At 39.2% G+C, this 72,089-nt stretch overlaps 1 protein-coding gene across 1 annotated transcript; it reads left to right on the top strand.

The window, feature by feature from the left end:
- Positions 1 to 12,627: 12,627 nt before the first annotated feature.
- LRIG3 (leucine rich repeats and immunoglobulin like domains 3) lies at positions 12,628 to 59,564 on the top strand. Its single transcript, XM_050746629.1, has 19 exons — positions 12,628 to 13,173; positions 18,860 to 18,931; positions 19,136 to 19,210; positions 40,752 to 40,883; positions 41,604 to 41,747; positions 42,766 to 42,909; positions 43,270 to 43,413; positions 43,803 to 43,946; positions 44,831 to 44,911; positions 45,815 to 45,886; positions 48,096 to 48,167; positions 48,654 to 48,817; positions 51,101 to 51,421; positions 52,879 to 53,160; positions 54,448 to 54,900; positions 55,700 to 55,858; positions 57,157 to 57,300; positions 57,398 to 57,673; positions 58,902 to 59,564. Exons 1-19 carry the CDS (start codon positions 12,938 to 12,940, stop codon positions 59,144 to 59,146), a joined length of 3,360 nt encoding a protein of 1,119 aa, XP_050602586.1. The 5' UTR covers positions 12,628 to 12,937; the 3' UTR covers positions 59,147 to 59,564.
- The last annotated feature ends 12,525 nt before the right edge of the window (positions 59,565 to 72,089 follow it).

Below are 72,089 nucleotides of genomic sequence, written 5' to 3'. Positions count from 1 at the left end.
CTAGGAAATACATAAAATACCGACCTTGTGGGTAAATGTCTTTTGCATACATTTTAAGCATTAGTTGCTTACGAGTTGCAAGAGTGAGGTTTTAACATGACTCCTGGGAGAATTATACCAGTCTTTATGGAACACATTGCTCACAGCTGTGGTGAAATTGCGATCACTAAAATTCACAGCACTTTTTATTCCACATCAGTGACATCACTGGTATAATTTAACTATAATTCACATGTGGGAAGCAGTTGTCTACAAATTGAAATTCTCCACAGACTGATTCTAAGGTGGGGAAGAAACTGTAACATAAAGCAATTGTATGATTTTATTTTGCATTCATCATTAATGTCAGTTTCCAAAACATTTTGGATAACATTATCAGAGGGTATACTTCTCTTCCTATGAAAGCAGATGATATTTTGAGGATACTTTTTAAGGTACTAATAGAAAGACACTGTTCCATGAGACCAAAGTGCTAGCTTTCCAGCAACATGTTCTACTGTTTTTGTTCCATAAAGAAAGACTTTCTGTTTAGAAATATGACAGTAAGACAGCTTGTGTCTAAAACCTAATTCAGTGTCCCCTGGTAATCTCATGAGGAATCTGAAATTAAAGCAAAGAGAATACCAAAACAGGTGGATTGTTTTAGAATATTTAGGTCCTCACTGGAGAAGAGTAAGATAGAAAAAAGTAGAGAATTGCCCATTATTAACTCTCTGTTGTTTTATCGCTCATATTGACTTGCTTCATGGTAACTTGAATGTCACCCTGTATCCTTCTGTTGGGCAAATTAATTTGATTACAGGATGAAATAGATCCCAAATGTTTTTTTAATTAACAAGAACTAGACTGCTCCTTGACTTCCTTCATTCAAACAGGAGAAAATAAATCTTCCCATGGGAGAATATGGTCAAGGAAATAGAATTCAGGACTAGGCTAGAATGGCCACCTGTACGAAGTACATTCTGCTCAAGGGGAATATTTGCAACCAGAAAAACAAAGCTTCTAATATTCATTCATTTAGCCCCTCAACATAGATATATGAAGCTCTGGTCATGTATCAGCGCTGGGCATTAGACATTCTATAAGGTTTTGTTGATTACTATGGCATGGCTGGCATTGCTCTGGGCATGGAGTTTCAGAGGTAAATAGGACCAAGTTCCTACCCTGTGGGGCTTCTATTCTAGTGGAGGGCATAAACAGTACAAAATGCAGATATAATTTCAGGTACCGGTAATACAAAGAAGAAAAATAAGTCCCAGAAGGACTAGAGATTGCCTGGAGGCAGGGAGAGGAAGAAAGCTATTTTGAGGATGTGGTAAGGAAAGTTTCTCTGGAAAGTGAAATTTGAAAAAAGGCCTTAAGGAGGCAAGAATGAGGCATGAGGCTCTGGTGTTCCAGGTGGAATGAACAGCAAGGGCAACTGGCCTCAGATGATAATAGCCTTGGTATTGCCAGAAATAAAAGGAAGGGGAGCAAGTGTGGTATTTCGACGGGGAGATAAGGTTGAGAAAGCAAATGGATCCTGTGGGGCCTTGTAGACCTCAGGCAAACCTCTGGATTTTATTCCGAGTGTGAGAGAAACCACAGGAAGATTCCGAGCGGGAGAGCAGAGGAATCTGGTCCATGCTTAACAAGGAGATGTGGGTTGCTTTGTGAAGAAATGATTACACGATTTGAGACTAGTATCAGAGATGGAGTAAGGGGCTTTTCCATTAATCCCGGTGAAAGACGATGATGGCTGAAATAGGGTGATGGGAGTGGAGGTGTTGACACTGGTCAGAATCAGTATGAATTTTGAAAGTAGAGCTGACAGAGCTTGCTGAAGTGGGAGGTGGGTTGTAAACTGTGAGAGAAAGAGAAGAGTGAGGAAGATTCCTAAGAATTTGGGTGAGTGGATAAAAATTGATACTGCTAGCTGAGATGGGTACTCAGATCATTAAGACAGACCCTGGACTCAAGATGCAAGGAGTTCACGTCACTGGGAATAGACCAACCAACACACACACACACACACACACACACACACACCCCTAGTAAGTGTTGTAATAAAAATATACACAGGAATTTCCTTATCTCTGGATTTTTCATAACTTTTATTTAAATGATTCTCCTTTTGTCAGTTGCATAAATAGACAAGTGAATGGTGTGGCCTGCTGCTATGTGGATAGCTGATATTTCTGTGCTGGCTGACTGTACAAATTAGTTTGTTCAGCAGCAGATTCTTCATGGTTATTTACCATATAAGTATCTATTCCTTCACATCACAGAAGGTATTCTCCCTATCCCTTTCTCCAAATTTCCAAACTTGTCCAGGCTATGATGATCACTCAAGATAGAATCAGAGTCTTTTTCTGTATAGATGGATAAGATTCATCTATATTGTTTGATGGAGCAAGATGGAGAAAGAGAAGAGTTTATGCACACTTAGCATTTCATCACCCACGGAAAGAAACCATAAGAAGAGCTACATGGTAATAGAACTTGTTCCTCACAATTTCAGAGTAGCAACTTCAGATTCTCAAATTTTGGAGGGTGTGTTAAAATGCTGATCCCCAGAACCCATCTGTAGAATATCTAATTCAGTAAGTTGGGAAAGAGCCAAATAGTCTTTATGGTTTATTATTATTATTATTATTTTAGAGACAGGGTCACTGTCACCTAGGCTGGAGTGCAGTGCCATGATCATGGCTCACTGTAACCTCGAATTCCTAGCCTCAAGTGATTCTCCCACCTCGGCAACGCAAAGTGCTGGGATTACAGGTATGAGCCACCATACATGGCTTGAATAGTTTTTGTGTTTAATAATTTCCTCCCCCATGTCTGATGCTAGATTTACACTGATCATCCTTGGAGAACCACTATCATCTATAAATTGTTCTGTTTTATCTTAGTGTGTTGTGCCTTCTAAACTGTAGACAGAGGAATCATATTTAGCATAAAGTTTTACAATTAAGGATGATAAAAGATGAAAGATATTTTAAAGATTCTCTGACCTAAACTTCTTTTTATTCTTTTAAATATCAGAGTTACAAGAAGTTGACGGCTCTTAATCTCAGATCTAGTCACATATAAAATGCATCTTAAATATGTAACTATAGTTACCAAATATGGATTGCCTTAGGATATTGAAGCTATTTTTAATGGAGGCAAGCATGCTACATTTGAGTGATTTTATAAAAGATGATTTTAAAAACTCGCCTAGGGCAAAACTTTTAGAAAGAGCTTTTGTGGCTGCTATCAGTATGTTCAAATTATGCAAAATTTTGTTTCTACCATTCTTGTCTTAAATCACCAGAACTCAAGTGTAATTATTAACATGATGGAGAATACTATCCTCACCTTGAGACATTTTGTCATGTACTCTCATGAACACTATGGAAAAAGATCTAAAGTTATGGGGAAAATATAGTATATTTTCTTGTTTACTTCACAAGCATATCAATTTCAATGAATAATCACAAACTTCAGGAAAATGTCCATCAACTGTTAATGCTATGGAATCCTTTTGGGACAGATCTACTGACATTTAATGCAATTGATTATTCATGTTTCCATTAACTTCCTCATACTGTATTTTCATTAAGTGAAATAAATGTTTTATCCAAATTCCTATTTTAGTTAAGTTGCCTTGACTTTAAATAATATTACCATTACATTAAATAATTTAATGTTCTAGGACTAACTGCCCAAATAAGCTTTACTTTCAAGAACATATTTTTATCTATCTGAAAAATTCAATATACTTTTATATGAATTACTTTTGTGCAGAGACTGATAAAATCATAATTAGAGCTCTTAATATTGGATGATAATAAAAATTTAAAAATGAATTCACAACTTTTAATGCAAGGAGTATATGTCTCTAGTACTTTCTCTTATATGAAAATATAGATTTTATTAGAATTCTAGTAGGTTCATTTTCATGATGTGTATTGTGTTATTCATAGCAAAAAGTATTTGTCACGTAACTGAATGGCTTAACTGTAAATTCAGACAATGAATATAACTTAAATGAATATAATGACTTTTAGAATTTGTGTTGTGTCTGAATTTAAGGGAAGATTCTAACTCAAGACTCACTGAGATGACTCAGGTAGTCTCCTAAAGAATGGAAGCCTCTGAGATGTTCCTTTGGCAGTGGACTTGAAGGTCAGCCTCAAAAAATAAAAAGCTGAATGGGAAACTAGAATGTAAACTTAGCCAATTTGGGACACTTTTGTTTGAAATTTTTTCCTTAAGCTGTTCAGAAGTTAGAAAAGCATACAAATTAGCATTTACTTATAAACAAAAAGAAAAATTCTGTTACCACATGTGAAGTATCTCAATAGTAAAAATAATCTCTAGCATTAATATTTAATTTCCCTGGACTTGTGGGATCATATGCACCCTATTCATGGTTCTCCTAATTAGGTGCAGCCCTAGACAAAACTGTGAAGAAAAAAAAGACTGTTTCCCTTTCTGCATCCTTTTCCTCTTCTGATTACCAACCACCTAGGTTCTCCTGTGAGCCAAACTTAGTTTTATAGAACACTGACCCTAAAATATCCACGATACCTTACGCAACACTCCTGGAGGTGGGGGTGTATTGATATTGCCGAAGAGGACTTTAGAAAGACAGTAATGTCTGAACCCATAGTTCATCTCTAACGGTTAGATTCCGAGGACTACTCTGATATCCGGGCAGGATATCAACTTTCACAAATTGGGCCCTAAAGTGATTGATTCATATATCTGCATAAAACAAATCTTTTTTGGATCAACGAGGAAAGGAGGAAAAAAAAGAAGGGGGAGTGATTGCAACTGACCACCCTCAAAAATTACCAGGCAAGGTCCATGCTTTCCTTATTGATTTCAATCTACTGGAAACTCCTTCTTTTCAGCAGCAAGGAAGACAGTGAAAATCCTTGCTTCTCCTGACTGTAGTGGAAAGCAGGGTAGCATAGTGGTCAAGGGGTACACTGTGAAGTCAGGTTGACTGAGTTTGTATCCCAACTCCATCACAGGTCAATTCCTTAGCATCTCCATCCCTCCGTTTCCTTATCTGGTAATATGGGGATAATAACTTAAGGTGATTATAAAACATAAATGAGTTAATAATATAAAATATCTAGAGAATAGTAAGAGTAATAAGAGCTTGATAAATGTCAAACATTATCATTTGTATAGCTGTAAGAGCCTCATATCTCAATGTCTCCATATTCATTTCTATAAGGCACATAAGCAGAAAGACATCCCTGATACACATGAGGGTGTGAGATAGAAGAACAGTAGTGTTCATGCAAAAGTATTTAAAAGAATTGTAATTATTAGGCCAGGCACCGTGGCTTACGCCTGTAATCCTAGCATTTTGGGAGGCCATGGCAGGCGGATCACTTGAGGTCAGGAGTTCAAAACCAGCTTGGCCATCATGGTGAAACCCCATCTCTACTCAAAATACAAAAAATTAGCTGGCCATGGTGGTACATGCCTGTAATCCCTGCTACTCAGGAGGCTGAGGCAGGAGAATCACTTGAACCTGGGAGGCAGAGGTTGCAGTGAGCAGAGATCATGCCACTGCACTTCGGCCTGGGTGACAGAGCGAGACTCCATCTTAAAAAAAAAAAAAAAAAAGAACTGTAATTATTTAATTTGCAAAGAGATAGCTAAGGAATATTGCTGGTGACAGCTTCGATTTTGCCCAGGAAAAAAATAGATCAAACATACTTTGAGTATGTTTGTCATTTCATGACAAGAGAGCATAAGTTTATTTATGTGGACGTAAAGATAAATGTTCTGACTGAAAAAAAGTTTTTTGAGTCTGAAATAACTGCCGTGAGAGCAAAAGAGGGTTCCTGCTGTAGACACAGCTGTGCCTGGGGCAAGCAGATGAGCGAGGTGTTCTTGCAAAGCATCTTCATGCTTCACGTCAGTATTTCAGTGGAAATCTTTCTGCATGGATGTATACACAGAGTAGAAGTGTAGGAAACTTTGGGCTAAATTTTAAGATGTTAGCAATAAAGTATCTGTACTGTCCTTACTGTGACAGGTGCACAGTATCTTGCTGAAACTGACCCCATTCCACCAAAATTATCACTCACTGTCTATTTGAACAAACATATGCGGAATCATATTGTAACTTGACAGTGATCCTCATATTTAGGGACAGAAGCAGAGTTTTAGGTGCAGCAAACTTGATTCTGACAATGTTTATGACAAAGTCATCTTAATTATTTGATAGTCAGGCCTGGGTAAATGTAATATGTGTAAGAGGATTAAACTATAAATACAAGCAATAAATAACTCATTTATGAGTGCTCTCATGGTTCTGAAATGCAAATTAATTCTTAAAATAGTGTATAGGCCAACTGTTCATCCAAGAAGTGGGAGAAAAACATTCTGCAAAAAAGTTCCCAGGAGGGATATATAAGTCTTTTTACTAAATATGCCTAATGATTCTCTCTGAACTCGTGGCATAAATCATAACAAATTGAGTTATGCAGTAACTTCTTGAGATGGCATAATAAAATTCCTACTAAAAAAATCTCAGAATATGTATAGTATGCTGTCATAACAGACAGATTTAGAGCCTTGTATTAAGGTTAAAAGTGGTTTAAGTTTTGTTTTCATTTTAAAAGTAAATATTATTTTCCTCATTCTATTTCATATTAATAATTGAAGGTTTACTTAATCCCAACATTCCATTAGTAATTAATCTTAGCAGTGGGATGTTTCTGTAGTTCACTCACTTTGTTTCATTATTTGCTGCATAATGAAAACAGCAATTTGGAAGTAATAGGAACTAGAATCTATATGGGATGTTATAGTCACAAAATATTGTAGCATGGTACAGCAAGGTATCGTTTTTCATTGGATTTTACAGGTGAGAAAAATGGAGCCTAGAAGAGTGAGGAAATCTAAAGTTACAGTGTTTCACCTTCTGACCACCCAGCTTCTTCGCTAACAACTTTTCAAGCATTTGGATTTCTGTATTCCTGACAGGGTGGGCTATTTTACATGAGTTGAGATTCTCAGTGGAGTTTTAGGATTGCAGCTGGCCACAGAAAAAAAACAAAAAAAAAACAAAAAAAACAAAAAAAAAACCGACAGATGACAAGCAGCAGCAGCAAGGATTGGAAAAAGAAGAGAAAGTGTTCTGAGGTTCTCAAAGGAATGGGAAAACTGGAGACCACTCAAAAGCTCTACCGCTGGGAAGGACACTCTGCCTTGAGGAGGGTCTGGTGGAAGCCGAAGGCGCCCTCCCCCTTTTCCCATTCCCTACCCCATCTCCAGACTCCCAGCAGCTCCAAAATGATTTCCAGGATATCCTGTGTCGTCTACAGTATGAGATTTCCTCAGAGCTCACATTATAACCAGAGGGTGACGTGGGAAATGAGTAAAACACAAAATAGCATATATTAATTTGCAGTTCAGGTAACACTGTTCGTTTTCAATTCAAATACTATCACACAGTTGGCCAACTTGAGAAAAACAGATGGGTGGCTATCTTTATTTTTCTAAATATTTTCTGAAAGTTAAGACATGTTCATAGCAGGCGTTGTGTAAAGTAATCTCTCTAGGTGAAGCTGTGCATTTTGTGTGTTTGTATGTGTGTGTGTGTGTGAGAGAGAGAGAAAGGAAGGTTATCTATTTCTTCTAAAATGCCTTAATGAATGGGAAAAGATATGGTTAAGTTACAAAGTACAGCAACATTTGCTTTTGGCATCATTATCTGGGGATTTTTGTCCTTTTCTTCCTCCTTTGCCTTATCTCTTTTCCCTTTTCACAGCTCACACTTACACAAACTGTGTCATTCATTGTAATGATAAAGTAAGTACTGAGTGTTTAGCTTTCATTCTTGTCCTTGGATGTTAAAACTGACAGCTTAGCACCTCTATTACTTTTTATCGGTGAGTCACTGGCCTTGCCAGCACTCAAGATAAGAAAGTCTCACGCTTGCCAGAGAAAGAAAAAAGACCGGGAAAACGAAAAAGAGCACTGGGGTTGGGTTATGCTAACCACAAAATGGGCGGTAGGAGACCCTTTTGAAAATGGATGAAACTTACCATTCACTGGGACACAGTTGGAAATGAGAAACTGTCTGGTGTGATCTCAGCAATTTCCAATGGAAAGTCAACTTCCGAGTACCTGGTTAAGCGGTGTAAACCTCTGAAGGAGTAGAGAAATCCAACATCTCATCTTATTTTATTTCAAATGTTAAAAGACCTCTGGTGAAAATGAATTTGACTTGCTCATACTAAATTCTTATTTGTAAGACATTACCCACAAAAACTGAGATTCAACATTTGATAGCACCGTGTCCTCTGTATGTGTGTGTGTGTGTGAATGTGTATACAAGAAAATAAATGACATCATAAGCGTATCAGAGAATTCAGTGATACATTGTTTCTGGGTCACTGTTATTCATTGATAAATTTTGGGAGATTAAACAGAATTTTATGTGCCTCTTCTTTCTCTATTACAACTATCTTTGCGTCACTCTGCCTTCATGCCTATTTTCTATCTACTATAGAGGAATCAGAACAGAGCTATGAGGGGCCTCAAAAGATATTAGCTCTCATCTGCCCAGATACCCAGTGGAAGTTCTCTCTGCCTTGTGGTTCATGAAAGGTTTGAGAAGCCTGTGAAACTATTACACTGATGTAAAGTTTCAGACAGGCAGGTGGCTCATGCCTGTCTTCGGGATGCCGAAACGGGTGGGTGAATTTCTTGAGCCCAGGAGTTCGAGACCAGACTGGACAACACTGTTAAACGCCATCTATCTATCTATATATATACACACACACACACACACATACACACATAAATACAAAAATTAACTGGCTCTGGTGGCATGCGCCTGTGGTCCCAGCTATTCAGGAGGCTAAAGTGGGAGAATCACCTGAGCCCAGAAAGTTGAGGCTACAGTGAGCCAAGATCCCGCTACTGCATTTCAGCCTGGGTGACAGAGTGAGACCCCACCTCAAAAAAATAAAAATAAAAAAATAAAATAAAGTTTTCATGTAGGACTAGTTCCCCTTTTATTGACCACATGGTTAAGCACATATTGAAATGGAGAACAGTGATTTTTAATGTGCGCTGCATTCTTTCCATGTCATCCTCTTTTACTGTCTCAACGATCACATAAAGTTCTGAGTAAGCTTAAGCGACACCCATAAAAGATCCTCTGTTGACTGATTCCCAAATACACTTAAAGTGGAACAAGATCTTACTAGCAAAGTAACCTTTCCAAAGAAATCTCCTAGATATGTGTAATCTCCTCTTCCCACATTTACAATTGTCTTATCTTCATCTAATTGGATAGCACTGTTTTAGCGATCACCATTAAAGAATCTTTCCCAACCTTCAAATTCATTATCATAGAAATAAAGGTATTTTCTTGTTGTACTTGTATTTATTTGGTTTACACAATATTGTGTGACATTAATAATAAATATTAACAAGTCTGTAACTACTGTGGATCAGCACCTGACAGGTAGGAGCAAATATGCAAAAGCTGTTCTAGGAAAAGGCTGGTAGTTTCTAGATTTCAGCTGGTCATAGGCATCAGTCAGTAGGTTGTACAGACAGAACAGAGTGACTGCTAAGGAAGTAACTCATAAATGGAAGCCGGCCAGGTAAGAGAGTTTTTTATTGTATTCCTAATTTACAGACTGAGAAACTGGGGTACTGAAAACTTATGTAATTTAACTTCACCATAGCCAGTAAAAGCCTTAAAGGCGATAAAGAATACACATTTATGGAAAAATTCTATAGTATTACCTACGGGTTAGAGTGAAAATGGTCTAGTACACTCCAGTCAATATTGATGTGCTGGGAGTACACTGGAGGTACAGATAGGTAAACTTGACTCAGGGAAGTGTTTGCCAAAGGAGGAATGCCATCAACGGGGCAGAAGAAGGAGCAGAGAATGATTTGGACAGAAGAACCATTTGCAAGAGGGCTGAAGGCAAGAGCACAGCTGGGAAGAGAATTGCAAGTAGCTCCTAGAGTAGGAGAAAAATGAGGAAAGACAATGAACTAAAGAGCTAAGTAGAGGCTCAACGCCAAACAAACAAACAAACAAAACTGTCAAAGTCACTCTAAAGAATTTGAACTTTATTCTCAAGACACTAGGAACCCATGAAAAGAACTGGTCAGTTGAGTCACAGGCTCAGATTTGACCTTCAGAGATATCACTTGACTGCACTGTGGAGAAAGGAGTAGAATGCCAGATAGGTGGAAAGAGCAGCTGGTGGTCTGGATTTGCATAATTTCTACAGAGAGAAGATACATTTAGGAGCTAGCTTTAACAGGACTTGTTAATTGATTGAATGTGGTGGTGGTGGTGGTGGTGGTGGTGAGAATGAAGTAAGGTTAAGGTGACTTTCAGGTTTCTGGGGCATTCATTTGGATGGAGGAAAGTATCCATTTTTTAAGACAGTGAATTCAGGAGGAAACAAGTCAGTTTCAAGGGTGGTGACATTTAATTCTAGACATGTTACATTTGAGCATCCAATTTTTAATGACCTGCGGGTAATTGCGCATATGGGATTTCGAGTTTAGGAAAAAGAACCGGACTGGAAATATGGATGTTGTATATGTCAGCCTGTAAATGTAAATGGAATTCATGGAAGAAGATGAAATTATACAAGGAGAATAAAGAATGAAAAAAGGAAATGAGCCAAAACTCCCCAAAATGGTAGCACATTTATATCCCTGTCATATGTCTCATGTTTCAAGAGCAAGCCTCCATACTGATGCCACCATGCTTAGGCATAATGGCATGTGTATAATGGAATCTTTCTTCTTCTAAAAACTTCAGTGAACTATACCTAATTTTCCTTATATGAAATAGATGGTGGGCCGGGTGTGGTGGCTCACGCCTGTAATCCCAGCACTTTGGGAGGCCAAAGTGGGTGGATTGCCTGAGGTCAGGAGTTCAAGACCAGCTTGGCCAACATGGTGAAACCCTGTCTCCACTAAAAATACAAAAAAAAATTAGCCGGGTGTGGTGGCCAGCACTTGTAATCCCGGCTACTTGGGAGGTTGAAGCAGGATAATTTCTTGAACCCAGGGGGTAGAGGTTGCAGTGAGCCGACATCGCGTCACTGTGCTCCACCCCAGCCTGGGTGACAGACGGAGACTCCATCTCAAAATAAAAATAAAAATAGATGGGGGATACTGAGCTGGAAAATCCTTACCATGACTGTAGTGTGTCTTGTCCACTCTCAAGCAGACAAAATCATAAATTCAAAACCAAGGTGCTATCATTATAGATATTTTCTAATTATAATTATACATCATCCAAAAAGGTAGTGAGGTTGTTGTTAATGGTAGCTGGAAATAAGAAAATGGGATACCGTATCTAAAATAGGGTGTGTTAACTTCAAAGTGAGTCTTTTCCTTTCCCCTGTAAATGGGAGTGATTTGCTACAGTGAAAAATCAATGGGCATTAGAGTCAGGGTTAAAGTCTCAACTCCACAAGCTATCTCCACTCCTCAATCATGGGCAGTTTACGTAACTCCAAGGACAGACAAGCTTGGGCAAACAGCATGCAATAAACAATGTACAGAAGTGAAAACTTACTTTAAGCTTCCAGGATTTGTTTTTTGCTTTGTTCGTGTTTTTTGTTTTGCTTTTCTTTTTCTTTTCTTTTTTTTTTTTTTTTTTTTTTCCGCAACAAACACATTAGTTACCTTCTCTACGTCTATTTCCTTACCCGGAGGAGGAAGGCCCCTTAGCACATGATCTCTGTGGTCTTCATTAGTTTCAACATCCTGTGGCTCTGATCACTTGTAAGTTAAGGAACAAACTTCACTGTGAAGTCCTGTAGCCTGAATCCAGCCCCAAACATCCACTCCCCCAACTGAGGGGGCCGGGAAGCACTTTTACCCTGGTAGCATTCTCAATCAACATGTGTCATTACTCAAAGCGCAAGTGGCCCAAGGCGCATATACTAATATTTTCCTCCAAGGTCTTAGTTTTCATTTTATTTTGAAACGTCACTGTCACTACTTTCATTATTACTATTACCAGGAATGCGTGATTGCCATTGAGGTCTACTAGAAGGTCATGCCCCATCCCCCACTCCGCCCAGCTTTATCCAGTGCACGAAGGCTGGCTATTTGTAACTCAATATACACTTTACAAAACCACGAGTTTTACGTTTTATTATTGTTTTTACTTTTGAAACCGATGTATGGGGGAAAACCCACCAGCATTAACGTTAAAAGAGCTGTTTTCATTGAAACCACTGTTTTATCTGTGGCTGGTAGAATAATTTATCAGTGTCTTTAATTTGGAATTGAAAGTTTTCCTGAAAACACTGCTAATTAAACTTTACTTCCCTGAAGTTCTCTTAAATACCTCCAACTCCGAAAACTAGCCTAGTATTTGCTCACTCCCTTTTGCCTTTCGACTCCATTGGATATATGTTTCCCACGACGCAGTGGAGACTTCTGGCTGGAGAGGCTGGAAAATATAACTCTGAATTTCCTACAATCTCAGCTCCACTTTCTCCCGCGCGTAGGCCCCCGGCTGGAGCGGTGTTATTGTCACGTGGCCGCGGGGACGCCCGCAGCCTGGCCGGCCAATGGGCGCACGTCGGCCTCTCCCCGCCCCGCCTCGCTACTCCGTCGCGCGGGGAGTTGGCGCAGCGCCGCGGGGTGGAGGCGAAAAAGTTTCTTTTGCGTACAAGAAGGGGCTTCGGCGAGCCGACGCTGCTCAAGCTGCAACTCTGTTGCAGTTGGCAGTTCTTTTCAGTTTCCCTCCTGCTGTTTGGGGGCATGAAAGGGCTTCGCCGCCGGGAGTAAAAGAAGGAATTGACCGGGAAGCGCGAGGAACAAGCGCGCACGCGGCCGGGAGGGCGGGCGTGCACCCTCGGCTGGAAATTTGTGCCGGGCCCGGAGCGCGCGCCAGCTGGGAGCATCGGGCAGAGACAGAGGCCGCTGGACCGCGATGAGGGCGCCGAGTCTCCGTGCGCGCGCGGCGGCGTTGGGGCTGCTGCTGTGCGCGGTACTGGGGCGCGCGGGCCGGTCCGACAGCGGCGGCCGCGGGGCACTTGGGCAGCCCTCCGGGATAGCCGCCGAGCGCCAGTGCCCCACTACCTGCCGCTGCCTCGGGGACCTGCTGGACTGCAGTCGCCAGCGGCTAGCGCGTCTTCCCGAGCCGCTCCCGCCCTGGGTCGCTCGGCTGTAAGTGTTCTTCCCCGGGGGGGAGGGAGGCCGGGCCTCTGGGGTTTCGGGAAACAGGAGCGGGCGAGGGCCTGGTTGCTTGGGGTTTGGCGTGCATTGCCTTTTCTGCCGGATAGCTCCTTCTGGCCCAGGCCGCGATCGGCGCTCCGTGGACGTGGAAAAAGAACTGTCTGGGCCTCAGTTTCCCTCCCACGTGCCTTGCGGGCGGCGCAGGTGGGCTTTTGGCGCGTCGTAACTGGCTGCAGGTAGCCTAGGGGAGGGGGCCAGTGACTACGCCATAGGCCGGGAATGAAGTCCTGCGCCCTATGCTAGCCGAGGGATTCAAATGCGCGCTCCTGCCAGGCCTGGGCGAGATAAGTGGCAACCTGCGCACATCAGGAGTTTGCTCTTCTCCCTGAGTTCTGAGTCTAGTTCAGCTTTAGTTTCTAGCTGCGTCAGACTCCTTTTCCTGTTCCCACCCAGTAACTGAAGTCAGGCTTTTCATCTGGGAAGCCCCCTCAACAGAATTCGGTCACTATCCAAGTTATGGTAGACGTACTTTTGTTCTCCCTCTGCTTGCTTTCACATTAGCAGACCGTAAGTTCCCACTCCTCAACCAGATTGTAAAGACTGGTCAGTAGCTGTGGAAAGGAAGGAACTCGATTATTCAGAATCAAGGGCGTGATTTCTGTAGCTCCTCAGCACGCCCAGACGGTTTAGGGGAGAGCGCAGGGTGCTCTTATGCAAGTGTTTGGATTTTAGCTGTGAAGTCTGAAAACCTGAAATCACTGCCAACTGCGTGAAGAACAAGAAAGAAAATGTAATTTAGTTGGAAATGCTGATCTTTTCCAAATGTCATCTGTCTTTCTATTCTTCCTCAGTCCCAGTTTTAAAATTGGAGGAGTACTGTAGAAAGTATACAATCAAAACTTGTATTTTTTGAAGTAGTTGTTCTGTTTAAAATAAAGTGCAGTTCATACGTAATCTTAAATTTTTACTTAGCAGAATTGCAATGAAAATTTTAAGTTCTTAAATCTAGTGAACTATTCCAATGCCCTAATCGTGGTAGGAGGTTTGGTCAGGTGTTTAACAATTTATATTTTAAAATTATTGTGCTAATCTAAATAACTTCTGTGAATGTAGAATTGCTGGCCATCAGAAAGTATACTCCTTGTGTTTTTAATAAGCCTTAGTTGAATAAAGTAGAATTAGAGAGTATTGGATTGATATTTAATTTCTTATCATGGGACGTTTTATTTAGTAGTTTTTATTACAATTGCAAGAGGAGATAAGGGCTTTAACGGAAAGCAGGGAGACTTTCAATTAGTTGTGGCTAATTCTGTTCAATTGCCTCTTGTGGAGGTCATGCTGCCTTATTCATGAAATGTGAATGGCTCTATTGACAACATATGGAACTGAACATGTAAATGACTGGAGGTGAACACTTAGGAATAATAGAGTGATGAGAAAGAGAAAATGAATACAGTGCTTCCTGGAGTGTATTTAGAAATGCTTAGATTATTCACGGCATCTAACTTGTATTCGATAGTTTTTCAATGTCAAGTTGTCTATTGTGATCTTTCTAGTGTGCAGTACTTTTTTTTTCGTGGATTTAGACGTTTAGAAAAAAGAAAATCTGTGTTGCCCTTGATTAGTAGTTGAGTTGAACCAAAAGGGGTTCGATACCTATTTAAACATTGTCTTAAAAGTAGCTGACCTAATTAGGATTTTGTTTTGCAGATAATTTGGTGGCACACTAAAAACAAATTAGAGTTTATTTGGTTAGCACAGTCTTTAATTACATTTCCGCCAGCAGTAAATTGTCTCAATACTAGTCCACATTCCTTAAATGTATGTGAAAATAAGTTCCACTTGTATAAATAAGCTCTCAGTCTGTTGTCAGGAACCCCACTGTGATCACTCATTGGACAGCTCTGTCATTCTTGTACTTATGTGACTTTTAACCATCTTTGTAGGTGTCACCAAACCATGTGGTCTGGATTCTTTATTGTAAATATTTTTTTTGTTTGTACCTAAAACTCTAGAGGTCTCTTCTCTCCACTTTTGAAAGAGGCAGAAAAACACGTGGAATTGAGTTTTACTTTCTCTGTTATTTGGTATTTTAGAATAGGAGGTTCAAAAGGCTACTAAAGTTTTTCTTAATTAGAAAAATCATCCTAACGAGATGATTTCCGAGTTCAGATATAAATAGAAAAATGCATGTTTTTTTTTCCACGTATCTTACCTTCTCTTTCCTCAGGTAATCAAAATAGTAGAAGTTTGTCTTTGGACTGGCTTATGAAAGCACTTTTCAGAAAAAGTTCAGTAACTGTCTTTCGTTTTGTTGAATTTGCAAGTTTAAGAAAAATCTCTACCTGTGTATGTATTTTTTCCACTTTATTTGGTTGTGATTTATTACTATAGGAGGCCCATGGGTGAAAAGTTGAATAGTTTGAGCTGTAAAATAATGATACTGTATCAGTACTCCTTTTAGAAAATAACCTCTAGTACTTTAATGAAAGTGGCTTTTAAAAGAGTAACTATGTGAGCGAGCCTTTGTCTAAAAAAAACAACCCAGTAACCATGTGAAGCCTTGCTCACAACTGCCATTAAAGGCAAGCTAGAGTTTGTCTAGAATTTGTGCTTAAACAGTTATCAACCTAAAGAGGAATGCTTATTAGAATGTTATTTAGCCCAGAGATGGAAAAGTTGCTAAATTGCCAATGAGAACTTCCAGTATTATTAAATTCTCACTGGCATTTCAGAATTATTTGTCTTATGTAGAAATGTTTGAGTTCTCAACAGGACCCAGGCGAAAGTCCCAAAGGTAGTTTCTGCTGGTGTGACTTCTTTAGTGTTGACCTGTTATAAATCTTCTGGTCCGTACCAGAATTGGGGGTGGGGTGGGGGTAATAGTCCTTATGGTTTTCACAGCTGTTTTTCTATATTTTCCAGACTAAAACTTGAATATAACAGGCTGATTTATGAGTCACTTTGGATCAGTGTCTTAAAACAGCTATAGCCTGGCTTTTTGTTTTTCAGCTTTCCAGATTTCTGCTGAATTAGCAGCTCTGCAGGCCCCAGTGGGATTGATTAAGAAGCTGTGCTGGATTTGCATTTAAAATTTGACTTGGAAGTCAGATTTCCAAATGCTAAAAGGAAGAAAATGATAGCTTGAACCAAATGTTGCAAATTGATTATTTTCATATATATTTATTCATTTGCTAATATGCAGGAAGAGAGAAGTCTGTCTAACCACGTAGAAAGAGTTTGATTTTCAAGTTTTGGCCAGCTGAGCTCTGGGTACATAGTTAACACTTCTGTGTCTTACTACCTTTCCCATTCATTAACCCCACTACAAAAAGCTTTTGTAAAAGTTTTGTGGGGAAGATGTTCATTAATGGAACTCTAAACATGAATAATCTCCTTTCTTATTGAATGTTTTATGATCTGGGTTTAAGAAAACATCGACATTGTACAACTTGAATCTGTTTTTAATGGTCTAGCCATAAAAACAATATAAGGAAGATTTAGGAAAATGTGACATCCCTTAACTGGAAAGTAATCATTTCTCAAATGTAAACTATATTAAATCTAAATTTAGGTACACTAAAACTTTCATAGCTGTAAGTATTTGGCAGTAAATGTCGTTTAAGGGGCGTTTTTTTTTTTCCTCTTACATATAATGTAGTTTTAATAGTACACAAAACTCAGGAATGGAAGTGTGTTGCAATAACTGAAATATTCAAAGTTGCCAGCTCCTGCTTCTGGATCAGAAATGAGGGGTCCCCAGCATGTGCACTGGTCTCTGAAGGCAGTTTCTTATTTTTTACAGGTCTTTTGTAGGAGGAATCTTACCCCATTACTAGTTGAAAAAAAGTTAGGCACTCTATCTCATTTCTCTCACAGGATTGCCCTGTGAAATAATCCTTAAAATGAAATGGAGAGCTCAGTTTTAGTTTTTTTTTTTTTTATTCTTAATTAAAAAGAAAATCACCTGTGTTAAATATTAATGCCAGATTGCTTCCCCCTTTCTTTTTAAGACCTGAAACAATAGGGGATGCAGTTTTACGCTGGCACAATGCTCTTTAGTTAAGTGGGTCCAAATGAGACTTTCTGTTGACTCAGGCTACCTCCCAGGTGAAAGACTCTTTTCCTTGGTTGTTTTTTAAACCATGTGGGAAATCTGTGACTGTCTGGGGTGCTAAAAGCACACAGGTTTTGTTTGAATCCTAACGTGAGTTGTTGGGCTCACGGTTTCCTTGATGAACTCCAGATGGACTTGAGCTGGGCTATGAGGGAAAGTGTCTGGCTCCAGCCAGCGTGGTGAGCATGCACAGCAGTGGTTGTAATTGCAGGATTTTTATAGTTTAAAGACTGTGCCAGATTTTTTTTCATGTTATAACTCTACCAGAACAAATCTACTCATGTCTGTCACTGTCTGGTAGGTCTTTGGGCAAGCATATTTCAAATAAAAACTTGCAGTTTTTTTTTTAGGTGAAAAAGAGAATCCAGGTTTATTCTCAAAACAAAAACTCAAAGACTGAAAGGATCTCTGATTTCTAATTGTTAACTAAACACTGAGTAACACTGTGCTTCTCTGGAGGTGGTTTCTCTTTAGTTACTTTTTAGAAGGGGTATACTTACGCATGTAACACATAATTCATGCTTTTCTCCAGTCAACTTTGGTTATTTAAAAATCTCTCTTTTAAACACTGAAAAGATTAGTATGGGTTGGATAACCTCTTTCAGTGGGAAGCTTCAAGCTATGCTATTTGTTAGCCTGGTTTTTCATCACTCTTGAACCATTTCATTTTTATCACACTGTTTTGAAGGCACATAGTGAATGTATTAACACATATGGGGAATATAACCAAGAATATTTACTGGAATTTATTCCATATTTTGAATCTTAAATGAGATGACTTTCTAGCCTAGAGTATTGTATATGTATGATTTTGTTACTGTTTTTAATAGTAATGATGTTCTATGGAAATTGTTACTGAGTTAAATTGAGTTATTGAGTAAGAAGCACATTTATTTTAATGATTGAAATCTGTTCACAAGTTTTTGTGCAATCTGCTGAACTTTGTTAGATGGTGATGTGGTTTAAATTATATATTACCAGATATTGAAATTTGGGGAATTTAAGAAAGCAGAGGGTTTAGATTGTTTTCTACCCTCTCAACACTCACACACAAAATAATACTTTAAATTTAGTGCTTTAACACAGAGAAACAAATATGTACGCAAAGCAATTTCTGTTTTCCTTGACTGCAATAAGGACATCGATGCTTAAATGTATAACAATGAAAAGAATTCTATAGAGGCTTTAGTTTCAGCAACCTGCCTAATTAGCTCCTTTTCATAAACCATGATGTCATCATATCAGGTTGGGAGTGGGGAGATGGGAGGGTGAAGCAGACCTGCCAGTTCACAAAAGATCTGTTCACCGTGTGCCAAAAAACATCTCTTAAAACGTTTGTGGGCTTAAAGTATTTGAATCTGCCAGTCTCCTTAAACTAATTTTGTCCTTGGAGCTTGTATTTTTGAGTTTGGCATTTTGGTTGCCATCTAGTTTGTGGACATAATAGACCAGTTATTTCTCCTGCTCCCACTAGTGTTCATAGAGATACTTCATGAGCCCACTTAGCACTATCAGTGATTTTTAGAAATGACTTACAGTTTTAATTTTGTTTTCTTATAGGGACTTAAGTCACAACAGATTATCTTTCATCAAGGCAAGTTCCATGAGCCACCTTCAAAGCCTTCGAGAAGTGTGAGTGTTCATTATTTTGCTTTTAAGATTTGAGTAAAATACATTACCCCTTATGCTATTTAACTGTAAGGAATACTTGGATTATAGTGAGTTATTCAAAACTTTTAACTTGGGAGGTATCTTGAAATAATATATAAAGTTTTCACCTCTGTGAATGACAGATTACCTAATCAGCTTTTCTTTTTCTTTTTTTGGCATTTGTAGGAAACTGAACAACAATGAATTGGAGACCATTCCAAATCTGGGACCAGTCTCGGCAAATATTACACTTCTCTCCTTGTAAGTGAATATCAGCAGAATTCCTCGTGTATGTTTGCAGGAACCTTGAGTAGTAGTTGCATAGGGACTAGCACAGAGCTCTTAGAAGAAAAAATTGAATATTTTCTTCAGGGCGTAATAAAGATACGCTCTTTAAATTGGTTAACTTGTCTTCTAACCTCTAACTCTGTCACCCCTAAATTTCATGTATTCTTATAACAACACACTTTACACTTTGCTGTCATTACCGAACTGGTCTTCAAGATTCAAAGAGGCCAGCTTTACACCATAGAAATGTGTATTTGCTCATATTCTGTAGACTAGGACTTTAATTCTGGTATTGCTCAATGGTTGACATGGGGATCTGTGGATTATGTATTACTTAGTTCCTAGTGGAGAATGATCAGAGTTGTTTTGTGAGGAGAAACTGGAGTTGAGAAGAAGCCATTGGAGTATCCTCTTTTAAGTGTGGTACCTGCAGTGGAAATCAGAGACATCAACTCAAAAAAAGTAAATATGTGACTGAAGACAGAAATAACTTTGCAGGTTATTTTGCAAATATGAGTTTTCAAATACAATTAAGGTTGTACCAAGTTTTTTGTGTTTTTAGTGTAGGTAATGTGTATATACATGCACCGACGTAGGTTTTGGAATAATTTTGACTTTCAGCATTTAAAGGTAGCATTTAGAATGCCTGTGGTTTAATTTCTAAAATCTAATAAGCTTACCACCTTAATCTTAAATAATTCAAAAATATATTTAAGCTACTGATGTTAAAAAATGTTTTTCTTTAAGCAACTTAAGGAAAAAACCACCATTGTTAGTTGCTTCTGAGAGAGGTGTTGGGAGGGTTGAAATTATACAGTAAATTTCAGGAAAGCTGTTCAATTAATAGAGTGATCACTACCCAATTGCTTACATCTGGTGATTTATAGCGGTTTGTTTTTACTGAGGGCCCAGGTCAGCCAAGTCACGGGTGCAGCCGCTGTGTCTGCTTTCCTCTGTTTGAATAAGAGCTAAGTGACATTTGATACTGATGTGGTTTTTCCAAAGATCAGAAACAGAAAGGAATGAAAGAAAAAGCAGTTGGTATTTGACAAATAAACACTGTATTTAAAAAACATTTTTATGCTAGCATAAATACCTTTTTTCTTTGTTTTTTACAATTGCTTCAAATGTTAGAATCTAAATGGAGTGCTGGTTTTGGTATCGTAAACATCTGCAGCTATTCTTGTTTGACCAAGGTGGCCTTTTTAAATTCCACTTTGCTCTTTCTGTCCTCGCACTGCATCTTGGCAGTTTCTGTCAGTACGTTTAAGAGAGCTTGAGGGTCGCGGCATACTTCATGGCTGAGAGGATCCGCAGTGCAGTTTTGTAATCTGGGCGGGGTGGGGAAAGCAGTCTATTCTTTGGCATGGTATAGTGTTGAAAGCATTACGAACTTGTGAGGAAGTTAGAAAATTATAAGTAACCTAGTGTTTTACACTTTAACGTTATACTTGGAAAGCTACAGTGATCTCTCAAAAGTTAGAAATTTGTGCTCCTTCAAAATTTGTCCTCTTCTCCATACTGTTTTTGTGTTTCACTTTAGCAAGTGCTGGGTGTGAAATCACCCTGAATAATTTCACTTTCTTTCTCCTTAATGAGTTATGGTACGTCTGGCCAGTGATTGCTTTGTTCATCTCACATAATGATACATCCAATGTGTTACCTGGATTACACAGACTCTGCGAAGAGTAATTTATATCATGGGTCTGATAATTCAATGTGGAGAGTAAAAACTTCTTTTTATACCAATGAAATATCTTGAAAAATTTACCTCTCTGGTTGTTTTCATCTAAAAATGTTTTGTTTCCTCCTGCAGGCTTCATTGGATATTGTAATACACAGTCATTGTTTCTCAAGCACTTTTAATTTCTGTGTTGTGTAGAGGAAAACATTTTCTTTTATGTAGAAACACTTGAAAATAAAGCTTAAAAGGAGTTCTGAAATACTTTTCTGAGACTTAAAAAAGAAAATCTCTTAAGTTATATAACATGACACAGATTGAAAACTTGCTGTAGCACCACAATTAAATCTCATATCTTTCAAAATAGTTTTTAGAATGATTTGACTTTCATATTAAGAGTTTTTGTGGTTTTTTTGTGTCTTTTACATTTTGCAGAGGAAAACATTTTTATGGGTTATTTGCACAGGTTAAATAGTTTGAAAACTTGTGTTTCAAGAAAATGAGTAATTAGTTGAAGTCTAAATCATAGGATTTAATATTACTGTTCCATACTCTTTCTACTCTATGCCATGAAGACCCCTCCCAGCTGGAGGGGCTGCATGCAGAGAAGACTGTCCTGGTGAGACTTGTCTTCTCATAGCTATAGGAGCCAGGAGCTGATAATTGGATCAAAGGGAACCCCATGTCCAGAGACGAATTCAGTTAGGGACCTATTCTCATAATATCAGGGAATCTGGGATGATAGGAATCTGGGATAATCTTCCCACTAACCAAGCTCATCTCTAACCTTTTTAGGAATCTTTTAGCATGTACAAGGCCTGAATAGAAATGCTTTCCTTTGAATCCCACACAGAACTAGCTGAGAAGTCAACCAATGTGCTAGGTACAAGGCATGATTTGTATATTTTTTAAATTTTTCTCTCCCAATATCCTAGCTATAGCAGGATGACATATTTTAAAAGAAGTGGAATAATCTTTGGAGTGAACATATCTTACAGTAAAACTCTATCGACCTGGCTTACATAAGGGAGTTGATTTTTCTGAAGGTACGAACTCTGGCTTTGTGTGATGTGGAATGACCTGCTCGAGCATTGGACATGATTGAAACCTGTGCCCTGGGTTAGGGAAGTTTGAATCCATGAGTTCTACAACATTGTAGTTGAACAAAAGAGTCTTGTTGGTTATTGGAGCTAGTTGGGTCTTAGTCTTGATGCTAGTGGTTTATATAGTGTTACCCAGCATGCAGATGCTGGCCTGGTGTCTTAGAGTTGAAGAGTGTTAGGTCAGTGACTGTCAAAGAGGTACCTACGGTACTTGTTAGATTCTCAGACACTATCCCTAGAGATTCTAAATTAGTAGATTTGGGTGGGGCCCAGGAGTATCAATTTTAACATATGCAATATTCTAATCAGATACTGCATAAATATTTCTAGAGTTACTGATAAGGGTCATATCATAAGTAAGCCTTTTCTCTTTATTTCTTATCTCAAAAGTAGAGCATTTCTTCTTAGTCCATCATTGTCATATAGCCTGTCATCTTTCCAGAGGTGACATTGTCATCATTCCAGAGAGGTTGTTATATATATTGATGACCTTTGCTGGTAGGACACCAAAACATGTACTCTACCAGTGGAAAGCCATTGAAGAGGTGTAAAGCAGGGTGACATGATCAGATCTGCTATTTGAAAATGTCACACTGTCTTTAGTGTGGCAAATGACCTGGAGGTGGCAGGAGAATGGTTTAGAGGGGCAGATAATTAAACCACGTGATGGTTGACAAGCTGTGGTGGCCTGTTCTCCAGTGAAGTCACATCAGTAGAACAGTGATTAAAAGTAAAGCTCAAGTCAGGTGGCCTGGAATTAACTGTTGGCTCCACCCTTTGCCAGGTTTGTAACCTTGAGCAAGTTACTCACTGACCGTGTTTTCTCATCTCTAAAATGAGAATAATGCTGGTGTCTATCTCATAGAGTTACTGTGAAGATACAGAGAATACAGGTAAAGCTGTCTTACATGTACTGAGTGCTCAGTGAATGTGAGCTGTGATAAGGATGATGATTCATTCAACTGCAATTTATTGAGTATCTGCTATGTACCAAGCCCTCTTTTAAGTGCTGGGACACCCAGTGAAAAAGCATGCAAACTCCCTCTTATCCTGAGGCCTGAGGCTTCCATTCTAGTGAGGAGAGAAAAATAAATAAGTAAATAAACATCAAAAGAAAAGATAACATCAGTTCATGATCAATGCTATGAAGGAAAAGAAAGGAGAATAAAGGGATTAGAGAGCTCTGGCAGTTGTTCTTTAATGTAATTAGGAAAGGCACATATTTACCAAATCCTACTATGTTCTGGGTACTGATCTGAGGTTAGGATTCAGAAAACAGACAGGAATCCCTGCCCTCATAGAGCTGACCACCTCATGGAAGGAGAAACACAAAAAATAAGAGATGTGATCAGAAGGGGATAAGTGCTGGAGAGAAGCAGCAGGGAAGAGGTGTCAGAAGACTGAGACCAAAGAGGGGTTTTACAGTTTTAAATGGGGATGTAGGGAAAGGCTTGCCAGGAGGAAGATACTTGAATCAGGGACTGAAAGTGAGGGAGGGAGTTGTGTGTGTTTCTGGGGACATTGGGTCATCTCCGCTAAGCCTGCCCTGCCACATTTGGGCCCATCTTACCTTGTATATCCAACTTACATAGTAATTAAATAATTTTCTTTATATTTTTCTCCTCTGCTGTATTTTGAGGCCTCAGTAGCTAACTCTTCTTTTCCTCAGCATTTAGTGCAGGTATATGGCATAAATTAGTGCTTAATTAATGTATGAATTACATTATCTATGAATGTATGAATTAAAGAATATTCATAGAATAACCACATGCTGCACTTAGCGTAATTCAGACAGATCTCCTTCTGTACACTTAGTTTAAACCAGTGGCTAAAGATTTACAGTGGCAACAGCATACCTATGTTTTACATAACTTGTGTTCAACTATGCACACTTGAGGAAATAACAATAATAAATTCTGACAATAGCAATAACAATTAAAAGGAAAAAAAGAACAAGAGAAGTAACTTAACACAAAGATTCAGCTCACCACCCTAAGCTGGTGAGTGCATGCCCTGGAGTATGTATGAGGTGGGAAATAAAAGCCTCCTTTCCCATATGCCTTTCTAAGCATGAATATCTCAGCCCCCTGAGGGTGACATTGGTGTTCAGATATACAGCTTTTTCACAACCCCCTGCCCTTCACACTTCTGAACTGCTTTGACAGACCCTGAACCAAAGATTTAAAATGCGCGACAATGACAAAACCCTCCTGTTTCCAAATTGATCTCTTCCCACACTGAAGGAGAACTGCGCATGTTAGAGTCATTGAGAGGGGAGAACTGTCTACATAAAGTACCTTGCTGAAGTCATAAGCGATCTTCAAGAGTGTATTGATGATACGTGGTTTTCTCCCATCTGCTGGCTTGGAACCTAATGCCGCGAGATGTGGTTCCATCACATCATGCATCCTTCTGTATTGGAGATGCTTTGGGGGTGCAGGAAAGTAGGACAGTCATGCCCATTGCTATGCTACAGAGATCAATACTGGGTGGTAGGAAGTACTGGCAATTTGTATGTCATGAATAGTTATTGTAGAATCCCAAGGCTGGCAATTTTTCTTTTCCAGTTTTGAAGCGTTTACAAGCACAGCATGTGTAGTCTCTAATGGCATGGTCACACATCTCCTTCCAGGGTCCGACTTCTATCTTAGCGAGCTCTCAATCCCCTCAGCCCACTACAGTCTCAGACACACAGAAGGTGCTCACTAAGAATCGAGTGGACAAGAGAAATCACAGGCCCTTGTGCAATAGAGGGGAGCCCTGAGCTGGGAACTGGACTCACAGAAGCGCAGATTTTCGTCTCGTCTCACGCTACTAACCTGTCTGACCTTAGGCAGACTTAATTAACTTTTCGTTGTTTATCTGTGAAAACAGTCTAAGATGTCTGCCCATCTCTCTCCTGGGGTTCCGGTAAAGGATCAAATGGCATAATGTACATGAAAGAGTTCTGAAAGTGTGAGCACAGGCAGCTGCTGCTTTTGCATAGTGGTGGGCTTGGCAGAGGAGCAGAGACTGGAGGCAGTGGGCCAAAGTGGATTCTTGAATGGGAGGGTCACAGGAGGAATGCAGGATTTAGAAACATTATCCTGGCAGCAAGAGATGAGGGAAGGAAAAACCACTTTGCATTGGGGGTGAATTTTCAGGAAAACTTCCACTCTCTTCAAATAGTTCCTAATAATTTTGGTGGGTACTCAATTATAAATAACAGCAGTATTTGTAGCCTGAGGGCTTGCGTATCTATAAAGTGAATTTCAAGTGCTTCAGAATGCCCAGCAACAATGCCTACTATGTACTAAGTGCTAGGGAACAAAGGAAAAATAGGATTTGGCCCCCACTTTCAAGGTGCTCTGAACAAGCGAGAAGACCGATGGTAAAGACATAGCACACGTGGGGTGTGCCCGGGACAGTGGAGGATGCCTGGGCCACCGCATAGATTTCAGGATGTGCGGAGCATGGGGGAAGTGAGGAGGAGAAGGAAGGAAACTTGTGTGAGTTGGTAGGGATCAGCTCAGGAAGCTTCTTCCATGCTTAGGTGGTTTGCATGTTTGGAGAGTCTTCATTGAAGACTTTAAAAAAAAAAAAAAAAACGGGAATAAAATGACTACACTTAATCACAGAATCTGCTTTTCTCCTTTTCTTTGATAGCCATTAGAGAAAAAGTCATTCATTTTCATTCGTTAAAGTCATTTAATTTTCAAAATCAAGTGGATAAAAACAAATGTGGCTTTGATAATAAATAATTATGACTTGCCAAATGCCTCTTACCCACTGACCCCGGGAGCTGCTCAGTGTTCTGAGCCCTACTGTGTGTTAGGACCACATCTCTTTTTCTCACAAAGCGAAACGGGCCATGAGGTGGGAGTCAGGAGCGTTGGCTTATGAATGATGAATAGGGTAGAGTTGGCCGGAGTGATCACAAATCACATCTGCAATATTCCACTATTTATATACTGAACCCAGCACCGTATTAAGTGAGAATTTCATTCATAAGCATGCATTTCTCATTACATTCCAAAAATCAGACCATTAAAAAAACAAGTTTGGGAAACTCTTATTCGAGAGACTGTTGCTTGGGTACATGGCATAGAGTTTATTAAATTCATCAAACTTAACCTCTAACTTTAAAGTAATATTGATATTTTAATGTGCTCTGAATTCAGAGGTCAAGTTGCAAAGAGGGAAGGCAAGCATTCAATGTATTTTCAAGTGATGGTGTCTCTTAGTAACGTTGTGCAGTAGAGCTGAAAGGATTGCTACCTTTTTTTAAAAAACGGAACTTTTATAACTCAGTATTTGAAAAGTGGTCGTATGTCATATTAATGATGGAAGTTGAGGAGCAGCTTTAGCCACAATTAGAACTTAAGTTTCTGGGGAAATGGGAGAGTTTTGTTTTTATGAAGTGGACAGAAACCATATCCCATCCTTATACTCTCGTCTTAGTGTGGAGACACCCATGGAACTTGACCGTCTTTACTGCCAAATTTATCTAGAACGTGTGCTGTCCTGATGCAGATGAATGGGCTGTTTCCTTCACATGTAAAGAACATCATTGTATTAGAGGTTGTCCTAGTTTGTTTTCTGTTGCTTATAGCAGAAGACCTGAAACCTATGCAGAAAGCTATACAGAATACCTATAACATCTTTAATTTATACAGAAAATGAATTTATTTCTTATTGTGGAGGCTGAGAAGTCCAAAGTTGACGGGACTCATTTGGTGAACCTTTTTGCTGGTAGGGACTCTGCAAAGTCCCTAAGCCATGTGGGGCATCTTGTGTCAAGGGGGCCTGAGCACACTAGCTCAGGTTCTCTTCCTCTTATAAAGCTGCCAGTCTCACTCCCATGATAACTCATTAATCTATTAACCCAGTAATTCACAAATAGACTAATCCATTCATCAGGGCAGAGCCCTCATGGCGCAGTCACCTCTTAAAGGCCCTATCAGTACGACCGCATTGAGCGTTACATTTCAACATGAATTGTGGAGAGGAGCGATGTTAAAACCACAGCAGGGGACTGCAGCCTTCACCAGTACATACAGACCAGATATTACGTTTAATGGAAATAAACTTAGGAAGCTCAAGTCTTACAAAATAAACACATAAACATCTTAATATGATAAGCTGTAATGTTTTATTGGATTTTTAAAGTGTTTATAGATGAGTTACACATAAAAGAGAGTTTGCTATACACAGAGCTGTATTTGTGACATTATCTTCACATTTAAATATAAACTGGTCCCCAGAATTCAAGGTTGCTAGGTTTTTGAAATCTCAATTTAGAATGGCCGTATTTGACACACAAACTTGTGATTGTTGCATAGTTCCTTAAACCCTTCAACAGTTCTCATTGCTCTTAGGTGAAGAGAAGAATCCTCAAGATATACAATGCTCTGCATGATCTGCTTCCTGTTGGCCCATTGAGCAGTCTCTGTAGTCACCCCTCATTCTCCAGATGTGCTAGGTTGTTCCAGCCCTGGGTCCTTTTGCATATGCATTTCCCACTGCCTAGAATACTCACCCTGCCTGCACTCTGTTTAAATCAGACCCTTAGGTTTCCCCTTATACATTTTTATATCTCCATTATTATAATGTCTACTTTATCATCATATAAGTAATTGTGTTTTTTATTCATCTATTTGTTATTCTTTAAAAAGTTTCCCCCACCAAAATGAAATTTCATAGCAGCTGAGATCATGTCTATTATTTTCCCCATTGCAACCCTGGCATGTAGCACAGTGCCTGGCCCATGATGGATGCTCAGTACATGTGTGTTGGATGAACGAATGGATGGCTTAGTCCAGATTAATATATATGTATATATGGGTAACTTTTCTGTTCCTGCATCTCCATTGTTTTCCTTAATAAGACTTGGTTTTTCCAAGGTAACGACAATTTTAGATTTGACAGTGACCCATTTTGGGCAACCTTTCTGTGGTGTTGAAGCCCGTAAAATTCATTCCCACCTGCTTGACTTGACTTCTCAGTATCGCTTGCCACAAAAACTCTTGTATTACCGATATTTATCCTGAACCTACACCATTCTCTCATGCCCTCTCTCACCTTCATTCTATTAATAGCCATTTCAGTTGGTGCTTTAAAGTATCAGGTACAACTTCTACCAAGAGACTTCTCTGTGCCAAAAGGAGACTTGTTCTACCAAGAGAGACAAGACAATAAAGCTACAGCTAGTTTCTTTTCATGATTGGGATGGCAAGATTCAACATGTGTCTCTATCCTGGCCTAGTTATTTTTCCCTCTTCTCTTCCTTATTTTGGTTTCTCAGTTGTCTTCTATAGGGCAGAGGTTCTGGGCTCTCATTTGATAGAGAGACCAAAACAATGAAACAGAGCTCTAGCAGTACCACCTCCTCTCTTTTTGGCTGAAAGTTGCTTAAGTACTAAATTTAAAACATGAAAGAAAAGGTAATTATAAATATAAACACCTCCTTTCTGATACTTAAAATCACCTGCCTGCTGTCTCCCTGTCTCTCATATAGCTTTATCGAGCAGATAGAGCAGTCTCTAGAGTGAGGTGGAAGGCAAAATGAAATATTAAGGTAATATTCATGCTGCAGGTACCATACAGCATAGGATAAACATGGTAAACATTCTTCGACTGTCAGTTTTAGTGTGCATGAGCAATTTTAACCATTTTTAAAATAAGAAAGTATGAAATAGAATCAAAATGAGCCTTTTTTTTTTTTTTTTAAGAATAAGATGCTTTTGAATTGAGTCACATCACTTTGTGATCCCACACAAAGTATCGACCTAGGATAGAGGACAGTACTCTTCAAAGATGAATGGATATTTACAGACTCAGGGAAGTAGTCAATTAATTGTATAGGTCTCTCTTTCTCTTATTCTCCTCTGGCCTTTCCTGTCTTAATTTTCTCAGTACACTTACCATGTAAATTTTAAAGAAAAGGTGAAAGGAGTTAGGAACAGCTTGCCATATTATATTATATAACTGGTGATAACCATTTGTTGATAGTTTAGTGTGTTGTTGCATAATTCTGGTAACTTGGAATCAGAAGAGACATTTTCCTCTATAGAGAAATCCCTGGAAGGGTGGTTGTCTGACCTACCTCTCCTTAATCACTCCTAAGAATAGAAGGTCATTCTTGGTGAGCAGCCTTTCTGTAGTGACTAATTCTAATTGCTAGTTTTTTTTATACGTTAAGCAGAGGTCTACCCTTCGGCAGCAGCTTCTACCTATTATCGTAGTTCTGTGTGCTGGAGAGAGCAACTTCTCTTTTCTGCGTAATTCTTGTAAATCTTAAAATACAAGATTTTCTTGAAGCATTCCCTTCTCCTGGGTCAAATTCTCATTCCCATTTCTTGTATGACATGGGGTATAGACAAGTGCTGTCCAATGGCACTTTCTGCAGTGATAGAAGTATTCTGTATCTGTGTTGTACCTGGTGGTAGCCATTAGACGTGTGAATATCGGACACTTAAAATGTGGCAAGTGTGACCCAGGAATTGAATTTTCAGTGTAAATTTAAATAGCCACTCATAACTAGTGGCTGTTATACTGGAAAATGCAAGTCTAGAGCCTTAAAGTCCGCCCCATTACACACCTGTCTGGCATGACAGTATAAGCACAATGGCCAGAACAAGATAATTGAGATGTGGTCTGACTTATACAGAATGTGGTGGGGTCATCTCTCGACCAGAATACCGAACATTAATGAAGCTTAAGATTATATTAGCATTTTAAGCACCATGTTGTATTATTGGCTCATACTGAGTTTGTGGTCAGCTGTTGTCAGTAAGCTTGTTGTCGCTTTTCACAAGAATTGCTTTCACATAGGCCTTGTAAAAACGCTTGATTAAAATTCCAAAACACTGCCTTATCCCAGCTCAATTCTCATCTTGCTATTTAGTACGTTGAGAGGTTTTGGATCACGAGTCATCTAACATATGAATTACACTTTTAGTTTTTTGGTGTTTGCACTTGACCATTCACATCTCTATGTTCATACAAATGTCGACAGCACAGGGCCACAGTAGCTGCCACTAGCTGCTTCCCTAAAGATTAATGCCAGTCTGTGAATAAAGACTAGGGATATGAACTCACCTGCCTGTATGATAATTGTCACCACATTTTCTATGTCTTATTCACAAGGACAAGATAAATACTCGGGTGAAATAAAGCTATTCTGTGTCTGCATTCTAGTCCATTGGTCTGTGCACCATATCAGAAAATAAAATGAAATTAGTTTAACTGGATGTGTTTATATGGAATCAGTCGTCTATATGGTAACTGATGCAGTGTTTTCTGGTTTGTACTATCATCTGAAGTGAAAATTCTTTAGGCTAATTAAAAAATATATACAAATCTAAGTTGATTTTTTTTTTTCAGTAAAACAGACTACAGTAACTTAATGGTTTTATTTTGGTGTTTAGAGAAAAACTAGTTTTACTCATTGAATTTCTGTTGAAGGCGTGCTATTAAGCATGATGGACTGAGTGCATTTATTTCACTCTGCTCCTTCCTAAAAATCCCTTTAAAATAAAAGTAAAGGAATAAAAAAGTGCATACCAATGGGAGCAAAGAGAAAATAGAGAACACGAAGAAAGGATATAGTTCAAATGAAAGATGCCATACAAATTTTGCAAGCAAATGGATAACTTGTAACTGACTTAAAAGTGAGAAAAAGTGAAGGTGATCCAAAAAAAAAAAACAAACAAAAGAAAAAAGATGCTTCAGAACCTCAAAGTGGCTTAGGAATTTAGAACCTGTAAAGATGGGAGTGCAGAGTAGGACTGAAAACAGGATTGGTTAAAACTTTTGTATAGCAAGATAGAAGTAATCAGACCTCCAGGTTTCTCCTCCAAAACTCAAAGCCCAGTAACTATCTTTCCCATGACACAGAGGTTTGGAAATTTAATTTTGGGAGACCTTAAATAGAAAGTCTCTGGGATTCAGGACACAGGCCCAGCTGTGTTGGGGTAATGATTGAGGGGGGCCACATCTTCTAAATCAGGAAAATTAAGTCAAATTTCAATACTGAAGACAACACCCCCACCCCTCAGTTTATTTCCTGTTAGCCTTCCCAGATGGTAGCATCCAAGCTGTACGCACCAGACTGGAGACTGGAGAATTTGAGAGAAGATTCACAGAAACTGACATGTGGCCATTTCATCCTGAAATAGGTCCCTCCTTCAGCTGTGCTGGCACTCACTATTCAGCAAGCCCATACCACACACAGCCCTCAGGAGGCTCTTAGTGCTGCTTTTTATTAAGTATAAATGAGTAGCCAGTGATCATCAGACTTTTGAAGATATTTCTAACAGTGAAGCCAGAGTCTGAAACAAACGAGGAATGAGAATCAGAGACAAATGGAAGGAGAAAGGAACATCAAAACAAATTTAATATCTTTGGAGAGAAAAGAAAAGGTACTATGTCCACAAAATCAGAAAAACATGGTGAAAAAAAAACAGTAAAAGGAATATTCAGAAAAGTTAACAATACGATACCAGACACTTTAAAAAGGTAATAAAAGTGTTGGAAGAAAGTTGAAAATCTCAGAAAAAAGGACCAAAAAACAAAGGGATGGAAATCATGGGAAGAAAAAATAAGAAAACAGGAAGATGAACTAAAAAGGCTAGCAGCTATCTAATTGGAATTTCACAAAGAGATGTCAGTGGAGATAGAAAGGAGGAAACTATGAAAGATACAAAATTTTGAATTTCCTGAAACTGAGGAATATACATTTCTAGATTGAAAGGACCTGCTGAGTGACGTCTCAATGAAAACGAGGCAAAGGTGGTCCTGTGAGGACTGTGCTTCTAGCGCATCACCATCACCTGGGAACTTGGTAGAAATGCAGCTTCTTTGGTCCCCACCCACGCCTAGTGAAACAGAAGCCCCTGCCCACCAATTCTGACGTGTGCTAAAGTTTGCAAAACACTGGTGCAGAGAGTCAGAACGGCCTCTGGCTCCCCAAGCTGGCATCATCCATGAGCAGTGTCTTCAAAATGCTAAGAGAGGTCAGGCGCGGTGGCTCCCGCCCGTAATCCCAGCACTTTGGGAGGCTGAGGCAGGTAGATCACGAGGTCAGGAGATCGACACCATCCTGGCCAACATGGTGAAACTCCACCTCTACTAAAAATACAAAAATTACCTGGGTGTGGTGGCGTGTGCCTGTAATCCCAGCTACTCGGGAGTCCGAGGCCGGAGAATTGCTTGAGCCAGGGAATCGGAGGTTGCAGTGAGCCGAGATCGTGCCACTGCATTCCAACCTGGCAACAGAGACAGACTCCATCTCAAAAATAATCCTAAGAGAAAAGGATTGATAGCCTAAACTATACACACCCAAATCCTATAAGGATATTTTCAAACAGGAAGTGACAGCTTTTACACATGGTTTCTTGCAAAACTAACAAAAGATAGACCCCAGGAAAATGAAGGAGCAAGCTGAGAAAGAGGAAGACTAGACATCCAGGTAATGGGACTCCCAGGAGGAGAGAGGTGAAAGAAACCCCCAAGAGGGAGGGTAGGTTCTACAAGAGGCTGCAATATTTACATGATGCAGCTGTATGACTTCTCAGCAGCAAATCTGGTCATTCGCAGTGTTTCTCATCCAGATCTAGAGTCACAACTCAGTAGAGCTGGAAGATATCATTTCATTTCATCTCCCTCTGTTTACAGGACAGAAAACTAAGGTTCACAAAAACGTAGTAGATCAAGACACAAAACCGGGAATAGAATTCCTGTCTGGGGAGGTGTAGTTTGAGTTATTGTGTCAGATCTTATCAGCAGGTTGATTAATGTAGAGTATCACAGTTTTATGTTTACACTTTCTGGCTGGCAGCAGTAATGGACATTCTGTTTTCTGATGTTCATATGCATTTTGAACAATAGCTAAGGTAAACCCTTATGGTGCAGTCTACAGCTGCTCTTGAGTGTCTGAACTCTAGTTTGTTCACTCTGGGGTCTTGAACTCATTCATTTTATCCTGAGTTCTGGGGAACCAAAGGTAAATCAGAGGTTCTCTCCACTCACAAGTAAATCGCAAGCCTAGTAGGGGAGACTCAAACCAGATCAATGGTCCGAACTCTGAAAATGACTGTGGAAGGCCTCTGCCCCAAAGAAGAAATAGAAAAATTTTTTAAGTTTACTAAATCAGAGTAGAGTCCATTTTTATTGTACATAAATTACTTCAGATTAAATATTTTTTCCATGTTTTCTTTATCCTGTTGTCTTCCAGGATTTGCTTTTTAAATTCCCATTTACATAAAGGACTAGACTGAATTTATACTTGGGGATCAAAGAAGGGCTGTTTGCTATGTGGTATGAATGGGGCTTTTGACTTCTTTTTCTTTTATTGATCTTTTGTTGTTGTTGTGTTAAGAGACGGGGTCTTGCTATGTTGCTCAGGCTGAATTTGAACTCCTGGCCTTAAGTAGTCCTCCCACTTCAGCCTTCCAAATAGCTGGAATTGCTTGCATGCACCATGGAGCTTGGCTCATACTTCTTTTTTCATTTTTAACATGTGTTATGACTAGTGCATGAATAAGACACTGATTATTGCAGGACCTCTATATTAAAATATTAATATGTGGCCATCTTTATTATGTTTGTGATCCAAAGGATAATTATATTTTATGTTGACCTGGCTTTTTGCTGAAAGAACTGACTCTTTGCTTTTTTTTTTTTTTTTTTTTGAGACAGAGTTTCACACTGTTGCTCAGGCTGGAGTGCAGTGGCATGATCTCCGCTCACTGCAACCTCTCTGCCTCCTGGGTTCAAGCAGTTCTCCTGCCTCAGCCTCCCAAGTAGCTGGGACTACAGGTGCGTGTCACCATGCCCGGCTAATTTTTTTTGTATTTTTAGTAGAGACGGGGTTTCACCATGTTGGCCAGGCTGGTCTCGAACTCCTGACCTCGTGTTCCACCTGCCTCGGCCTCCCAAAGTGCTGGGATTATAGGCGTGAGCCACTATGCCCAGCCTGACTCTTTGCTTCTTACACCAACACATGTTTGCTGGTTAGTGTCCTTAATTCTTCATCAAGAATCTGTCTCCTTACACAAGTTTCCTCCGTTGGCTTTATTCTTTGATGCCACAGTACCAATGGACCAGTCTAAACATGTGTTCTTTTAATGAAACCTCTTAATTATCTTTTTAGAAAAGAGATGAGCAGAGACTGTTTATTTTTTATCTATATGAGAGGAGTTCTTTGCTTGCCAAATTTCTGTTAAAAGTTGCCTGATATTATGGGGTGTTAGTTATTCCAGCCAAGATAGTTTTCAGGGAAGCCTTTCGGAAGGGAGTGGGGGTTATTGTTGGAAATATAAGTGACCTTTAATGTGTTGGTAGAATGTAATGTTTTCTTTAACAGTTTGTAATTCCTTTATAAATGGTGCTAAGCTGGTTGTTTGCAAGTTATATATAGAAATTAGTATTTCCTTGGGGCCAGGCTTGACTGTACCAGTCAATACATTTAATCTGCTTGCTTGATGGTTGTTTGTATGGGATGACCATAGATTCAGCGATTCGTTAGTTGCAATCACTGAATTGGACTTAGGATTGTGGTTAGAGTGATGCATTCTAAGAAAAGACGGTATTGCAAACATAAAAAATGGCTTCACATTAAATTTCAGTGCACACATCTGCTAAAAGGAAAATGCTGCATGCAGATACCTTCTCTAAATTGCCTAGATTGCATGTCCTTACGCATCACAGCTACAAGGTCTTAAGCTGCCTGTTATTGACAGATACACCTTATTCAACAGGAAGCTACACTTTGGTTGGTTTAGAAATTCCAGCGTGAGAAAACCTGATATTCTGGTTCCTCACTAACAAAGAATATTCCATTCTGTGGTTCTCCTTTCAGACCCCGGAATTAAATTAACACCATTTATATCCACTTAAGAGGGCATGAAGGTTCTTTTGAGACAGTTATGCTTTCTGGAGATTACAGTGAATCAAGAAGTAGAACCAATCATCACACTAAGTGGTCATATCACTAACCTCATAAGTTATATTTTACTGTTGTTAATTTAGTCCAGATTTAGGTTCAAGGCAGGTGTTAAGAGTATCCAGACAAACTAGTACAGTTCTTATATGTGAGAATAACACACTTACCCATTTTCTTAGTGATTACAGATGCATTAAAATGCCAGTATTGAGCTGTTCTGGGCAGTAGCATCTCACACCTGAGCACAGGGAGACCCTAGTCTGCACTCTGTGTCTTAGAAAACCTCCCATATCAGAAGCACCAAGTGCAATGGTAATGGATAGTGAATGAGAACTCCAGTAGAGCTGAACTGGGTCCCTGTGGCCAGAGGCTGCAGAGCTGGAAGAACTGATCCTGTATGTCAGGGAAGGAGGAAAGCACAGTGTGTGCCCTGGAAACCAGAGGAAGTGTGGTGCTTCGCCCCCTAAGTGGGCATCAAGGTCACCCATCATCCTTCTGTCATCTGTCCTGCGTGGAGTTAGGAGCCTCCAATTGGTGCCCTTGCACCTGGTCGTGCCCTCCTCATCCCAGTCTTTCCACCCACAGCCATCAGAGTAGCCTTTCTAGAATGTACGTGTGATTTTGTCACCCTACCATTTGACATCCTCTGGCCCCCTCCCCACAGCTGACCTTGAGATAAAGGTCAAATGCCTGATGTGGTTTCCAGGGCCCAACTTGACAACTCTCATCTCCCAGCGGCCTCACTCTTGAGCCTCTTGTTTCTCCAGTCTCCACCTGTGCACTCTGTACTCAGCCATCAGGTGTTCCTTCATTTCCTCAAAGGGAAGCCTTGCTCTGCTCTCACTTGCCCAAATCTTTGCCTCTGCTTGGAGCACTAGCCTCTACTGTCCCTCGCTGAGCTAACTCATCCCGCAGATCTCAGTGTGGTCGTTTCTTCCCTTCCTTTGGGAAGTTTTGCTGACCTCCAATATTCTCTCTACCACTGTATAGAAGTCTGTCCACAGTACCTCCACTGCCCACTCTTCCTTTCCTGTTGCTGGACTTACCACACTGTGGACAGCTCCCTGTTGCCTGCTATTCTCCCCACTAGACTTTAAGCTCTGTGAGGTCAAGGGGCATGTCCATCTTGCTCATGTAGAACTCCAGCACTCTCAGAGTTAAATATCATCAGATGAAAATGGCAAGCCATGTTTGCCTCTGCATTTTAAAGCTATTTGGCAAAGTCGGCTGAAAAGTGAAATGGGCAACAAAATGAAACCATTATCGTTGGACCCAAGAAGCCGAGGCCAAAATACCTGGGACTCCTGTTTTTCCAGTGGCCTCTTAGAAGCCTGAGGGAACCATCTGGCATTCCTGACCAACCCAAGTCCCCAGGTCTGTGTGTCCACAAGGGACTAATTATACTTCACTTCAGAAATTATTTAACCGTGGAACTCCCTGTACTATCAACAAACATAGAGGACCAAAATATTCCTAGTCTCTAAGATGGATTTGTACGAGACTGAAATACCTTCCAGTATTTAAAGTTTGTTTTGTGATTTTTGAACAATGGAAAGATGGTATTTCCACATTCAGTAATGGAAAAAGGTATTCGGAGTTCTGTTTTTGTTCAAGCGTTGCACGTTTCCTGCCAAAAATATTAATTAACTACAGTGCTTTTTAATGTGTTGATCAAGTTTGGGCTTTATTCCTATTTGGAGAAAAATGAAAGCTGGGGTTGAGTTGAATCTTTGTGGTCTAGAACTGGATATTTTTGACCAACTCCATAAATTTTTTTTTTTTTTGAGGATTTTAGATGATAAAACAGATTTTTAAATCTAGTTTTTTAAGGTAGTTGTCTCCCATTCTTAGCCCTCTTCATTATACAAAGCAAGTTTTTTGTTTGTTCGTTTTGTTTTAAACTGGTGTGGTATATATCAGGTGGTTACTTGCTAGTTAGTCTGAGAGCTAATAAGAAACGGGTATTTGGATTTAATTCAGTTCCATTAGGACAGATTTAAATTTTTGTGATACAAGGACTATTATTCTGGCAGTTGTAAGGGATTTTTGTGCTAGGAAGCAGTGCTGACAAAGACAGCACTGTGCACGCGCCATCTGTAACTGAGCACTTTCACACTGCAATTTAGGAGGTGTGCAGTTCAGGAAATTGCTGGCTTTGGCTGGAGCATACTTTTACTGCAAGGAAAATTTTATTCGTCACTCAAGTAATTGGCAGTTTTAATACCTTGTTCATAATTACCTTATAAACAAACGAATATATAAACCAAAGATTGTATGGTCTGTTATCTAACTTTTAGCCTTATTTGACCAACGTGATAGACACCTGTGGGCCTCCCCGCCCCCACCACCAACTGATTTGCTTTATTTATTGCACACATCCATTGCTGAGTGTTTTGTTTTTGTTGTTGTTAAATACAAATGTAGCTATACGTGCCTGAGACAGCCTGGGGACCAAAACCAGATGCAAAGTTTGAAGGGAGATAGGGCTAGGGATGGGGGAGGGGATAGAGGGAGGGGCACTCAGGCACTTCAGAGTGACTCTAGTGTTTGTAGGAGGACATCCTGCTAATGCAAACATTTGGATTATGCATTTAAGAGAAAACTTTGGTCCCCTAGAGCAGTGTGGTTTTATTTAACCCACACACCCTGACCCTAAGGCCTTGTGGCTTGTCTCCTGGATGGAATCCATCTCCGGGACCTAGGAACTGACTAATTGTCTCACTTGCATTACCCTATACCTCACAGCTAGATCAAGGATTTTATACGCAGGCAAATCCAGATGTGGGAAATGGTCAAAATCAGAGGTCATGGCTGACTTGACTCTAAACAAAAGCCTGTGAGACTTTATGGGAATCTGAAGGGCTTGATATTCATTTGTGACTTGTACGTAGTACTGCTGAATCATCTCTTTTTTAAAACTTTACTATCATCATAAAGTTCAGCTCTTAAGATATACATTGTCTATGCTAGTTACCTGACATTAGATTTTCTGATGACTTGGATTTTAAAGTTGGAAAAAGACAATCCACCCACAGTCCTTAAAGATACTGTGCAGAAGGGTTTTAACAATATTTCGAGAAGCTTTCTGAATTTGTTCTTTAAATATAAAATGTATGCCCGTTTTCTCCCCTTATTCTCTTGTGAAGAAGGTGGCACCTGACAGAAAGTCAGCCATCTGACTCTGGTAGATGGTAAATACATGCAAGCCCTGGGGCCCCCTCTCACCTGCAAAGTGGGCAAGCACAGATTGGGAGGGCCTCTGTTCTGTGGCATTCTTAGTGTTGGCATGATGATGGCTCAGTGAGCCAGGGTAGATTCCCAGATCAGTTTAAAACCAGAAGTTCAGCATTTTTGCAAGGTGGGAAGTAGGGGCCTTTTCAAGGGAGGTACATGTCTGTATAAGAAATTAAATGCCAGAGTATCTTTTATACTCTGTATTCTATGAAAGAAGCCTTAAGGGATTGCTTCAGGAACAATCGGGCTTATTCTTTGAGCTGACTTGGGAATGCTTGAACTTGTTAGGTGAAAAGCCCTAGTTTCAAACTGTTTTGTTATGTCTGTACCAGAGAAATGTTATCATTAAAGGGTATAATATATGAAAAGTGTTTAGCAAAGGGCTTGGCACTTAATCGATCCTCAATATTATTAAATTTTATACACATTCTAAGGGTGATACATAGAGAGAATTCTGCTTCTAAGAATATCTCAGTATGGCAGAGAAGACTGGTGGTGTAAGTTCAACATCAGCTTGCAGCACAAGATTTTGTGAAAATATATAAGAGGTACACCTCGCTTGGGAACCTACTGCGATCGTGAGAGACCGATGAGTTACAATAATGCAGAAGAGCTCAGAACACTATAGAAATCCAGTTTTAGCCGGGCACGGTGGCTCAAGCCTGTAATCCCAGCACTTTGGGAGGCTGAGACGGGCGGATCACAAGGTCAGGAGATCGAGACCATCCTGGCTAACACGGTGAAACCCCGTCTCTACTAAAAAATACAAAAAACTAGCTGGGCGAGGTGGCGGGCGCCTGTGGTCCCAGCTACTCGGGAGGCTGAGGCAGGAGAATGGCGTAAACCCGGGAGGCGGAGCTTGCAGTGAGCTGAGATCCGGCCACTGCACTCCAGCCTGGGCGACAGAGCCAGACTCAGTCTCAAAAAAAAAAAAAAAGAAATCCAGTTTTGGGTACAAAAAACACACAAGATATATTTTGCAAGTTTTATTGTTAGTTGAAGATTAACTGCAGACCATGTACAGACACCAGTGTGTGACTTACATAAGACACAGAATTCTGTTCAGAGCATTCAGATTGTTTCATTGTTCCTTGCGTTGTAAAGAGGAGACCTTTCTATGATTTGTAGATATCCTTTCTACCTTGATGTTATTTTCTCCTGCCAAAAGATGGTCTAAAAAAGACCAAACTTCCTGATCTAATATGACAAGATGGCTTGCACATCCATTTGATTGCTATTTTAACAAAATTGTCATTTAATGCTGCATTTTTCCCTTGGGAGTTACTATATTGATTGATGACTTTTTAAGAACTTTGAAATGGCCTCTTTTTTTTCTGTTTGTTTCTTTCCATTTGTTCAGTAGAACACTCACCAATAGAACTTTACACAATGGTAGAAGCATTCTGTATGTGTGCCATACCATTTGATAGCTACCAGGAGTGTATGGCTATTGAGCACTTGAAATGTGGCTGCTGTGACTAAGGAGCTAAATTTTAGCATTTAATTTGAATTAATTTAAATTTAAAGAGCCTCATGTGGCTCGTGGCTGCCATACTGGACATCATGGTCTGATGTTTAAGACTTTTAATATAAAACATGTTTTGATCTAATTATGCCAAGGGATTATTCAAACTGGAGTGCTCTTATGTAATACTTTTGTACTACTGAAAGGGCTGGAGCATATTCATTGATATTGAAGACTATGGCAGTGCCTTGAAACTTGCTGTTTCTTAAAGAAAAGGGGATCTCTCTAGAATGGTTCTAAAGAATCCCCAATCTGACAAGTATTTTAAATTCATTAGCACCTGTAATATGGGCACTTTTCAACAGAAGAATTAGAAATAGATTAGGAATCAAGAAGGAGGAACAGGGAATTAACTCATCAGTGCCTGGTATGCCACCTTGGTGTTAGGCATTTTGTATACCATTTAATAAGGAGAAGGGAGAAGAGCTGTTAAGAAAAATAGCCAGATGTGGTGGCTCACACCTGTAATCCTAGCACTTTGGGAGGCTGAGGCTGGAGGACTGACTGCTTGACGCCAGTAGTTGAAACCAGTCTAGACAACATAGTGAGACCCCCACTGTACAAAAAATTAGCGAGGTGAGGTGGCACTTACCTGTAGCCCTAGCTACTTGGAAGCTGAGGTAGGAGTGTTCCTTGAGCCCAGGAGTTTGAGCTGCAGTGAGCTATGAGTGTGCCACTGCACTGTAGCCTGGGTAACAGAGTGAGACCCTGTCTCTAAAAAATAACAATAAATAAAAAAATTTTTAAAAAAGAAAAATAGAATAAAGAAACATCCAACCGTTGCCTTTAAGTGCATAGCATTTAGACAGCCATAGCTGCTAAACAGTACCTCAGATTTATATAGGAATGTTTTCCACATATTCAAATATTAGGATTTATAATTTAATGAGTAACTTAAAATGGCCATGGTATTGCTGTTTAACTTTTAAAAGTACTGTTTAGTCAGTTCCATATTTCTGAAGAACCAGTCAGGAATAGAAAATATTTGTCTTCTTTCAGATTGTTGCACCATTAACCTTGTTAACGGTGCTTTCTTTTAATTCTAGGGCTGGAAACAGGATTGTTGAAATACTACCTGAACATCTGAAAGAGTTTCAGTCCCTTGAAACTTTGGACCTTAGCAGCAACAATATTTCAGAGCTCAAAACTGCGTTTCCACCCCTACAGCTCAAATATCTGTAAGTGAAGTTTTCTTTAGCAAAAACTTTCACCTGTAATGAAAATATTATAATGAAAAAATATAACAAACTTTGTCTACTTTACTACTGATGGATCAAAAGTATAATTTATTGACTTGAAATTTGCTGTAAGCTTGAACGACCACAATCTGCAGTTTATTCTTATACTTTCAGGTTATAAAAAAATTACATATTTTTTATTAGAAAACCTAGATGGTGTGAAAAGTGCTCATTTTTTTAAAAAAATCAAAATCAGACCATTGCTATGTATTATTAATAAATGAATGTCCTAAAAAGTGGATATTTATAAAAAAAAAAAGTTGCATCCGTCACATATTTTAATCACTGTTTTCCCAGCAATATGTGTGAATCTTAGCATCTGTCCTTGAGGACCTAAAAAGTAATTTTTTTAAGTTTCTGTTGATGGTTAGGTTCTCTGGAGACTCCTTCTTTTTTTTTTTTTTTTTTTTTTAATTATACTTTAAGTTCTAGGGTACATGTGCATAACGTGCAGGTTTGTTACATATGTATACTTGTGCCATGTTGGTGTGCTGCACCCATCAACTCGTCAGCACCCATCAACTCGTCATTTACATCAGGTATAACTCCCAGTGCAATCCCTCCCCCCCCCGCCCGGAGAATCCTTCTAATACAGAGATGGCCTGCACTTTAACTTGCAAATAAATCAGAAGGAGAAGCTCATCTTTAAACTTTCAACAGGTATCTCAACAGCAACCGAGTCACATCAATGGAACCTGGGTATTTTGACAGTTTGGCCAATACACTCCTTGTGTTAAAGCTGAACAGGAACCGAATCTCAGCTATCCCACCCAAGATGTTTAAACTGCCCCAACTACAACACCTGTAAGTAAAATGTTCTCTTAGATACTGTTTCTCACCTCCCCCAAACCCTTGGTGTCTATTCCTTAAAATCCACAATGTGGCAAAAAGGAGTTTAGAAACAAGAATGTAGCTGCCTTTCCTTTGAGAATTGGAGCTATAGAATCTCCAAATTGGAAAGAGTCTTAAATGTCACCTCGTCACCTCCTCACCTTGTGCCAGCTGCTGCTTGACAAGACACGTTAGATTGTTACTGAACAGTGTAATCATTGACCAAGGCCGGCACAAAAGTGCCATTGTGGCACTGAAAACATCCGCGGTCTCTCAACAGCTGTGGTTTATGAGAATAATACCAGCAACTCCAGGAGTCTCTGATAGCTTAAGTGGCTGTAAAGATCTGTCTCGTTAATAATGGTAGAGCGATCTGTGAACAGACTCCTGCAGTAGTGCAACTTTGGCTGCACATTGCAAACATTTGGGGAGCTTTTAAAAATCTCACTGCCCAGGCCACACCCTAGACCTCTGGGGGTCAGATCCAGGCTTCAGAAATTTTTAAAACTCCCAGCTTGGGTCCAGTATGCAACTAAGGCTGAAAACTACTGCCATAAAGAGAAAGCATTAAACCTAAAAAGAATAGTGAAAGATAGTAACCAACTTGTAAACACATCGTACAGGATAAATTTGAGGCCCAGCTCCTTATAGACCTCATATTTTAGTGTAACATTTAATAATCTCATTCTGGATTGTTTAAAAACAAATCTTAATTTGTTTGTGTCTATCCTGAGTGGACAAGGCTTTAGACATTGAAATGCAGTCTAGTTTCAGTATTTTATTATTCCAAAAACACATGACCCATTTCAGTAGGAAATTCACTCCCTGCTTAACAAATTGAAATTCTTTGCAATAAAAATGTTTAGAAACTGAAAACACTCTATGTAATTGAACACTGACTGGTTTAACTATATTGTAGTAATGACACATTTTATTACTACCTCCAGAATTTAATTGTCATATAAGCTAACTCTTGTAATACTCAATGCAGCGAACTGAACCGAAACAAGATTAAAAACGTAGATGGACTGACATTCCAAGGGCTTGGTGCTCTGAAGTCTCTGAAAATGCAAAGAAATGGAGTAACAAAACTTATGGATGGAGCTTTTTGGGGGCTGAGCAACATGGAAATTTTGTAAGTGTGGGTTATCACAGTTCCTGCTCAGGTAATACGATCATAGAATGCTCAGTGTACATTCAGTAGGTCTTATGTGAAATCCTATGTTAAAAATCTCATTATCCACAATCTTATTTATAATGTAGTATTCAGTTTTGATTCAGGTAATGTGATCGATAATTTATAAGTACCTAAATTTATAACCACCTAAATTATAAGAATATGTATTTTTTTTTTTTTTGCTGACGTCTTCATATAACAAAAGCTTAAACATCTAATAACAGTAGGAATATGTAATAGGTTGTAATCATATGTCCCCTTTGAAGAGACTAGATAATGAAGTTTTGATCCTGCTTTTGATTCTTATTGTAAATGTAGGCACCTGGACCATAACAACCTGACAGAGATTACCAAAGGCTGGCTTTACGGCTTGCTGATGCTGCAGGAGCTTCATCTCAGCCAAAATGCCATCAACAGGATCAGCCCTGATGCCTGGGAGTTCTGCCAGAAGCTCAGTGAGCTGTGAGTTGCCTTTTATTCTCCTCAGGTTTGAGAGCAGGGATCATGCCAGGGCATGAGCTTCTTACCACTGATCTGTGAAATTTTCATAACAAAGTTTCCAAGGTGACAGCTTTTTTCACATGCAACCTAGTCTTATTTTTGTTGTGGTAAGTTGAAGCCAATTCTGTTGCAGTTCTATGGCACATTGGCAAAAGCAATGATGGTTATTTTCAAGCAAAGAGAATGTACTGTTTTAATTCCTGAGATTAGAAATATTTACTTGGGTATTATTAAGGCAGAATTTAAAAATAAGGATTAGTGTAGCTCATACGCTACCTGTCTTTTGGAAAAGGAATCATTGCATTGAATTGAAAAAAGCTATTGTTTGTTTTTCTCTTTTTTCTTTACAGGGACCTAACTTTCAATCACTTATCAAGGTTAGATGATTCAAGCTTCCTTGGCCTCAGCTTACTAAATACACTGCACATTGGCAACAACAGAGTCAGCTACATTGCTGATGGTGCCTTCCGGGGGCTTTCCAGTTTAAAGACTTTGTAAGTTAACACATTTTGCTGTCAGTACACGAACCTAATTGGTTCCTAAATGTGCCCACGTTTCTCCTAGCAGATTTCTTTTGTTGTCAAGGAAATGCGTACAGCCTCAGAAGTAGTGTCTTAATCTTTCCCAGATCAGTTTGATTAAAATGGATCCATTTCATCCATATGTGTTTCGTAAAGGGATTAAAAAGGACAGTAATCAGTTTGTTTTGGTGATTACAGTTAACCTTCTCAGGATCTCCAGGAAATTGGTAACTGCTTAAGAGGGAAACAATTTTAAGTCCACTAAGTTTTCTTTATAAAATGCAGATTAAAAATTACTTAGAGCACAAAGGTCTACAAAGGGCAGTGAAGGAAGATACTGTTTATCATGCCGGTTATATCCTCAACCTGATCTCCGTCCTAAGAGAAAGAAAAGGGAGTTGAATTAATTGACCTTTGAAAAATTTCTCAAATGGTAATTTAAGGTTGTGCAATGGGCTTTTGATTTTTGCTCTGTCAGAAACTTTTGCTCTGTTCACGATGTGAAGCATTACATAATTGAAAGACATGCTGTATACTTTGGCAAACTTCTGCATGTGTGGTTGGAACAGTGGTTTTAAAGTTTAATGTATTTTTCAGACTGTTCGGATCTTTCAGCATGTAATCATTTTGATAGAGAAATTAATAGGGCCAGTGTCAACTTTTTCTGATTTTAGGGGAAAACTTAAAATGTGGTTAAGGGAGTCAGGCAGGGTGTAAGAAGTAAGTTGGAGAAAAAGAGTTTTCTATTGTTTTGAAGGAGGTGGAGATAATGTGGGAAATTAGGAGAAATTTTTTACAAATGATAAGCCACCTGGGTGGTGATATTAGGCTAAAGGGAATGCTTCTTTTAAAATTAGGGATCTGAAGAACAATGAAATTTCCTGGACTATTGAAGACATGAATGGTGCTTTCTCTGGGCTTGACAAACTGAGGCGGCTGTGAGTATGAATTGCCTCATAATTTAGCTCACTCTTCGATTTAAAAATTTTGTCTTCACTGAAGTCAGCTATACAAGTTGACATCATGAAGAGATGAAATCGGTGCTTAATCTGGTTACTACCCTTTATCCTCTCCCCAAATGCCTGCTGTTGCACGCGATATATACTATTAACTTTTTCTTCCTTAGGTGAAAGTGTTTTATTCAACACTTTAGTGTGTGTAATTTACTTTAATATCCTCATAATCATTTTCATCTATGTTGAGGGCTTAGACTTTTGGAATTATCATTGCGTAAAAGTTAGTGCATGCACTTCCACATTTTGAAATTCTCAATCTTGTACTGTCCTCGCAGGAATTTTTTTAATGAAGTAATCTAGTAGCGACTGATAATGCTGTGGTAGGTTACAAGCAAAACGGGATGAAAACATCTTATAATTAGCCATAAAACGGTCTTGCAGGTGGTCATATTGCATGTTTTAAGCCAGCAGTATTCAAATTCACTTCCCTAGAGTCCTAAACTCCTGTGGATGTAGGGTATCCACAGAGAAGGAGGGGAAGGAGAAAACATTCACTATTATCTGCTCTGTTAGTGTTCTGAGACAGTTTACTTGAAATAAAGTCTCTGCCTCTTCCTAAAAGGACTCTGAAAAACAATTTAACTTAATCAGCAGAGTAACTTACTGAATACCTATTTTTGTTGGGCTCTTTGTTGAATGCTTTGAAAACCATGTTGAACTACATTAGTGAACTGGATGGCGTGGGCACATTTTTACAGGATATATTGTTTAATTGAAGAAAATGGAATTGCTCACACATAATTTAAAAAGCAGTTCTGTTTATGAGAGTTCCACCCCCAAAATGGCTTTTTAATTTAAGTGTTCCAATGTAATTTTTTTCCCCAGGATACTCCAAGGAAATCGGATCCGATCTATTACTAAAAAAGCCTTCACTGGTTTGGATGCATTGGAGCATCTGTGAGTAGCTAGAATTCAGTTACCCTAAAGAGAATCTCTAAGATGGTTTTTACTTATGTGTCATGAAAGATAAAACAAACTGGAATGTGATTTTGTTGGCATCCTTCCAGTTCCATAAAATATATTTAAACATCTCCCTATCTTTCTATCTCTTTCTCTGTCTACCTACTTACCTACCTACCTATATAGAAGTGTACAGGTATATGCTTTCCTTTGTATTTAAGGACAAAAGCTGTATCTCCTTAATGGGTTTTTAATTGTTTTTCTCAAACAGTGATTATTTATTTTTTTAAAAAACCTACTAGATGTAGTTCGTTCACTATATGTCAGGTATTGTACCACATATTCACATATGTTGTCTCATTTAATTTTTAATCAGAATGCAATTCAATAGCTATTATTATCTTTATTGTTAAGCAGAGGTTCTAAGAGTTTATTGATTCCATTGGACAGTTAAAGAGATGACTTGGCTTTTAAAGAACAATGTTCCACAATCCTTAAGGGTGACATAGGAGAGTTTTAGCGCTACTTTGAGAATTGTTGGTCTCTGATTGTTGTTTAATTATGAAACATGCAACCCCCTTACCATTGTTCTCTTTTTTCGTTTGTTTGTTTTCTTTTGTTTCTTCTTGACCCATCAGTTAGTAACTGTCAGAAGCAGGACTCAACCCAGAGCTGCCCCTACTTTCACAGTGCCCCTGCATCACACTAGCTCTTGCCTGTACAATCTCTGCCGCTACTCCCAGTAACTCGTAACTCCTGGTACACATTTCTGAAATGTCATTTAGGGGCTCAGAAATTTTCAGCCACTAAGAGAGGAAAGCTAGCTAACATTGATAGGAATCAAAATTTTGCAGCTTTAACTAAGTGAACCAACCAGCTGCTTATAACCATGGTTGTATGTTTTACTCTTGTACAGTAAAAGTACAAAGTAATGTATCACTGTTAAGGAATGCTTGTAGCCAGAAGTTTTAATATCTATTAACCAGGACCAAAGAAGTTACAATTTAAAATACATATTGGGTTCTTCCGTGTGTGCTACGTATTGAGAGTGAAGATTTAGCTGTTATCTATAAACCACTTTGTTGTCACCTTCTGACTGCACCGGTTCTTCTGAGGGAGACTTGGATCGTGAGCCATCCTGACAGTGAATGCGGGAGTTCAAATTATAGTAGAATGATTCTGCAAAGCTGAGTTTTGGAAGGGCAGACCTACATTACAGTATTTATTGAAACCGATTATTTTGAAAAGAAAACTAGCCAAAAGGGTTTGTCATTTGGCCCATTCCATTTCTGGGAAAGTGGAATTAGTGGATCAGTGGAGTATTAATCTCTGCCTCAGTTTTCTTAAATCTCCCTTGATTGCCTCAGCCTCTTCGTCTAGCCATGTCTGGTCCCTTCTTTCTTTGTTTTCTCTTCCCCTTGTCTCGCTCAGTATTCCCTTTGTATACTCTGACCCCTGTAAAGAAAAACAGAGTGGTAATCATTCTGGTGAATACTTCAGTGCAGACTGCTTATAAGTCTCTGTAAAAAGAGAATTAACCCAGAATATATGTTCATTTTATGAATTTCCTGCCTGAAGTATTTGCTTTAACGAGTGTATCTTGTCTGAACGTCTTACTGCGTTTATGTTAGTGAGCTGTGAGTGACAGAATTAGGTTAATGGTTAAAAGCACAGGTTTTGGAATTGAAAATAATTGTTTCAACCCTTACTTTCCCCTTTTGTGCTGAGCTAAATAGTAATACCATCATATTTTGGGTTGTTATAGGAATAAATGCAGTAACACATGTAAATCACTGAACTGAGTGCCTGTCTTCAAAAATACTGTGCAAATGGTGTTTTATAAAAGCATAATTATGAGAAATTTTGTTTGTATATTTAGAAGTTTCTAATAGTTACTAATTTGAATAAAGAGTAGTAGAATAAAATAATAGAACAGCTTGGGCCCTAATGAGTCAAATAATCTGTAAGCGATGACATAAAGTGAATCTTTTTCGCTAAAACACAACCTATCTGTGATACAAAATGCCCTGGTTCTTCAGCACAAGCTTTGCAGTGGATTCTTCTGGGGTTGCCCCAGTCATGTGTTTCAACACATAGAGGGAGTATTTGTTTGGCAAATGGGGTGGGCAGTGTGGGCCCAAACTTTGTCCAAAAGCACGAAATGATGGTAGTTTGCTCTGATGCATTTGATTTGGTGATTTTTCAGAGACCTGAGTGACAACGCAATCATGTCTTTACAAGGCAATGCATTTTCACAAATGAAGAAACTGCAACAATTGTAAGCTTTTCTTTTCCTTCTAGGAGTCTGAAAGTATAGAGGGGAAAGCTGTCATATGGTGTGTCACCCTAGATTATGTATTTATAAAAAGTGCCTGGCACATTCTTAACATTATTTAATTTTTATACCAGACAACAAAAAAGGAATTTATTTGTTCTTTTTGTTGAAATGAGTTTTTCTTTCTATTTTAAATTTGCAACTTTGTGGGACCAAATATAGTACAGTCACTCAATAGAGTAGTAATTTTTCAGTCGTAAGGAACTTTTGATAAATCAACACCTCTGTCTCTGTGGGACAGTAAGAACAACAGAAAATCATGCTAGATACATTTCTTGTATTTTAAAATGGACCGTAGAATACTTATTCCATGGGATGTGTGTATTCAGTTTCCAAATTCATTGCTTTGTTAATATTTACTTGGGTTTAGTTTACTTGTAGAAATCTGCATTTCATACAGAACAAATTGAATATAATTACTCTCCTCAGGCATTTAAATACATCAAGTCTTTTGTGTGATTGCCAACTAAAATGGCTCCCACAGTGGGTGGCGGAAAACAACTTTCAGAGCTTTGTAAATGCCAGTTGTGCCCATCCTCAGCTACTAAAAGGAAGAAGCATTTTTGCTGTTAGCCCAGATGGCTTTGTGTGTGGTGAGTATAAGTATTGCCCTTGCCTTTTATTTATTCTTCTTTTTTCCCCTCCCATTTATCCAAATAATGGTTTTGAATAGATTTATGATCTCTTTATAAAGCTTTTATTTCTGCTGAGGTAGAGGAAAATGGGTCTATAGTTTGCTGATTATTTTAATTTCACAGATGGGAAAGAGAGTTTTCTAAAATTGCTTCATCTTTGTTTTGGCATCAGGATGGTGTGGTGGAAAAAGAATGAAATTGGATCTTGAGAGAATGGAAGGATAATCCCAGCCCTTCTACTTAACTTAAATTCCCTAAATGTTAGTCTCTGCATCCATGAAATGGGGACTCTCTCTTTTCTTCTCTTCCCAACTCTGAGGCTTGTTGGGAGGCTTACATGAAAGAGAGATAATTATTAATGATTTATGGGGTGCTAAAAAATTATTGGTAGGTAACATTTACAAGTAATAGTAAATGTGAATTTATTATAAATAATTTTAAGGTCCGTTGTTTTAGCATCCAAGAATCTCAGCATTGGAAATCTAGTTACCTAAACTTTACATAGCTGGTTAGTAGCAGATCTGGATTTAAAAGAAAAGTATTCATCTCTGGTGCAATTTTCTATCTATTACATGATGCTGCTATTTACTATTAGCTGTCATGGAGACCTCTGTAAAAGTAAATATGTTTTATAAAACAATAAATCAGAATTTGCTTATATTTAAGCATGGGTGTTAAAATATTAAGAACCTTCTTTTGCATTGGCATTTAAAAGTTTACTTAAAACTGCTTTGTCCACGATATATATTTTTAGGTTGCAGCATTAAGCAGTGCCAGTAGTTTCTGGAAATAAAACCTCTGATGTAGCTTTTGGAACTGAATAAGCTTTTGGCATTCATCTGTCAGGGCCTGAACTGCTCCTTTCCCATGGTCCTTATTTCATAGTTTTTTTCGTCCCAAGATCTGATCCCCCTATTACTTTGAAACACATATATAGTGTCCATAGTTTTTTTCACTTCCTTGTGAATCTGAACATCAATTTATTAGATGAGAATTTCAGAATAATACAGAAAAGAAACCACCTCGATTACAGTATGCAGACATTGAAAAATAGCAGCATTGGAGTTATCAAAGCATCCCCCATAACCCACTCAACACACATAAAAAGTTTTTTCAAATAGTAGTAGCACCCAAATAGTACACTTTGGTAGATCTCAGATGTTTCCTTCTGAGTTTACATCATCATCACTGAGAAACTGAAGTTCAAAAAGGTAACTTTTCCAAAAAGTAACAGAGCACTAAAAATAACTGTTTAGAATGAAAGAGTTGCTTAGCTCTAATTATAATGTAGCTTTTTTTTTTTTTTTTTTTTTTTTTTTTTGAGGCGGAGTCTCGCTCTGTCGCCCAGGCTGGAGTGCTGTGGCCGGATCTCAGCTCACTGCAAGCTCCGCCTCCCGGGTTCCCGCCATTCTCCTGCCTCAGCCTCCCGAGTAGCTGGGACTACAGGCGCCCGCCACCTCGCCCGGCTAGTTTTTTGTATTTTTTAGTAGAGACGGGGTTTCACCGTGTTAGCCAGGATGGTCTCGATCTCCCGACCTCGTGATCCGCCCGTCTCGGCCTCCCAAAGTGCTGGGATTACAGGCTTGAGCCACCGCGCCCGGCCTATAATGTAGCTTTGACAGGGTAGCACAGCAGCATGATTGGCCTCTCAAAGCTCCAGGCCGAAGCCAGTGTCTTACAGTTTGTTTTAGAGATGCTTTTTCTTTTGCTATCAGCTTTTTTTTTTTTTTGGATCTACTTAAAGTACTGCTTTTTAATAGTGGTTCTGTTTTGGTAAATGGAGTGTTAATGGCTGTCTTTGTTGAGTAATCATGATTGATGTTTGATTTCTTAATTTTGCTGCTCCTTATCTGGGGAGAACATGGGAACAATTGCAGTTTCGTGATAGTAGTAGCATTCAGAAATGATCCATGAGCCTGGAAGTTTTTAAACTGCCTTCTTCTTGTACTTATACAAAGCATAAGGGGTCAGGAATAAACTGTGGGTTTTCTGATAGCCCCAAAATAACAGTCTTTTCTCAGGTAATACTGATTGATAAATAGATCTCCATCTGTATTCGAGATGAATGAGTTACTTTATAAACTCTCATTTCAACACGGGGACTGCTAGTCCATCTGGAAAACATACACAAAGGGTAAAACCCAGGCCGCTGTTTTTGCATTTCTTGGTGTTCAGATTTGAGTAGTATTTGGACTCTTGAGCCTTAACATTGTTTTGTCTCCTCCTCTCCATTTTGAACAGATGATTTTCCCAAACCCCAGATCACGGTGCAGCCAGAAACACAGTCGGCAATAAAAGGTTCCAATTTGAGTTTCATCTGCTCAGCTGCCAGCAGCAGTGATTCCCCAATGACTTTTGCTTGGAAAAAAGACAATGAACTACTGCATGACGCCGAAATGGAAAATTATGCACACCTCCGGGCCCAGGGCGGCGAGGTGATGGAGTATACCACCATCCTTCGGCTGCGCGAGGTGGAATTTGCCAGTGAGGGGAAATATCAGTGTGTCATCTCCAATCACTTTGGTTCATCCTACTCTGTCAAAGCCAAGCTTACAGTAAATAGTATGTGATCTGACTTTTCCTTTAGCATTTAAAGATACCTTTTAGAAATAGAAAGCACCTATTTTTCTCTCTTAATCTTAACCCTGTCTTTTCTTCTCACAGTTCCCCACCTGACTCTTCCTTTCCCTACCTTTCATTCCACAAAATTAAGATTCTTGGTTATTTGTATCTAAACCTGCAATTATGTTGAAGATGACACCGTACTCAGTGTGGTGAGTAACACAGAGATGAACCAGACATGTTTTGCTCTTTTGTTTTCTTTTTCTTTTTTTTTTTGAGTCGGAGTCTTGCACTGTCGCCCAGGCTGGAGTGCAGTGTTGCAATCTCAGCTCACTGCAATCTCCACCTCCCAGATTCAAGGAATTCTCCTGCCTCAGCCTCCTGAATAGCTGGGATTACAGGTGTGCGCCACCATGCCTGGCTAATTTTTTGTATGTTTAATAGAGATGGGGTTTCACTATGTTGGTCAGGCTGGTCTCGAATTCCTGACCTCGTGATCTGCCCACCTCGGCCTCCCAAAGTGCTGGCTGGGATTACAGGCATGAGCCACCGTGCCTGGCCATGTTTTGTTCTTTGAGAGTTTACAGTGCAGTATACTGATCTGGAAGGCTGCAAAGCGTCATGCTGGACGCACAGTGCCTTTAATTCAGAGATGTGTGTGTGAATCCTGCCACTCCTGCATGATTTTCAGCAGATTACATCTCTGCCTCCAGTTCCACATCTTTTAATTAGGGATAATAGGACCTGCCCCCTGGAGGCATTATGCTCATTCAGTGAAATAATGTGTGTAAAGGATGTAGCAAAATGGCTACAAGGTGTAGTGCTCAGTAAATGCACTGTTAGCCACTGTTAATGGAAGTCTATTCTTGTTTGCTTTGTGTGGTAGGTATACAGTTTTACAGTAGGATGCTTGCCACTTTATCATTTAACTGTCTGTATCTGCCATGGTAGAAGATTTTGAATATGATTCATTAATGCATTCACTCAGCAAATAATGGCTGTGACCTGGCACATAGAACAGTTTAGAGTTTAAATTGTAGAATAAAACATGTATCAAAAGTCACAGAATGTTAGGGCTACCAGGAGGGACTTAAAAAAAAAATAGATGAAGTGAATGGTCAGGGTACAAAGAGATTAATTGATATGCCCAAGATCTCACAGTTCATTACTGAGGAAACTAAAAAGCGGCAGAAAATAGCAGGAAGACCTTCATTCTGAGAATCAGATGACCTGTGTTTTATCCTGACTTCATTGTTTCTGGGTCTGTAACCTTGAGCGGGCTTTTAATCTTTCCATCTCAACTTTAGTTTCCTTGACTTGAAATTGAAATTAACCCCTGCCCAATCTATGTCAGGGACAATCTGTAAGTATCAAACAAAAATAATAAATAAAAAGGAATGCAAGTGAATCTCTAAGACTCCATTGGGCTAATGCCTATGTTGTTTCTCTGATTTCAGTGCTTCCCTCATTCACCAAGACCCCCATGGACCTCACCATCCGAGCTGGAGCCATGGCACGCTTGGAGTGTGCTGCTGTGGGGCACCCAGCCCCCCAGATAGCCTGGCAGAAGGATGGGGGCACAGACTTCCCAGCTGCACGGGAGAGACGCATGCATGTGATGCCCGAGGATGACGTGTTCTTTATCGTGGATGTGAAGATAGAGGACATTGGGGTATACAGCTGCACAGCTCAGAACAGTGCAGGAAGTATTTCTGCAAATGCAACTCTGACTGTCCTAGGTGGGTGAATTTGTTAAGATTCTGTAGTATAAATCAGTCTTGAAGATACTGGCTCATCCAAGGTCTCTAACTACCAGAAGTTGTGAGAATAAGAGAGGAAGATCTAGGGGGCGTTGCCTTTCCCTAGGAAGTATTAATGCAAATGGCTCTTGAACACTTTGAAGTCAGGGATTGCATGACAGCCTCAAGTCTGGCCACTGAGGTGAATCCCTGTCCCCTCCATCCTAAAGAGAGGGGCCAAGCAAAATTTGTGATGCTTTCCCTTTTAGGGGAGATCACCCCCCTCTAATTTCCCCACTGTGCTGTCTATATTGGTAGTCTTTTTTTTTTTGAGACGGAGTCTCGCCCTGTCGCCCAGGCTGGAGTGCAGTGGCGCAATCTCGGCTCGCTGCAAGCTCCGCCTCCTGGGTTCACGCCATTCTCCTGCCTCAGCCTGGCAAGTAGCTGGAACTACAGGCGCCCGCCACCTCGCCAGGCTAATTTTGTTTTTGTATTTTTAGTAGAGGCGGGGTTTCACTGTGTTAGTCAGGATGGTCTCAATCTCCTGACCTCGTGATCTGCCCACCTCGGCCTCCCAAAGTGCTGGAGTTACAGGCGTGAGCCACCGCGCCCGGCCTATATTGGTAAACGCCATAAAGAACGTATTTAAAAAATGTAGGAACAAATTGGGAAGACCTTACTCTCTTCGCTCAGCCTACCATACCTCTCTGGAATTTTTTTTCATCTTTTACCTAAACAAATGCTTTTTAAAAATGTAAACACAATTATTATTCATGTGTCTTTGAAAGAGCTAATTAAAGTAACCTATTAAGATACTAAATAATAAAAGTAAATTATTGTCAGAGTTTTAATATAGGCCTGGGCATCCAGCCCAAAAAAATTGCACTTAAAAAACTTAAGCATTCTTTTTTTTTATTTATCAACATACCCTTTTTTTATTTATCAGCATACCCTTGTGCTTGAAATTATTTTTATACGTTCTATTTTTAAAAAAGGTTTTGTTTCCCACTCTCCCCGCCACCACCAGCTTCCCGACTTTTGCAAAAGTGAGGGAAGTTGAGATTTTAAAAATAGTAGATATTATGCTTAACCGGTGTTATGAGTTAATGACAGCAGAATAGTGAAATACTGAATGTTCTGTATGTTTAGGCTCTTAAAAAAGCCTATCCAGTAAGTTGTGGGAGAATAAAATTTTAGGTTGCAATTTGAATAAGTTTAAATGCTACATTTTATGATATGGAAACTAAATGTTATTTGCGAAATTAAAAGCATAACTTATTATTTCAGAAACGCCATCATTTTTGCGGCCTCTGTTGGACCGAACGGTAACCAAGGGAGAAACGGCCGTCCTACAGTGCATTGCTGGAGGAAGCCCTCCCCCCAGATTGAACTGGACCAAAGATGATAGCCCCTTGGTGGTAACCGAGAGGCACTTTTTTGCAGCAGGCAATCAGCTTCTGATTATCGTGGACTCAGATGTCAGTGATGCTGGGAAATACACATGTGAGATGTCTAATACCCTGGGCACTGAGAGAGGAAACGTGCGCCTCAGTGTGATCCCCACTCCGACCTGCGACTCCCCTCAGATGACTGCCCCATCGTTAGACGATGACGGATGGGCCACTGTGGGTGTCGTGATCATAGCAGTGGTTTGCTGTGTGGTGGGCACGTCGCTCGTGTGGGTGGTCATCATATACCACACAAGGCGGAGGAATGAAGATTGCAGCATTACCAACACAGGTGTGTAAACAGAAGCTTGGCACAGGTCACGGGAGTCGTGTATTTGTGGTTCTGCAAATACTTCTAGAACGTGTGTCTTGCAGTCTGAGTTCATCTCAGAAGGGTGACTCATTTTTTTCAAGCTGCAGAAATATGGTTCGCTAAAAATAACACTCCAGCCCCAAAGAAAGCTGATGTTTAAAGATTAATACTCTTTGTTAAAATGACATCAGAATATCCTGTGGCGGTGAGATGAAATCCAAGTCACTGACTAAAGTATTTGTAACTCCTTCATAAGATAGTGATGGAGAACCAGGAACAGCCCTTTAATGATGAGGTTTACTTTCTGCAGTAGTTGTGTGTCTTGTTGTGTATGTGTGTGTGCATATACTTAGATTGGATTTTATTAGTGGAAGAGGGGCTGTGACTTGATTAGTATGTGCAAAGTCAGATATTGATTGATAATATTAAGCAGAGAATATGGCAATAATCAAGCTTAATTTGAAAGCTTAGATACTGTCCCATGAAAATTCTTAAGCCTTCAGCCTTTTAAAAAATCTTTGTAAACATTTGTTGTTTTGAAATTTGGGAGGTGCATCCAACGGGTGATAAAATAGAAAGTCAGCTTATACTTCCCGGAGCAACAAAGTCCTAATTTACCATTCCAGAATACTGTACAATCGAGATGGGTTTGCCACAGTAGATCCCCCCTAATTTGATGTACACAGAAGCCAAAATTAAGTCTATGCCATTCCCCTGGGATACCTATGGGACAATTACGATCATTCTTGGTTAATAAAATGCTGCTGTTTTATTACAGATGAGACCAACTTGCCAGCAGATATTCCTAGTTATTTGTCATCTCAGGGAACGTTAGCTGACAGGCAGGATGGGTACGTGTCTTCAGAAAGTGGAAGCCACCACCAGTTTGTCACATCTTCAGGTGCTGGATTTTTCTTACCACAACATGACAGTAGTGGTAAGTGTTTAAAATGAACGTGGGCTGTAATTGTTTTGAAGTCATATGGTGGAAGACTCAGATACGATATTCATTTTCACAAGATATTGATAACACTGACATTTAGGACCTGGCCCAAGATCACTAGCAAAGTTGAAATTGTATAGTTCTATACCCTTCTCTTAAATACTAGGAAACAAAATAAATTTTTGTTTCTAACAATAAAAACAGACTAGTGGGTTTAGAAAAATGTAATTATTCCATGTGTAAAGGATGTTCATATATTCTTTATGTTATAAATGTTCTTTGGCCCTGAACGTTCTCCTTCCTTAAATGATATTGGTTACATGAATGGGCTTAACAGTCAAATGGTTTACATTATTTTCTTTTGAGAAGTCTATTTTTTGTTTACTTATTTTTATTTATTTATTTTGAGACGAAGTCTCACTCTGTCACCCAGGTTGGGATGCAGTGGCGTGGTCTTGGCTCACTGCATCCTCCACCTCCTGGGTTCAAGAGATCCTTCTGCCTCAGCTTCCCAAGTAACTGGGACTATAGCCATGTGCCACCATGCCTGGCTGATGCTTTCTTTTGTTTTGTATTTTTAGTAGAGACGGGGTTTTGCCATGTTGACCAGGCTAATCTGGAACTCCTGACCTCAGGTGATCTGCCCACCTCAGCCTCCCAAAGTACTGGGATTACAGGCGTGAGCCACCGCGCCCAGCCTCTTTGAGAAGTCTAATTCTGACCCTTGCTTTCAATGCTGCATGGTTTCGAGAATAATAATGGAGACAGCATAATACAAGAGCACAGGTTTTGTACAAGACCGACTCCTACTACTTACTCCATGTACTGTGGGGCATGTGGAGTACTTTCTGGTGAGGTACTTGTGCAAATGAAATGAAAATGGAAAACTATGTGGTGCTAGGCACATATTAAGGGCTCAGCAAGTGGAAGCCATCGATGTTATTCTAAAATATATGACCAACTTTTCCCATAAGTATTTATTATACGCTCTGTGCTAGACATTGTAGTTGGGAGAGAAGTATATTTGTTTTCAATTTCACAGTTTCATCAGAGATGAGATAAATTAAAAGTGCTTGGCAAGTCACAGATAGCATAGAGTTAGAGGATCTGAGCATAGAAGTGAGTATTCTGGTTTAAAATGTTTAAACCCCACTGTAAATTTTTGCAGTTTTATGGTCTATGTGATGTTCTAGTCAAACTTTCATCCATAAATATGGAAAATGCCAAAATTGGGGAGAATGTTGAATGGCACTTGAATAATTGGATCAGTGACTAAGACTTTTGTTTCAAAGGGACCTGCCATATTGACAACAGCAGTGAAGCTGACGTGGAAGCTGCCACAGACCCGTTCCTTTGTCCCTTTTTGGGATCTACAGGCCCTGTGTATTTGAAGGGCAATCTGTATGGCTCAGATCCTTTTGAAACGTATCATACAGGTAGGTAGTTTTCTTGCCTGAGTACAGTTCTGTTTCTTAGAGACTTCTAGATGTGCTAACCGCAATCTCCTTCTGTTATTACCCCCAAATTAAAAAGGTTGCAGTCCTGATCCAAGAACAGCTTTAATGGACCACTATGAGCCCAGGTACATAAGGAAAAAGGAGTGCTACCCATGTTCTCATCCTTCAGAAGAATCCTGCGAACGGAGCTTCAGTGATATAGCATGGCCCTCACATGTGAGGAAGCTACTTAACACTAGTTACTCTCAAAATGAAGGACCCGGAATGAAAAATCTGTGTCCAAACAAGTCCTCTTTAGATTTTAGCACAAATCCAGAGCCAGCGTCAGTTGCCTCGAGTAATTCTTTCATGGGTAAGTTTATTAAGTTATCAGGTACCTCGTCTGAGGATCCGTACTCCAAGTTGTATGTGAGAGAGCAATGAGAGCCTTGAATGTCAAACTGGTAAAAAATGGTTTCTTGAATGAGGCTGCCATGACATCCGACTAGGTCATGTAAATGCCTCTAAAAGCAAAGTCAGAGGTGGGATTTTACTTGATGATGTGTTTAATCTGTAACTAAGCCTCAGGAGCTTTCTGGGTAGCACTGTGTGTGGCATCTACTCCAAGACAAGGGTTTGGGGAGGACTTAGGAGCTCAGCTTGTCAGCCATGTGGAAAAAGTGGTTTTGGGCTCCCACGGCCTTTGGGGTGGAGTTGTGTGCTCTGCATGATTGTGGTTTAGTATGTCTGGTGGCTTCCAAGTGAACCCGCAGTCGAAGGGTGGAAAACAGCATCCTACCTAGCAACAACTGTTAGTCTGACAAGCTGGACTACCTTTGGCAAAGAAAACCAGCCTTAAGGTCCAAGTCAGTGGTGTTAGATGCTGGCTGGCACTGAGATTAGCTTGTGAATTTTTTCGTCTGATGCATGGGGATAATAGGATGGAAGAGCTGAGGTCATCTTTTCACTGAACGGAGAGATGGGAAAATCAGCCACAACTTGCCATGTTGACAATAAAAAAAAGGGAGAATTTTCAAATGTTTTACCCAACTTCTATGAAATGTTATGTTTTATCACAGTGTAATTATTTATATTCCTTTCTGGAAAAAATTAATATGTTTTGTATGACTGAGACAAGAATTTGATTCAGTTGAGTAATATTTTGCTACAGTTAATGAAGCAAGGGCAGGACATAGGTTTATTTTGAAAGAAAATTTGTATATTTAGCTCCAGTTAATTGGATGTTACTGTCCAACGCATCCTTCACCGAAATTGGTGGGCTCTCAACTAGGATATGGGGGAACTTATATTGGGGAGCTTTATTGCATGACCATTAACATCACTGCAGGTCACAAGAAATGATAAATAAGAGATGCATTTGTTCAGTGAATGTAAATATGAGGGAGGGCAAATGTCTTTTGCTCCATTCTAGAAGTGATCTGTCTGTAACACAGATGTACATGTATGAGTGCCACAATGTGGACTTGTAGAAAACACTTACTCATATTCATGGGGTAAGATGTTTCTTCATTTGCAATGGGTTTTATTGATTCACATGCTAGCAAAGGGACCCCTGTGCTCAAGGTGTTTCTTTCTTTCAGGTACATTTGGAAAAGCTCTCAGGAGACCTCACCTAGATGCCTATTCAAGCTTTGGACAGCCATCAGATTGTCAGCCAAGAGCCTTTTATTTGAAAGCTCATTCTTCCCCAGACTTGGACTCTGGGTCAGAGGAAGATGGGAAAGAAAGGACAGATTTTCAGGAAGACAATCACATTTGTACCTTTAAACAGACTTTAGAGAACTACAGGACTCCAAATTTTCAGTCGTATGACTTGGACACATAGACTGAATGAGACCAAAGGAAAAGCTTAACATACTACCTCAAGTGAACTTTTATTTAAAAGAGAGAGAATCTTATGTTTTTTAAATGGAGTTATGAATTTTAAAAGGATAAAAATGCTTTATTTATACAGATGAACCAAAATTTCAAAAAGTTATGAAAATTTTTATACTGGGAATGATGCTCATATAAGAATACCTTTTTAAACTATTTTATAACTTTTTTTAATGCAAAAAAGTATCTTACATAAATTAATGCTATAAATCATGATTATTTTATGTATTTTTATAATGCCAGATTTCTTTCTATTGAAAATGAGTTACTAAAGCATTTTAAATAATATCTGCCTTGTACCGTTTTTTTAAATAGAAATTACTTCATTATATTTTGCACATTATATTTAATAAAATGTGTCAATTTGATGCCAAGCCCCATTTATACAATAACAATTTTTATTATTTTCAGCACAACTTAGGCTTAATTAGTTCACATTATGACGTCTCAAACTGATGGGAATTTTATTCAGCCCGTTAAAGTACGAACAAAAATGACCGTTCTTTCTACCTCCCAGGATTGTTGTAATACAGATTGAAATCAGATTGTGCATATGCAAGCACAATTGTAAACGAGAAGGAGCTACAGAGATTTAAGGTACATTAATTTATTTCTAAACCTATGAACAAAAAAAGATTTGTTGTTATAATCTGGTGTAATATAGTACAACTACCATTCCATCAATCACTGCTCAATTCATGATTCTTTAATTATAATAATGGTTTACATGGTCCAATGCCTTATGCTTATCAAGTAGTTTCACTTTTGCCGTCCCTTTTCTTACAACAAGCGAGTGGTTTATTGCACATGTCTATAGCTAAAATGGCTATTGCAGAGGTGGACTTTCATGTGCTGTTCCAGGTTATAATGAGATGCTGCTAGAATTGTTTTCTGTTTTTATTGATTTTCTGCTGGAAGAGCAGTTTGTATATAAATGGTACTTCTAACCTAGTCTTGAACAATTACCGAAATATTTTCTTTGATCATCAAGGTTTGGTTAAAAACTAAGTATAAAATTTGTTACTTAAGCACATAAAACTATTTAAAACATTTGTTTTAAAACAGTATTTATTGAAAAGTGTAATTACATGACAGGCATATAATATACACAGAAAAATGAATATAACAATAGTTTCAAAACTAGATGACACAATTCAAAATAATTGAATGGAAAAGCAATTCAGTTTAATTCAGATTATCAAACTTTCTTCTTTAGTAAATTCTAGCACATATGTGTAGTTTAAAGAAAAACCCTCTTGCTCAATATAAATTGGCACAAAAGAAGTTAATATAGCACAATAAGCTTTAAAAATCAGCTAACCTTCAAGGTGTGAATCTATGCCATTGTCTTGTCTTTGAACTAAACTGAAAGCAGCTATTCAAAAAGCGGATTCTTCTTAGAGAATATGTCGAGGGTAAAGTCTTCCAGCTTTTAGTAAGTTTTGAGCTTTGTTGCTTGTGAGCCAGAAGCCTGGAACCCAGATTGCAGTCGATTTTCCTGCTTGAATGTAGACGCCAGAGTCAGAGTCCAAGACAGGAAGTTGATCCTTCCTTGGGCCACCAGTGACTAAGTACAGAGAAGTAATTTGGTATACTTTGGCTTGATCATATTGCCAGATTTTCAAAATTTTATTGTTAATTTGTCTTCATTATTGCCAGATGGGGCCTTTTTCAGTTATTATGAACTTCTTTTAAAGGATTTAATTTTTCCATACTTCAGCACAAAGGTTTAAATCATTAATGCTTGAAATTCAAAAATCAGATTCACTCTACATCAATATGATTTTACCCTTTTACTGTGTGTATGTGCTGAAATGTGTGAATTAGATGTAATCTTAACTGTCTGGAGAAAGAGTCGGAACTTGATTTCTCTTTCACAATTTGCAGGAAAAGAATATATACAATTTTGAGACTCCATATTAAATTAAAATGAATTAGTAGGTGGTACGATAGCCTAAAATAACATAGACTCAATGTAAAAAGCCTAATGTAGATAAATGTCACATTGCTTGGAGGAATGCTTAAAAATTCCAGTTTAATCATCCTATGCTTTTTGATATGAGTTTATGTACAACATATCTTAAAAGATGTTCACAAAATTTCTGTATTGTTTTTATCTTAATTCCACTATTGGCACTAATTGTAGGATATTGGGGAAGAAAAGCATTCCTTAGTTCTGGCAAAATTTTATGAAAGTTAAGTATCTGGAATATATATAACTTATTTTCACAGCCTTTCTACAAAAAGAAACCAAAAGTTATTGGTCACAATAGAGCCATACTACTTTTTAAAGATTGACAGAAGAAAAGAAAGTGGTTTGGTGTTTGTACACAACTTGGGAGGCTTTATTTCTTTCAATTCAATGTGATAGGAAGTAATTTATACCCAATATTATGATAGATGTGCTATACTGGTATTCTTCAAGAGAGTGGGAACCACATGTCCTTGCAAAATACCTGAGCTGTCCTTCCCACTCTTGCAATCTGAAGTGATCAGATTTATGTAATAGGATAATTTAGAACTCATCGTTTAAGACAGCATTCTATTAACACATTGGATAACACAATACCCTGCCAAGAAAACAATTAGTCTTCAAAGAGAGGTACAGTTTCTTCATGAATTGAATAATTTTCATACTCCAGAAATATCTAGGTGCCAGAACTTAACCTTTTTCATGGAGCATTTCTTAAACAAATGTGTAATAGGAAAGTCCTGAAATAATTATCTTGCTTGGTCTCAAATGTGAGCTAAAATGGCACAGAAGTATTTTCATTGGTATTTTATTTTAATAGAGAAGCGGTTTTGCCCACATATTTTCTGAATTATCTCAATAACTTGGGCCATTTGGTTTTTTGTTGTTGTTGAAAAATCTGTTACTGAATGGGATGTCTTTTGACAAAGAAATTATATTTTACTCAAGGTATATTATTAAGATAAAACATGAAAGTCTATATTGTAGGCCGGGCATGGTGGCTCAAGCCTATAATCCCAGCACTTTGGGAGGCGGAGATGGGCGGATCACGAGGTCAGGAGATCGAGACCATCCTGGCTAACACATTGAAACCCCGTCTCTACTAAAAAATACAAAAAACTAGCTGGGCGTGGTGGCGGGCGCCTGTAGTCCCAGCTACTCGGGAGGCTGAGGCAGGAGAATGGCGTAAACCTGGGAGGCGGACCTTGCAGTGAGCTGAGATCCGGCCACTGTACTCCAGCCTGGGCAACAGAGCCAGACTCCGTCTCAAAAAAAAAAAAAAAAAAAAGTCTATATTGTAGATTAAAATGTGCATAATTTATCAAGTTCATTCTCACTATTGTAAAAATTACAAGTTCATTTTTCATTCCTATTTTTTTTAGTGTCATATCTGGATTCCATATCTGCCTATGTGATGGTTGATACCCGTGAATACCAGAAAAGTTAAACCAACATTCACATATAGCTTTTAATTAAAATTACATGTTTTAATTAAAGACATTTTAAGAATACATTTTAAAGAATACAAAAAGGGAATTCAGAACCGTACAATTCTTGCTTTTCTTCTATAATTTTTTTGTATACCTTTGTTGGGTTTCATGTTGAACTTTGGCTTCTTAACTTTTTTCTTAACTCGTTTTTTCTTCAGTACAACACCTAATACTTTTATGAGGTTATTCTAGTTGTTTTGGTGGTTATTTTGAGATTACTTCCTATAACTTTGTTTTGATCTAACTACAGCTCAGAGTTGAAATTTGGTAACAATACACTCAGTTTTCAAACATTTCTTATGCTCTGGTGATGTGAAAAATGAATAAAATCTTATTCTAATTATCAGTGGGACGGGAAACAGGTTCATGAATAAATACTTACTATTGATGTGTTAAATGCTATAGCTCAGTAGGCCCCTGTAACTGGCAGTGATTGTCTCCAAATGTTTACTTTCTAACTACTACCTGGAAGTGTTACATGGGCCTCACCAGCATGTCCCAGGTTAAGCCAATTATCTCTTTTCTCCACCTGCATTCCACAGCAGTTCCAGTTCTGGTACTCTCTTGTTTAATCACTGTAATCACCATGCCTGATGGTTTTGCTCCTGAGTTTTCTCAAGGCTGATGATACCTTCCCGCTTATCCCATTGCCACAGCTGAAGTTCATCCCCTTTGTAGCAGTGTTTTAACTCATCTTCTCCTCCCTTGTTTTATCTAATCCATTGTCTTTGCTGTCACCAGAAATACTTTTTTTCTAAAGTAAATCTGAATGGGTCGCCTCCCTGTTTGAAAACCTTCGATGACTAATTTTAAATCCTAGTTATGTCATATAAGACCTTTCGTACACATCCCTGCTCACCCTTCAAGCCATGCTTCTCATCACCCCCGAATGTTTTGACCATACAGTACTCCTTATCCACCCCTATGCACTGTGTCCTTTTATAAACTAAACATCATTGTACATATTTTATATTGAGTTCTGCAAACATTTGAATGGCTACTGTGCTAGGTGCTATCTTAGATGCTATAGATACTGTAACGTTACTAAGACAAATATTATCTCAAGAAAGTGCTAGATAAACAACAAAACTTTTGTCCTGAAATGTTTTTTCTTCTTTCTCACTTGGCAGAATTCAGTTCTTCCAAGACAAAGCTTTTGCTTTTACCCCAAGCATAATAGCTGTTTTCCCATAGAACCCTGTGAACCATCTGATAAAATCACAGAGAAGCAGCTATTACTAAGCCAGCTGTGATGTCATTGTATAAAATACTAAAACAGTTAACCTCTGTATACTTTCTAGGAAGAAATGAAGTGAAAAGATCTGTTTTTGACAATCGCCAGGTGATGTGGTCTAGCACTTAGCCGTGTAATCACATGATGAATTAGATGATGTGTGGGCACTTAGCAGGAAGTCAACTTGTGCAGTTTACTAAAGGTAAACAGGTGGCCACGTGCATCAAGAGATGTTTTTCTTTTCTGTGGAACACTGAGTGGCTCCAAGTTAAAAAGTATGGGGTTTATGGGGGAACTATAGTGATGTAGCTGGAGTGAGAAGTTGCCGTCCCTCTTTTGTCCTCAACTATAAATTTGATTGTGAGAATCCTATAATGCAATATCCATCTTCCCTTAACCTTGCCTCTATGTTATCCCCTCTCTTATTTTTCTCATTCAAACGTCTCAAAATCTTAGTTCCTTTTCAGCCTGGGAAGATCAAAATTTGTTCATGTTCAATTGAAATTGCTTTTGCCAAGATTGCCAGTTTTTCTAACTTCCACACTTGACCATATGTTTACGGTTTTCATTTTACTGGACTAATACATTGTTGTAGCACCTTAATGAAACTCTACATTTTCCTAGTCCTACTTATCTTGCTGGTCATTTTCCTTGGTCTCCTTCATTACTGCATCTCTCATGGCCCACTTCTTAAAAATCAGTGTTACTCAAGGTTTAACTTGCTTGGAGTGTCTGATATCTGTCTATTCTTTACGAAGTTAATTTTTTATTTGCTTGGTATATTTTTCCCAGTTTTGTCATTTCCAATCTTACTGTGCCATTTCTGAAGTATGATTTACATGAAGTATATGAAGTAGGCAAAGAAACAGAAAGTAGAATAGTAGTTACCAGGGGCTGGTGGGACGGGGAAATGGGAGTTGTCGCTTAACGGATATAGATTTTCAGATTTGCAAGATGGAAAACTTCTGGAAATCTGTTCCTGAACAATGTGAGTATGCTTAACATTACTGAGCTGTACACTTAAGTTTTAAGATGGTAAGTTTATGTTGCGTTGTTTTAATCACAATAAAAAAAATTGTGTCTGTTATAATCAAAATATACTTAAAACTTTTCCCAACATGGTCATCTTTAGTTTTTTATAGGCGTGTGTATTAGGGTTCTACAGAAAAACAGAACCGGTAGGAGAGAGATATATATATATGGATTTATTATGGGAATTGGTTTATGTGATTATGGAGGCTAGGAAGTCCCACAATATGCTGTCTGCAAGCTGGAGAACCGGGAAAGCCAGTGGTGTAATGCAGCCTGATCCAAAGACCTGAGAACCAGATGATGTAACTTTCAGTCCAAGACCTAAGGCCTGGGAACCTGGAGCTCTGATGTCAAAGCACAAGGATAAGATGGATTTCCCAGCTCTACCGCAGAGTGAATTCACTTTTCTTCCCGTTTTTTGTTCTATCTGGACCTACAATGGATTGGATGTTGCCTGTCCACATTGGTGTGGAGGGATCATCTTTACTCAGTCCACTGATTCAAATGCTAATTTCTAATGGAACCACCCTCCAAAACAGAAATAATGTTTTGCCAGTTATCTGGGTATCCCTTAACCCAGTCAAGGTGACATATAAAATTAACCATCACAGTGAATTCATGCTATTATAATTTGAGAATTATGAATACATTTGGAACAATGCCTTTTTTTTTTTTTTTTTTTTTTTGAGACAGAATCTCACTCTGTCACCCAGGCTGGAGTACAGTGGCTCACTGTAACCTCTGCCTCCTGGGTTCAAGCCATTCTCCTGCCTCAGCCTCCAGAGTAGCTGGGATTACAGGCATCCGCCACCATGTCCAGCTAATTTTGGTATTTTTAGTAGAAACGGGGTTTCACCATGTTGGCCGGGCTAGTCTTGAACTCCTGATCTTGTGATCCGTGTGCCTCAGCCTCTCAAAGTGTTGAGATTATAGGCGTGAACCACCACACCCTGCAGAGCTATTTCTGCTATTTTATTTTGTTCTGTTTCTCATCATTTCTCTTTTTCTCCTTTTCTTGACTTGAATTTTTTGTTTTCCTTTGCTAGTTTGGAACTTACAGGTTAGTTATATTCTTATTCTTTGTAAAGTTACCACTAAAATTTTAACATGTTTTCTCTCTCTCTCTTTCTATCCTTCTCCTGGTTTTTTTTTTTTTTTCTTTAAACTAATGAAGGGTTATACTTCTTTGTCTTCCCAGGAAAGAGAGTGATTTAACAAACTTTTCCTGCTCACCTACACTGTCTTCATGGATTTTTCTAAAAATTGTTTCCACATATTTATTAGAATGACCAACATACTTTACCATTCCTTCAATCTCCTTAATTTCATTACATTTGGTTAATTTTTCTTCTTGATAAACTACAGTTGTCCCTCAGTATACTCTGGGGATTCATTCCAGAAGCACCTGTGTATACCATAATCCACACATACTCAAGTCCTGTGGTTGGCCCTGTGAAACCCACTTTTTTGAAGTCAACTTGCCTTATATGCAGGTTTGGTATCCCTTGAATACTGTACTTTTGGTCCAGGTTTTTTTGTTGTTGTTTTTTTTAATCTCCATATAAGTGGACCTATGTAGTTCAAATTCAATCTGTTCAAGGGCCAGCTGTGTATTCCTTAGGAATCCTTTTAACCTGTTAAAAAATATGTTCTCATGGTTTTTGTGGGTCTAAAGATATCCTCATCTTGCCCTAACTTGAATGATGGTTTAGTGACTAAAAAGTATTACATTGGTGGTCGTTTTACTTGACTGTCTTTCAGAATCATTTGTTGAAATCTGTCCTCACTCTATTGTCAGTGCTCTGCTACTGATCCGTCTTTCCCTCTGGTAGCTTTTAAGTCTCTTCACTTTATCTTTCATCCTTTTCAGTTTCATTGTAATGGTTCTAAATGTAAGTTTATTTAACATACCTGACCTGATGCCCATTTAATCTGAAAATTTGTTATAATTCTGGAAAAACCTTGACCTTTTAGAAAACTGCTTACCTGCCTTTCCATTTAATCTGAAATTCTCAAATCCCTTTAAGATGTATTTTGGAGCCTCAAATAATCTTTTATATTTCTCATTTACTCTCACGTGTTCTTTCTAGGTGAATAATTATCTTAATTATTACGCTTAATTATCTTATTGCTCTAATTTTTAACTGCAATCTAAAAAGACCTTTTTTATGTCGAGGACTGTATCTTTACATATGTCAGAATGCTAGATGTTTCTGTTTTTAGCCATTTCTTATTAAACTGTATCTGCCTGCTTGTGTTTCACAACATTATACGGGTGCTACTTTCTTGTGTCTCTGATAATCTTAAAATTATTTCAAAATCACAAAGATTGTTGTATTTTTATTTTTTCAAAACTGACACAATCTCTGTCTTGTTTACCATCCCTCTTAGTGTTAGTTTTGGTTATGTGATTTGGAATTTTTGTTTGCAGGTTTATCTTTTTCCTTTTCTTCCTTTTAGGGTTGACTCTCCCTTTTTAGTGGTTTTATGCTTGTGGTACCATGGGACCCTTGGTCCAGAAACAGCTTTGTATTAAAAGCTAGGGATGATGTAGGTACTTGCCATAGTCAGTCATAGAGCTGGCCGGCATTGGCTGGAGTACTACCTCCTTCAAGCACTGTAAGTTCACAAATTGACATATACCTTAGTCCTAGACCGTGGTCACTTCTGTTTCTATAGGTGGAGAGCCCTGCTCCCATGTCCAGTTTGAGCCTGCCTCCATTCCTTGCAACACCAAGGGAACTTTTGGCTCTTGATTAAGCTTTTGGCTCTGCCAGTTTTCTGACTTAGAGCTTTATAGAGCACTCACTTTCGTCTCTGTCACTGCTGTGTGTGTGTCTGTTGTTTTTTGTTGCTTGAGTCTGGTCCATGGATATGTTCTCTAATTCTATGTCTCATATGTAGCCATGTGTGTGTACCATATATGTGACACATACACATGCACATATGTTTATATTTGCTGGGTGAAGATTAAAGCATAATGCCATTTGGGCCATAAAGGGATTTCCTAACTGAGGAAGAGACTGTGGCTCTAGCTTTTGTGATTAGATGGACTGTAACACCGCTAAGCAAGATATGGAACAAAAGTTTGGAGAGAGAACATAATACATTTTATTTTATACAATTTGAAGGATTTATTAGAAAACTGAAATGGAATTCCAATAGGCTCTTAGAAAGTGGGTATAATGTGAAAATGCTTGAGATTGAAGAGGCAAGAATCACTTGCACGCAAGAGTCTAGGTTCTGAGAGGTTACAAGATGAAGGGAGTTTGTTGAGTGTGTAGATAAGATGCAAAAGTATAGGGGAAAAACAGATGAAGTGGAATTAAAAGGAAACCTGAAAAGAGTTTTCAGAAAGGTAAAAAAAATGAAGAGCAACGAAGAGTTTTAAAATGTATTCATTGCCTACTATTCATTCAACAAACATGCATTGAACACTTTTTATTTTTTGTGTTTACCTGCAGAAGATAAAGTGACAAAAGATGCTATCCTAATTGAGCTTATAGAGGATAGATGATTATGCAAAATAAATGCTATGTGGTATGTTACATAGTGATAAGCGCTAGAAAGAAAAAGCAAGGAGATGAGTTTACTAGTATCTGGGATGGGGGCTGAAATTTTAGATAGAGGAAATTCACTCATTTGAGTTATGTCCTAAAAGAAGTGAGGGACCCAGCCATGTTATGTGCAGGAAAAGCACTCCACACAGAATGGACAAACTGCCAGTGAAGTGGTGTTGGGGCAGGAGGAGGTAGCTACAAGTGGGTGGCCAAGACAGAAAGGAGTCACATGTAAAGCCGGAGAGGTAGGTTTTTAGAACCAGGGGTCCTAAAAACGGCCTTACATGCGAGGACTGTGGCCTTTTCTCTATGGGACAGGCCCAGAAGTTGAAGGGCTTTGGTCAGAGGGAAGGCATGTTAACAGGTTCATCTTATAGTTATGCTGATAGTAAACTAAAGAGGGCAAGGCTGGAAGCAAGGAGACTATAACCATTTCATAATCCAGGCAAGATATGATAGTAACTTGGACTAGAGTTCTACCTGTAAAGGTAGTGAGGTTATTTTTTATATAGCCATAAATTGGCTATAGGGTATGACAGAAAAAGTGGATTCAAAGATGACCATAAGGTTTTTGGTTCGAGTAACATGAGAAATAGAGTTTTCTAATCTCAGATGAGGGAGTTTGTGAAGGATCAGGTTCATAGAGAAGGTCAGCTGGTCGAGTGTGGTGGCTCACACCTGTAATTCCAGCACTTTGGGAGGCCGAGGCGGGAAGATCACCTGAGGTCGGGAGTTCAAGTCAATATGGTGAAACCCTGTGTCTGCTAAAAATACAAAAAATTAGCTGGGCATGGTTGCAGGCACCTGTGATCCCAGCTACTTGAGAGACTGAGGAGGGAGAATCTCTTGAACCCGGGAGGCCGATGTTGCAGTGAGCTGAGATTGTTCTACTGCACTCCAGCCTGGGCACAACAGAGCAAGACTCCACCTCAAAAACAAAACAAAATAAAACAAAAAAACCAGAAAGCTCAGCTTTGGATACATGCATGGATTCTGAGGGACATCTCAATGGAACTATCAAGTTGTCAGTTGAATATGAATCTAGGATGAATGTGTCATGTGCATCCGTGTGAAGAGACCACCAAACAGGCTTTGCATGAACAATAAACCTTTTTAATCACCTGGGTGCAGGCGGGCTGAGTCCAAAAAGAGAGTCAGAGAAGGGAGATAGGGGTGGGGTAAGTAAAGGAAAATTACAAAGGGGGTTGTTCTCTGGCGGGCAGGGGTGGGGGGTCACAAGGTGCTCAGTGGGGGAGCTTTTGAGCCAGGATGAGCCAGGAAAAGGAATTTCATAAGGTAATGCCATCAGTTAAGGCAGGAGCAGGCCATTTCTACTTCTTTTGTGATGGAATCTCATCAGTTAAGGCAGGAACTGGCCATCTGGATGTGTATGTGCAGGTCACAGGGGATATGGCTTAGCTTTGGCTCAGAGGCCTGACATTCCTGTCTTCTTATATTAATAAGAAAAATAAAATAGTGTTGAAGTGTTGGGGCAGTGAAAATTTTTGGGGGGTGGTATGGAGAGATAACGGGCGATGTTTCTCAGGGCTGCTTCAAGCGGGATTAGGGGTGGCGTGGGAACCTAGAGTGGGAGAGATTAAGTTGAAGGAAGATTTTGTGGTACGAGGCGATATTGTGGGGTTGCTGGAAGGAGCATTTGTCATATAGAATGATTGGCAATGGCCTGGATGCAGTTCTGTATGAATCGAAAAACTGAACGGAAGACACAAGGTCTGAATAAGAGGAGGAGAAAATACAGGTACTAGAGGACTAAGAATTGGGAGGACCCAGGACATCTAATTAGAGAGTGCCCAAGGAGGTTCAGCATAGCCCTGCCAGCAAAGATTATTTATTTACTTTAAGAGGGAGTTAAGAGTGGTGGTTTGGGATAGCACCAGGAGATATCAGCTGTGATGGCTTGGAGAAATAGTGTAAACTGGGAATGTAAACAAGAGCAGGGCATTTATGAGTAGTTGATTATGGTGAATAGGAGTATGACTAGACAGAAGATACTAGGGATGACAGGTTTTTTGGGGTGCAGTCCAAGTTGGTCTGGTGTCTGGAATGAGACTGGGGCCTAATAAAAGGAGCATCTATACAGGAGCTTAAACAGGCTGTACCCTGTAGCATTCTGAGGACAGGCCTGAATTCTGAGAAGGGCAAGTGGTAAAAGTATTGTCCAGTCCTTTTTAAGTTAGTGACTGAGCTTGGTGAGGTGTGTTTTTAAAAGACCATTAGTCCGTTCTACCTTTCCTGAAAATTGAGGATGGTAAGGGGTATGAAGTTTCCACTGAATACCAAGAGCTTGAAAAACTGCTTCGGTGATTTGACTAATAAAGGCTGGTCTGCAATTGGACTGTATAGAGGTGGGAAGGGCAAACCAGGGAATTATGTCTGATAGAAGTGAAGAAATGACCGCGGTGGCCTTCTCAGACCCTGTGGGAAAGGCTTCTACCCATCCAGTGAAAGTGTCTACCTAGACTAAGAGGTATTTTAGTTTCCTGACTTGAGGTATGTGAGTAAAGTCAATTTTCCTGTCCTGGGGAGGGGGGCAAAACCTTGAACTTGATGTGTAGGGAAGGGAGGGGGCCTGAGAAATTCCTGAGGAGTAGTAGAATAGCAGATGGAACACTGAGAAGTGATTTCCTTGAGGATAGATTTCCACGATGGAAAGGAAATGAGAGGCTCTAAGAGACGGGCTAGTGGCTTGTAACCTACATGCAAGGGGTTATGAAATGACGACAGACTAGAATGGGCCTGTGAGGCTGGAAAAAGATATTTTCCTTGGTCTAAGAACCATTTGCCTTGTGTGGGAAGACATTGATAGGTGGAAGTTTCAGCTGGGGAGTAGGTGGGAGTGACCTGTGTGAAGGAGGAAAACTGCCGTGAGGGATAGAAGTTGGAATGCTAGCTGCTTTTTTAGCTAACTTATTTATCAGCATAAGCATTATACTGAGTGATGGAATCTGATGCCTTTTGATGGCTGCCTTTTTAGCTACCTTATCAGCATAAGCGTTGTCGTTGTCTTGAGCGATGGTGGGGAGAAGCAAATAGATTTTGGAAGTTATGAGAACTGTAGAGAGTGAGTTGAGCATAGTTTGTGATTTTTAGGGCCTCTAACACTATTAAAGCAGTGACAGCTGCTGCACGCAGATTTGTGGGCTAGGCTAAAACAGTAAGGTCAAGTTGTTTGGACGGAAAGGCTACAGGACACAGTCCCGGCTCTTGTGTAAGAATTCTGACCTCACTAACCATGCCCAGGAGGGAAAGGAGTTGTTGTTTTGTAGAAGGGATTGGGGTTTGGGAGATTAGCTGGACAGGATCAGCAGGGAGAGCACCTGTGTTGTTATGAGAATTATGCCGAGATAGGTAACAGATGAGGAAAAAATTTGGGCTTGACTGAAGTAATGGGGGCTGTCCGTGAAGCCTTGTGGCTGTACAGCCTAGGTAATTTGCTGAGCCTGATGGGTGTCAGGGTCAGTCCACGTGAAAGCAAAGAGAGGCTGGGACGAGGGGTGCAAAGGAATAGTAAAGAAAGTATGTTTGAGATCCAGAACAGAATACTGGGTTGTGGAGGGAGGTATTGAAGATAGGAGAGTATATGG

This window comes from Macaca thibetana, chromosome 11, assembly GCF_024542745.1.
Source record: "Macaca thibetana thibetana isolate TM-01 chromosome 11, ASM2454274v1, whole genome shotgun sequence".
In the NCBI taxonomy this organism is placed as follows: Eukaryota; Metazoa; Chordata; class Mammalia; order Primates; family Cercopithecidae; genus Macaca; species Macaca thibetana.
The sequence above is the reverse complement of the archived record's forward strand: the minus strand, read 5'-3'. Positions and strand labels throughout refer to the sequence as shown.

Excerpts from the sequence above, each read along its gene's own strand:
- LRIG3 (XM_050746629.1), top strand. The coding sequence starts at position 12,938 with ATGAGGGCGCCGAGTCTCCGTGCGCGCGCGGCGGCGTTGGGGCTGCTG. Across the intron at positions 13,174-18,859 it reads CCGCCCTGGGTCGCTCGGCT|GGACTTAAGTCACAACAGAT; the intron begins GTAAGTGTTCTT and ends GTTTTCTTATAG. Across the intron at positions 40,884-41,603 it reads CCCCTACAGCTCAAATATCT|GTATCTCAACAGCAACCGAG; the intron begins GTAAGTGAAGTT and ends AACTTTCAACAG.